Genomic DNA, 51,168 nt, shown 5'->3' with positions numbered 1-51,168 from the left:
CTTTTTAAGTGTAACACGTAACATTACGAATGTTTCCTAACTTTTGAGCATAAGCGTCATGTATATGTCTATATACATACATATGTATATTCTTACTGGTTCTTAAGTTTAATTTCAATCACGTTCCGGTGCTTTTTTGACCGGTTTGCGCTGGAAATATGAGGAGAGCTTTTCTGGTCACATTTAACAGTGTGGTAAGCGGTTGATTTTTGCGGTTTAAGAATGCAGTTGTCGCTTAACTGGATATACAAACGAAAACTTTGAACTGAATTCAGCGTTAAGCGTTTCAACACAACCAACTTGACATGATTGGCAATAGTAGATTCTATGCGGTTTATAAAAATAAAAAAAATTGTACTGCTTTAAAAATTTATAACCTAGAGATTGCGCAATATACAGTGGTGATATTATAATTAGAAACGACTTGACAGCATATAATTGTCCTAATTTATTTTAAAAATTTACATTACCATGTTAAAACGATTAGTTGGAATTAACAAAGTAACAAATCTTATTTGAGTTTTACTTAAAATAAATATAAAAATAATATAATAAAAAACGTGATTTTAGACCACATCAAACTAAAAAATTTAAAATAATTCTTAATATGTATAACTGACAAAAATAATTAACGAAACAAAATACAAGTATCCACGCTTCTTAACCAAAAATACAAATACATTTGTTTCGTTAATTATTTTTGTCAGTTATATTAAGAATTTTTTTAATTTTTTAGGTTTAAACGCGTGTTTTTTGATTTTTTAAACTACAGTGGAACTTCTCTAAATCGAATAACCATAGTCCACACAAAAACTTCGAGTTAGAGAGACTTCGAGTTTATAATTTTTCATTAAAAAATAATTTTTGTAAAAAAGCTTTAAAATATAGATTTATACACAGTTTTATTTATTTACTACGTTAAAAGTTTTATGTACATACATTAAAATATGTATTCTGTAATTTTGTTTGTTGCACTTTGCTATTGTTTGGCTCTTGACGACTGTATCCCATGCATTTGTTACAGGATTTTATAAATAATATCATATTTATTAATATATGTTGCATACTTTCAAGCGCATCTTTTTGCTGAGTTGCTCACACCATTGACACCTTCTTGCAGTGTCAGTACCACTGGAAAAAGTTACAAACATACATACATACAAGCTAATAAAAGCATATTAAAAACGACTACTGTAATTAAATTTTTAAGAAAATGACTTAAACACAAAGAACGCCATATTCACTTTGGCCATATAATTAGGAACGATAGTAAAAACTCAAGAATATCTATAAAAAATTAATTAAGTTTATAATATTTTGCTGGATAACCATTATTTTTAACAAAATGTGTGCCTGAGGTTTAAGGTCATGTTTGGAATTGGGAAAAGGATTATAATAAATTGACTTATATTTGACACTCCAGAGAACTCTATTCCAGTATTGCAAATTTTTCTGTAGCACTTCCTTTACAAATTGCAATGCACCCACGAAGTTCTGAGTCTTAAAAGCGCTTTCATATCGTTCGAGCTGATATTTCGACATTAATTTGATGTTCAACTTCAGCCTTTATTTCACCCAAAGCCAGGAACGTTTTTGCTCGTTCTACAAATTATCATGTCTTCTGCTAAAGTAGTTTTTATGGGCCTTGGCTTCCTGGTAGGAGTTTCAAACTTTATTGTTTTTTTTTTATTCAAATGAATAGCTCTAAATGCCATTTTTTTGGAGCAAGCACACCTTTTTGCAATAGTGGACATTGACAATTTATGCTTATGATAGCACCTCACGATTATGTAACTCTCTCATTTTTGAAGTACATGACTTTTTTTTGCCCATTCGAAAAACTAAAAGGTATTTAATTGTTGCCAGCTGTCACTAACTGCCTACTCTAAATAAAAGCGTTGGCGGAACGTTTTTTTAGCGCTCAGCGTTAACGTCGATGCGTCATCCCTAAATAAAAGCGGCAACTTTACGTCAAATATGAAACTGTTTACTTGAATTGTTGTTGTGAAATTTTATTGTACAGAGAAACTTCGTTTTTCGCAGCCAACTTTACTTCGGAACGCTCTGTCAAAATAGAAAATTTCAACCGCTCAGCGTCGCCGTCGCGTTATTTCGGTATGCGCCATACAAATTGTATGGGCTTGAGAATTTTTTGACAGTCATTTGCCGCTGACGCTTTTATTTAGGGAAGGCAGGAAATCACTTTATCGCGCTAAGTTCAAGAAAATCCGAGAAAATAAAGAATAACATCCGCGTTTCTAATCATGTGACCAGCCAAAAAACACTCACCGGGAAAATATATTAATTTTTTAATAACCAGCCAGCAAACCACACTATGAATAACGGTACTAATAATTTACACTGTGCGTCTTATAAAAACTTTACAGTGATTCGATTTTTTCAAACACATCGTTTCTAATTATAAGGCAACCACTGGACGTGTACAATGCTGGTTGTATAGGATCAACAATAAGAGTCTTGTTAGTACGATTAGTACCGCACCTATTAAAATGTATGTATGTAGTATACATAAATGTTGTTACACATATGTACTTTTTTATACTCTCGCAACAAAAGTTGCTAACGGTTGTTTGTAACACCTAAAACTAAACGAGTTAGGTATAGGATTATATATACCAAAGTGATCAGGGTGACGAGTAGATTTGAATTCCAGATGTCTGTCCATCTGTGCAAGCGATAACTTGAGAAAAAATTGAGACATCTTAATGAAACTCGGTACACATATTCCTTGGCACCATGTATTATTGAAAATGGGCGAAATCGGACCAGTGCCACGCCCACAATGGCGAAAACCGAAAACACATAAAGTGTCATAACTAATCCATAAATAAAGCTATGAAAGTAAAATTTGGTAAAAAGGATCGCAATATGAAGGGGCATATTTGGAAGTAATTTTTTGGAGAATTGGGCGTGACACCGCCCCTTACTAAGTTTTTTGTACATATCTCGTAAACTACTAGCTCTATATCAACCAAACTCTCAGGAGTCGTTTTCTTAAGGCATTCCCTTATACAAGCCAAAAATGGGGGAAATCGGATTATAACCACGCCTACTTCCCATACAAAGGTTATGTTGAAAACTACTAAAAATGCTTTAATTAAGTTAGGAAAAACACAAGAAACCTTAAATTTCATTATACTCGTAAAGAAGGTACAGAAGGGCTGCATTCAAATTGGTATACAACATTTTAAATAAGTGAAATTTGGTTTGTACTATTTTCCTTGCATGATATGTTGTGAAAATAGGCCAAATCGGTTCACAACCACTCCCACTTCCTATAAACCAGTACATTGAAGTCGATCTTAATCGTTTACTTTACAATATATACTGTATATACTGCTTTTGAAGATATCGGAACAGAAGTTTGTATAAATACCTTTCTAAAAATCGTCGAAATCGGACCATAGGTTTTCAAGGCCCCATATATCGAACACGAGGATATATTACCGAAAATATAGGTAAGTCTCTCAGATATTCTGAAGAAATTTGTAGGTAATATTTTTCTTCTAATAATATGTCTCCGAGCCAAAAATGTGTGAATCGGGTCATAACTTCACCTAGCTCCCATATACCTAATATTAGGGTTTCCAACTTTAGAAAACCAAAAAAATAAACACTAGGTTGTTTATAAAATTATGGCCATCTTTCCGACACCGGTGAAATTAAACCAACAACGAAAATACCTCAAGCAAGATTTTACAATAAAAATCGTATCTTCTTCTTTGCATATATTAGGGTTGGATATAACAATAACTGATGGCTTGCTTGAGATTTGCTTCGATGCTTTTATTAACTGGACCGGTTCGCTGAAAGTTTACTTTCTAGACGAAAACCGCCTACATATTTTATACAAACATAAAATAGGGAATTCATTTAGTTATTTTGTTTTTATTTAACCACGTACATATGTATCCAAACATATCTGTTGTGTCTCTGTTATATGAAATAAAACGCCCAAATATACAACGATAAGAGCCCTCGAGCATGACTTAGCATTCCTATGAGATAAAACTATTAATAAATCGCTTTATTTATACTGCCATAATTTATCTTTGCCACTCTCATTTATTATTCATTATCGTTTTATTTTTGTTTTAATATTATCACTGTACAAGCATTGCTACATCAGGCCTTTATTAATTTTGGTTGGTTGATCACTCGAGTTAAAATAGTCAATAATTTATTTTACCAATTTCAAGATTTGAAAACTGGCGCCCACACAGTGGGAAATGTAATTTCTTTGACTTCGCCCAAATCCAGCATGTAAACACCACCATTTTTGCCAGACGTTGTAAGTTCCACCAAATTCTGAGCGCACACTTCGGGGCTTTGGCGCTCGGCTGTATCTAAACGTGCCGCTAAAGCTTCAGCGAATTTAAAGGTTGCCTTCTCGTGCGGGTGTGCCACGAGTCCTGTTTCTGTAATGCCTGGACAAATGGTGATGAAACTGATACCGAAATGCTCAAAAAAGTGTGGATTCTGAAAATATAATTTTTCTCTATATAATAAATACTGTATTTCAATGGTTCTCATAAAGAACACTTTTATCATATGAATGGTATATCTATTAAATGAAGAAAGAAAACATCACACATCCATATATTTTCGGTATTCCTAAATTGATCGCGTGGTGTTCGGAATAATTTTGCTTTTGGGCACTGAAGTTGACGATTGTTGAAAATGACACTGGCTAAAATTTCGAACCACTGTCACAACAAAGTCAAAAATACTCAATAAATTATTTCAACTCTCCGATTACTTTAACGGAATTTAACAACAACAAAAATGCAAAACGGTAATTAATAAAGATTAATCTCTTTGTATATGTACATATACATATAGTTTGTACGTGTGTACAGTTCTGAGTACTGATACTTACAAATGTGAAACCCAAACACATGAACAATATGCATTCCAGTACATATTATGGAATGCACTACGATATACTTTTTGGCACAAATATTTTCGACTTTTCTATGGGTATATGTGCTCACTATTATATGTACTTACCGCCATGGCGCGTGTAAACGCTGTCACACCGTGTTTTGCCGCAGAATAAACAGCTACAACTGCAGTTGGTTCCAAGCCGGCGACAGAAGATATGTTGACGATAAGACCACCGCGACCACCAGTGGACTTATTCATATATGGCAGAGCAGTCAGCGTGCTATGTATTAAGCCCATCTGAGAAGGTATTTAAAAAATGAAGAAAGTAAAAAAATCGAAATGGGAAGCACTCATGGTTAGCAGCTCACCAAATTAATGTCAATCATCAGATCCACTTTGGTATCATCCATCATACCGCATCCATTGACCAGCACATCAAAGTGTCCGATCTTCTCAACTGCATGTTTAAAGGCCTCTGTGATGCTGTTCTTATCGGTGATGTCGAATTGAACGAAGAAGATATTCGCCTCGGGATACGAAGTTCTTAAGTTTTGCAAAATGCTTGCATTTTCTTGAAGATCGAAAATGACCAAGTTCTTCAAATAAAAAATTGTGTGATTAATTCTATAATGTCTTGTAAATAAATTTGTGGCTTTACCTTTACACCTCTGGCGAGAAATTCTTTCAAACAATGCTGGCCGATGCCACCAAAGCCACCTTCGTAAATAACATTTTTACCATTCAAATCCATATCTGGTTAGCTAAATCAACTGAACTGAACTGAATACTTCCGAACACTGAACGAAATTAACAATTTTTTTTGCGTTGGCAAACTGAATATAGAGTGTCTGCTCGGTACGACGTCTGCTGTAGAACTACACATTCTATGATAATGTTCCAACTCTTAAAAGCACTTTGTCTGCTACGAATTCTTGTATAGTATACAGCTTACTTTTGACTGTTTGCTTGCGATATTTTGTTTGCCCAAATTCAAATGTCAAGTCATTCTAATTCATTCTTCTATGGGAGCTGAAAGAGAAAGTGATGCCGTTTGCTTATCGGCGACTTGATAAGACATTTATTTTATTCTTTTTCTGTAATCATATAAATATGTACAAAGTATTATCTTTTAAATTAGCATTAAGTATTTATAAATGTTAGCATATAAATTTAACAGATTACCAATGTTATTATGGTGAGCATATGCTGGTGTGGTGTTAGTCAAATATATGTATACACGTATGTACAGTGATAAAAATTTGTATATACATATGTATACATATTCACGTGTTCATATACTCACTCAAAGGTATTTACGAACAAATCTCGACCAGTTAGACGAACAAATATTTGGGTTTTCACTTTGCAATTTCTATGGATGTACGAGGGCAGGCTGATTAATCAGTGGCTGTCTGATTGGCTGCGGCAGTTGCTCATACTAGACCCTAAGAAGTACCCGTTTGTTATTGTGCCCAAGCAACAACAACAACACATTGGATAGATATCATTCACATTTATCGAAAATCGACAGCGCCTAAAATACATACATATGTATATTTTTTAAGGTAGACTCAAATGCAATTTACTAACTATGTTCTCATTCTGTCATCATCTGGTAATATATTAAAAACGTCGAGGTGATTGCGTTAACGTAACGGAATTATTTTGACGGTTCCCAAATGTAAACTTTGAATAATTAATAAAATTATAAAATAATTATTAATAATTCTTCGAAAAATGAAGGAAAAATTAACTTAATTGAAAAATTATAATCATTATCATTATCTATAGATACAATGTCAAGGGATAGTTTACATAAAATTTACACTTTCGCTTCTCTTCGTAAATCGAAGATTTTTATTAATTTAAAAATATGCGTAGACTGTGAAGACTTCGTAAAAAAAATAATTAGAACAAGTAATGTTGTTGAGTGAAATAGACATGAACCGGTTCGAGTGTTTTAGCTTCTCTGTGCATATTTAAAATTAAGCTACACGTACATATGCGCGTTAAATGCGGTAAGTTACTGACTTATCAAACCGCAGTCGTGCTTATCTTATTTGTTTACCCAAAAATGAAATAAATAAAGAGATGTGTTATTTTTAGCCGCAACCATTTCTTTCAAAATACGAGTATACTGATTTTAAATCGAGGCATGTTATGAGTACAGTTTTGATCAGATTGATATAAAGGGAAGGGAGTAAAATGCGTTCTATAACCGAAGTAACTTTGCAAAAATGTTCGTCTCTTACAAAAGTGGTTAAAACTCAAAACAATTTAACAAAATTAAAGTCTTTGAGTTCATCTAACTGACCTCGTACTGTATATATCGGTTGGTTTTGATTAAAATATGTTGATATTCCACTTGCTACAATGTGGTCTGATGCCAAAATGGAAGAAATTTATTTTTTCGTCTTTATTAAACTCTATATAGCGACGAAAAGGAGCTGCCTTTACACCGCGATGTCTGAATTTGGTATCCCCGCAAAACTAATACGGCTGTGTAAGTTGACGCTGAGCAACACCAAAAGCCCCGTCATGATTGGGAAGGACCTCTCCGAGCCGTTCGATACCAAACAAGGTTTCAGACAAGGTGACTCACTATCGTGCGACTTCTTTAACCTGATGCTGGAAAAATAGTACGAGCCGCACAACTAAACAGAGAAGGTACAATCTTCTATATATGATATTGATATCATCGGAAGCAACAACCGCGCCGTTTGTTCTGCTTTTTCCCGCACGGATAGGGAGGCGAAGGGGACAAGACGAAATATCTCTCGTCATCAAGCAAACAGTCGGTACATTCGCGTCTTGGCTCCCACGTCACTGTTGACAGTCATAACTTCGAAGTCGTAGATAATTTCGTATACCTGGGAACCAGTATCAACAACACCAACATTGTCAGCCTCGAAATCCAGCGCAGAATCACTCTTGCCAACGGGTGCTACTTTGGACTGAGTAAGGCAAATGAAAACTAAAGTCCTCTCTCGGCGAACCAAAATCAAACTCTACAAGTCGCTTATCATTCCCGTCCTGCTTTATGGTGCAGAAGCTCGGACGATGTCAACATCAGATGAGACGGCACTAGGAGTTTTCGAGAGGAAAATTTTCCGCAAGATTTATGGTCCTCAGAACATTACCGAGGAAGGGGAAGGCCTCCACTCCGTTGGGACCAGGTGGAGAGCGACCTGGTTACACTTGGGATCTCCAACTGGCGCCGAACTGCGAAGGAGAGAAACGAGTGGCGCGCTCTCATCGATTCGGCTATAACCGGCTAAACGGTTCAACGCCAATCACATACATACATAGCGCCGAAAATTTCCCTCCTTTCTTTCTATTCAGTAGCTTTTGCTCTCATCATTGCATCGGAATATTCAATCCCAATACGTTTTGATTATACCTGGCATTGTTCCTTGACTTATCTAATTCTTACATTAAAAAAAGCGTTTTAATAGGGTGGTTTTTTTCTTTAAGGATTGTTCTGTTGAAAATCAAACTACGGGTGTACAGAAAATATTTCCAAAGTCTAAGTTTCAGTAAGTAGTAGAGTTCATTGTTCATTGTTGTAAAGGCTTATATGAGTACAACAAAATTCACAAACAAAAAAAATGTTAGAATATGTATACGACGTTACCTTATTTTATGTTTTAAATTCATATACTTATGGAAAGTTTATACGATTCTCATTGTTATTGTATTTATAAAGTTCGCTTTGGAAATAAACATAGTGTTTACGCAGTTCATTTGATTACTAGCATAGTTTAAGCCGGCTGGTGCTGGTTTATACACATGCCTTGAAGATATGTATGAACATTGAATCCACAGAATTTTCCAACAGCCACGGAGCATGACTTGGCATTTTTATACCCGCTATTTATTTCAGATCAGGCAGTGCCTATTTGAATGAATAACAAGTTTTCATGATACATATGTACATATATGCATACATATATTCGTGATTATTTTTTATAAAAAATATTGCATACGAGCTCAATATGCCGAAATCGAAATCCATCTTTTAGAACATGACAATTACCCAGTTGTCTATAGGGCAGTTTATTTCGGTAAAACATGTTGATCGATAATACATAGATAAAATCCACGTGATTAACAGAATTTTGTGTATTCATGATATATTTAATTGCTATGGAATGATATATGGTATACCAATATCCCAGATTTGATATATCAACTCAACTCAAATATAATGATTCCCATTTAATATCATAGAGGTACATTTGTTTCTAGGCATTATGTACTAATCGTATAAAGTCGACCAAATGAGTGCAAAGCACTTTACATTGCAAATTAAGGTTTTGAGAAGTTTACTGAAAACGAAACTGATCCTGTGTTGTTAATGTATAATAAAAAATACATTTTATTTCCATCTTCTTAAATAAGTTAAAACTGCTAATCTTTGAAGGAATACTAAAATTAACCGTGTGTTCTTATGAATAATTAATAGCACATGCCTCGTCTTTATTTTTCAAGAGTCGTTGTTTGAGATAGAGTGTTAGCAAGTGTTTGAGTACGTTTTCAATAGATTTACATATGTCTACCTAGAAGAGTTTTTAAAAAAATATTAACTTTCTGCCGAATGATCTGATTTCTTATATGTATATTTAACGATGTTTTTTTATTTTTTGTTTTTTTGTTTGTTTGCAAGTTATTTTTGCTGCATTGTTAAAAGGGAAGAAAATAAAAACATTACAAGTATCAAAAAATATATAAGTTATTTCAATATTATACATTTTCTATGACAAATAATTAAGATGACTTTTAAATATTTAAACTCTATATTAGTATAAAGTTACATATAGCAGAATAATTAGGATGACGTGATGTGTTGAATTCCGGATGGATCTATGTTTTTCCTCTGTCCGTTCTTCGGAGCAAGCGATAAGTTGGTACACGTTTTCCCTGGAATGTCCCTGGAATGAGTATGTTGGTATAGCATTGCCACGTCCACAAAATAATAGTATAATAGTTTTGTTCGCATAACGGTACTTTGTAAGCGCCAAAATTAAACGAGTTAGATATAGAGTTTTATATACATACTTATGTATGTGGGAACACCACCAACTCTATTAAGGTGTAATCAATGCACTAGCAATAATTATGTATATATTAATCTGTCTGTCTATCCGTCCGTCTACCCATGCAAGATATCTTAATGAAACTTTGTGCACATGTTCCTTGGTATTTGGATTCGAAGTTCGAAAAAAGGACTTTTTAAAATAATTATTAATATTAACATGATATGAAGTATTAATTTATTCGGTCAAGATTAATTGATAGGTGCTATAAGGGATTCAGTATTTATCGGTATCCAAGACTACATACTCACTTAATTTGCTAAGGTTTCTCACATATTAACCAATATATGCGTTATAAAGCCCACGGGAAGTTTGCTAATCAAAACATAAGGTATGTGGGAAGTTAAGACCCGATTTTAACAATATTAGAAAAAAAAGATTCCCTCTGAATTAAATTAAAATATCTTAGAGATTTACCGATATTTTCGGTGAAAAATTACCCTAGGCACTGAGTTCTTCATGTTCGATATGAAACTTCCCCAAAAAAATTACATCCAAATATGCCCCTTATTAGTTCGACCATTTGTACCAAATTTTATATCTTTATTTATGGCTTAGTTATGGTACATTATGCTTTTTCGTGTTTCGCCATTTTGTGGCGGTGACAGTGGTCCGATTTCGCCCATTCAATAGCAACCCTCTCATGGTCCCAAGGTACATGTGTACCAAGTTTCGTCAAGATATCTTAATTTTTACTCAAGTTATCTGTTGCACTGAAGGACGGACGGACAGACGGACATCGGAATTTTAACTGGTGCCGTCGTCCTGATCATTATGTATAACCGTATATCTAACTCTTTTAGTTTTATGACTTAGAGAAAGATAGGAATAAATGACCTTAAAACATGCGCATTACGTAACACGGCGGAGGGGTCATACATTCTTTACACTCACCGATGGAGTGACAGTGACTTTTAGAGTTTTCGCTCGCTAACAGCAGTTCACTTGTTCGTGGTCCACTTATTTGTTACACCGTTACATTATTTTACTGCTGAGATGGGGATATTTACTGTAAATAGTCCATTTTTCATGTGTATATGATGCTTGTAGCTTAGTTTATAACTGTAATTAGTACTTATTACTTGTCTTAATAGCAGGAACGTCTCCAACACGACCAAAGACGAGCTGTCCTGTTTTTGTTTGCCAGAGAAGTTACCTGTTTCTCAAATACCTACATGAAATGTTATCTGTTCATAAAACATGAATGAAAGCCCGATAAAACTATAGACGATCCGACAGATCTTGAAATATCTGAAAGAATATCGACCAAAGCTCAACCAAAAAAAATTTGATAGGCGGTGTAGATATAGTTACAACAGTGAAGAATAAGAAAAACAACATTGAAAAAAAAAAAAAAACAGTTGATCGTGTAACACATATGTTTGTACACTATTTTTACAAGCTCTGTTGTTTTCGTTCTTTGACTGATGACTTTTCAATTAAAAGCAACAGTTCATGAGATAGTTTTCCCGTACCATCTAGTCCTAACTAAAAATATCCAGAACTGGTCAAGAGAAAATGATCACCACCTCTGCAAAAAAGAGATTAAATTTACCGTCATTAGTCCCTGAGTGTGATAGCACTGGAGTCTCCGACAGACTTGCTCCCATTATAGCTTCTTTTGTCTTAAAAGACGTTGGAACTGTAGTGAATACAGTTTTCAAAGGTGTTGTTATTCGCCTGATGAAGAAGGAATTCAACAGTCCATCACAGTGATTTATTTGCCCATTGCATTCAAATAAGTTACCACTACGGCATCTTTTATTACATTTAGTCGGAAAAATTACAGGACCTAAATGCTTTTCAGTCACCATCGGATCTCAACTAGAATTTCTAAAAGAAAATGTGAAGCCGAGGAAGTAATATATTTTATATAATTCATCACATGAGAACACATGTTTCTACAGAATGACATCAAGATCAGAGACATCCACTTAGTCGCCATCTAGTTCATCAAATACAGCACAATGCGAGAGCTTTGATGATATGATCGAACCAATACTCGATGATTCTATGCCTCCAGAACATCCTTCGACGAGTGGGAATTCAAGAGGTAAATACGTGATAATCATGAAGTGGGAGAACGGTTAATCACATTCATGGATACATTGAAGGAAATGGTACAAAAAACGCGCGAAGGTGGGAGAAAAAATTAGTGAACTGCCAGCAAAGGAACAAGATGAGACAAAAATATTTATTTTAAACCATCTGTTTGAAACAGTTGGACCCCACCAGGTGTGATGTATATGCAGTGCTGGGCAAAAAAGTTCGGTTAGTATGAAAACTATGAGTTTAAATATTCATTCAAGAAAAAAATTTTTAATGAGGAATTGTTTGTATTTGGTTTGTATTTAATTAAAATATCAAAAATTTTTGATTTTCACCAAGCAGAGCCGACATCAAATCTGTGAAACGTACGTGTAGCCGACAAAAGCCGACGACCCCAATATACTTAAGAATTTGATGAGTTTATTTGATCGTCTCCAAGGGACTTAAGTTTTGAAAACGACTGTGATGTATTTACATATATATTTTTTGTAATATGGAAAACATTTTTAGTTTTCCCAATGAATTTCTGCCATTGGAAATGTATTAATTTTAATTTATGTAGTTAATAGTGAAACTTATTGTTATTTCAAATGAAAATACTGTTACTTTAATATGATTGAATTAAATAAATACTTCATAAAATATTTTGATTTATAATGTTTTAGTTTTTTTTTTTCGTAAGGTTATTGGACCACATATTCTTTTAGGATGCGGGACATGCTATTGAGACATGCTTTCCATCTATAGATCCTACACAGTTAGATAAATTCCAAATATTTTTGAAGTCTTCCGCTATTCTTCTCCACTCCTCTTCATTGGTTGAGATAAGTAAAACTGACTTAAAGTGTTCCAAATTATTTCGCATGTTTCTACCACAATCCTTATAACATCCACTGACATCCTAAATGTTAGAGACAAATATTGCCTACTAGGACCATGTGCCAAATATCTGATCAAGATTAAGCTCCTTAATAAGTAAGATATAGTTAATGAAATACTTACATTAGTTGTATGTATGTGATTGGCGTTGCAACCGTTTAGCCGGTTATAGCCGAATCGACGATAGTGCGCCACCTCTCTCTCTCCTTCGCAGTTCGGCGCCAGTTGGAGATCCCAAGTGTAACCAGGTCGCTCTCCACCTGGTCCCTCCAACGGAGTGGAGGCCTTCCCCTTCCTCGGCTTCCTCCGGCGGGTACTGCATCGAACACTTTCAGGGCTGGAGTGTTTTCGTCGATTCGGACAACATGACCTAGCCAGCGTAGCCGCTGTCTTTTTATTCGCTGAACTATGTCAATGTCGTCGTATAACTCGTACAGCTCATCGTTCCATCGTCTGCGGTATTCGCCGATGCCAATGTTCTGAGGACCATAAATCTTGCGCAAAATTTTCCTCTCGAAAACTCCTAGTGTCGTCTCATCTGAAGTTGACATCGTCCAAGCTTCTGCACCGTAAAGCAGGACGGGAATGATAAGCGACTTGTAGAGCTTGATTTTGGTTCGTCGAGAGAGTACTTTACTGTTCAATTGCCTACTCAGTCCAAAGTAGCACCTGTTGGCAAGAGTTATTCTGCGCTGGATTTCGAGGCTGACATTGTTCGTGTTGTTGATGCTGGTTCCTAGGTATACGAAATTATCTACGACCTCGAAGTTATGACTGTCAACAGTGACGTGGGAGCCAAGACGCGAATGCGCCGACTGTTTGCTTGATGACAGGAGATATTTCGTCTTGTCCTCATTCACCTCCAGACCCATTCGCTTCGCCTCCTTATCCATGCGGAAAAGCAGAACAAACGGCGCGGTTGTTGCTTCCGATGATATCAATATCATCGGCGTACGCCAGGAGCTGTACACTCTTGTAGAAGATTGTACCTTCTCGGTTTAGCTCTGCAGCTCTTATAATTTTTCCAGCATCATGTTAAAGAAGTCGCACGATAGTGAGTTACCTTGTCTGAAACCTCGTTTGGTATCGAACGGCTCGGAGAGGTCCTTCCCGATCCTGACGGAGCTTTTGGTGTTGCTCAACGTCAGCTTACATAGCCGTATTAGTTTTGCGGGGATACCAAATTCAGACATCGCGTCGTAAAGGCAGCTCCTTTTCGTGCTGTCGAAAGCAGCTTTAAAATCGACAAAAAGGTGGTGTGTGTCGATCCTCTTTTCACGGGTCTTCTCCAAAATTTGGCGCATGGTGAATATCTGGTCAGTTGTCGATTTTCCAGGTCTAAAGCCACACTGATAAGGTCCAATCAGTTTGTTGACGGTGGGCTTTAGTCTTTCACACAGTACGCTCGATAGAACTTTGTATGCGATATTTAGGAGGCTGATCCCACGTAATTGGCGCAGATTGTGGGATCTCCCTTTTTATGGATTGGGCAGAGCACACTGAGATTCCAATCGTCAGGCATGCTTTCTTCCGACCATATTCTGCAAAAAAGCTGATGCATGCACCTTATCAGTTCTTCGCCGCCGTATTTGAATAGTTCTGCCGGTAATCTATCGGGCCCCGCTGCTTTGTTGTTCTTCAAGCGGGTAATTGCTATTCGAATTTCTTCATGGTCGGGTAATGGAACATCTGTTCCATCGTCATCGATTGGGGGATCGGGTTCGCCATCTCCTGGTGTTGTACTCTCACTGCCATTCAGCAGGTCGGAGAAGTGTTCCCTCCATAATCCCAGTATGCCCTGGACATCGGTTACCAGATTACCACCTTGGTCTCTACATGAGGATGCTCCGGTCTTGAAACCTTCGATAAGTCGCTTCATTTTTTCATAAAATTTTCGAGCATTCCCTCTGTCTGCCAGCTTCTCAAGCTCTTCGTACTCACGCATTTCGGCCTCTTTCTTTTTTTGTCTGCAAATGCGTCTCGCTTCCCTCTTCAGCTCTCGGTATCTATCCCATCCCGCACGTGTTGTGGTCGTTTGCAACGTTGCGAGGTAGGCAGTCTGTTTTCTCTCCGCTGCGAGACGGCACTCCTCATCGTACCAGCTTGTTTTTTGTCGTTGCCGAAAACCAATTGTTTCGGCTGCAGCGGTACGCAGTGAGTTTGAGATGCCGTTCCACAGTTCCCTTATACCGAGATGCTGATGAGTGCTCTCAGAGAGCAGGAGTGCAAGTCGAGTAGAGTATTTCGTGGCTGTCTGTTGCGATTGCAGCTTTTCGACGTCGAACCTTCCTTGTGTTTGTTGACGGGCATTCTTTGCTACACAGAGGCGGGTGCGTATCTTTGCTGCGATCAGATAATGGTCCGAGTCTATATTTGGTCCTCGGAGCGTACGAACGTCTAAAACACAGGAGACATGTCTTCCGTCTATCACAACGTGATCGATTTGGTTCCGCGTGTTTCGATCAGGAGCAGCCAAGTAGCTTGATGTATTTTTTTATGCTGGAATCTGGTACTACAGACGACCATATTTCGGGTCCCAGCGAAGTCGATCAGCCTCAGGCCGTTTGGCGATGTTTCGTCATGGAGGCTGAATTTTCCGACTGTTGTGCCAAAGACACCTTCTTTACCCGCCCTGGCGTTAAAATCGCCAAGCACGACTTTTACATCGTGGCGGGGGCCGCGCTCATAGGTGCGTTCTAGGCACTCATAGAAAGCATCTTTGGTCACATCGTCCTTCTCTTCCGTTGTGGCGTGGGCGCAAATCAGCGATATGTTGAAGACCCTCGCTTTGATGCGGATTGTGGCTAGACGTTCATCCACCGGGGTGAATGCCAGGACTCTGCGACGGAGTCTCTCTCCCACCACAAATCCAACACCAAATTTGCGCTTCTTTATATGGCCGCTGTAGTAGATGTCACAAGGACCCACCTTCTTCCGTCCTTGTCCCGTCCATCGCACTTCTTGGATGGCGGTGATGTCAGCCTTGAGTCGTATGAGGACATCAACCAGCTGGGCAGAAGCACCTTCCCAATTAAGGGTCCGGACATTCCAGGTGCATGCCCTTATATCATTATCCTTAAAACGTTTGCAGGGGTCGTCATTAAAAGGGGAGTGTCTCATCCCAGGCTTTCGTAGATTTTTCATTGGTATTTCGTTTTTATGTGGTGGGTCCCAAGCCCTACGCACAACCGCATAAGGAAGTCGTGAGCTGCTTGAACCATGTGGAGAAGAATCGTCTCTGGCCACTCCCAAGTGAATGACAATCAACAACTTTCCTCACTTGCGTGAACTTCTACACATGATCCCATCCTCCTACATACCTTACATTAGTTAGTGTGATGAATAATCTGCATTCTGCTGGTACAGAGGGGCGCCAGGAGTTTTTCTCCTACAGTTCTTTCCGCATACATATTAAAAAGGGTGTTGAGTGCTACTGGTCTGTATCTCGAGTTTTTAATAATGTAAAAGTTGTTCGCGATCCAGGTAGAACTCACGTGCCCACAATTTATTCTTTTGTTTAATTCTATGTATTCTATATACACCACAATTACACTGCACATAATCTCTAACAAAAACTCAAAATCGTCATCCATTCATATTCGTAAATTCAAAATGCATAAAACAAAAATTTGGTACGTGTGTCACTCGACACTCAACTGTCAACGCATTCAAAAGCGCAATTACGGAGGTGCTCGTAATACGCAGTCGAGCGTATTCTTTCGATTTCGCATTCGCATACTCGAGCTATGTAGTTTCAGCTTCAGCTTGAAGTGCTGACCACATAGACGACGACAAGCGACGAGCGACATCTGTCAAATATTAAAATACACGCGTTCTTATGGTCATAGCTTTTTAGACAACTGCACGACTTCGCGACAAAAGGATTGAAGTCTTCGCTGTCGCCAAATTAGAAACAATGGCCGCTATAAAATGTAAAATTATTAAAAGTTCTAACAAGTAAGACGTTATTTTGCCAGCAGAAGCGTAAAATAGCTTTGATATATCATTTGTAATAACAACCGATTTTTAAAACAAATGAATCGACCTATTTATACATTTTTTGCACAAAATATTTCACTTTGAACAAAATATGTAAATTTTTTTGAAGGGAATGATTTCAGTAAGGCAACAATGAAATTGTTGTTTGATATGTCGCTGCCGTCTTCAAAATGTTATAGACGCTGGCTTCAAAGCGACATTTGTAGCCAGCCGTCGCTACGTCGCACAGTGGGTAAAAGGCGGAAAAAATATGTAATTTTTAACTATCTAATTTTAACAAAATTTCATTCCAGTAGTGTTTCTAGACAATGAATATAGTCTAATTTATCACGTATTTGCGAATTGACATTTCACTGACATAACACTGTATTTTTAAAGTCAAATAAAAATAGAACTCTTGAAAATTGTGAAAAATATTGAGAAAAATATGAGAACCCCATACGTCTGGTTTTCGACGTTTTATGCAATAAGAAGTGACTTTAAAGTCTATCCTAATATATATTATAAGATATTATAAAATAATTATTTTCATTTCATAGGCCTAATTCATGTCAATTTTGACAAAGTTTTAAAATAAAACAATTTTTTAAACACTTTTACATAAAAATTATAGTTTTGACTATTAGCTACATGTACCTAAATAGTCTAGTTAGTCCTAATATTTTATGTACACTTTAAGGAGTACGATAACGAAAAAATGAACTGCGGATACGTGCGGATAAGGATCAAAGATAGCTATGAACGGTTGTTACGACAACGGGCGTAATTCATAAACTTCACATATTGATCGATATATGATGATATTGATATTAAAGTATCGTTTGTGTAATTTCGAAATTCGTTGTGTAATAAAAACCTAACAGTGTGATTTGTATAAATATATGTATATTGCAAATAATACGCCGAAAAAGTGATACGTCGACGCAGTTTTTGAGGGATAAATTCCCTTCTTTTAGTGAAGATAAGGTGAAGTTAATTTTAGAACAGATTAAAAAAAGGTACATAAGTTCATTCAATTCAAAATGGAACCAGTGCCACAGGAAAAAAACGTACTATTTAAAAATCATTCTGTATGGCTGGATAAGAATTTTACTGTAGAGATGGTTGATAAATTATTACCCGGGACTTCAAATAAACGTAGTTTAATTGCTGGTCGACCGGTAAAGAAATTTGAAGAATGTAGTCAACGGGCTAAACGTTACAAGGTCCAACAGCTATTAAGAAGACATACTTAGATTCTCAAAAAGCGTTGGCGATGTTAATTGATGCACATTTATCAAAGCATCAGTATGAAGTTGTTCGCAATGTGCTTAAAGACTTCGGATGTGATGTGTTGCCACCGTATTATAGAGTTCGGGAGGAAAAAAGGCATTGTTACCCTGAAAATATTATTATTACACCAAAATCTGCACAAGTTGATTTGCAAAGTTTACTTGATCACACAGCAAAAAGCATTATTTTGGCCGCCGAGAACTTCACAAATCTAGCTCATGTTCCAGAAATAATGACTCTAACATCGAAATGGGGTTGTGACGGTTCGTCAAATCAAAGTCAATACCACCAGTTCATACCTAACGGATTTGATGGTATATCTGATGCAAATTTATTTATGGTATCTATGGTGCCTTTAGTGCTTAAAACTAAAGACCAAACAGACACGTTATGGAAGAACTTTAGGCCTTCTTCCACAAAGTTTTATCGGCCGATTCAATTTGAATATGCCAAGGAAACCGCAAATCATACTAAAGAAATTGTCTAAAGGATACAGGAAACCATAAGCAACATATTGCCAACATTTGTGACTATAATGGACAAGGTTATTGAAATACGTCACAATCTTTTATTTACCATGATGGACACAAAAATAGCTCAAGCAGCAACTGATTGTAAAGCATCATCTGTCTGTTACATATGTAATGCAAGCCCTAAAGAAATGAACATCCTAGAATCCGTCGTCAAAAAATCATGCAATCAGGAAGCAGTTAAGTTGGGAATTTCTCCCTTACATGCTAGAATTAAAATAATGGAATTTATTTTACATATTGGGTATAATTTAACTTTTAAAAAGTGGTCTACTAATGCGGAAACCAAGCCACTTAAAGAAGAAAACAAGAAAAGGATTCAGACAGAATTACGCCAAAGATTGGGTATTAGGGTTGACCATGTTCTACAGGGATTAGGTACAACAAATACTGGAAATACGTCTAGAAATTTTTTTCAAAATCCCGAGGTAGTTTCAGAGGTAACTGGGGTTGACCTGGAATTAATCAAACGACTGGCTACAATACTTGAAGTAATTACATGTGGTGAGAGCATAGACCCAGTAAAATATGGAAAGTATGCTTTAGATACGGCTAGACTATTTGTTGGGACGTATAACTGGTATTATATACCAGTGACAATACATAAAATGCTGGTACATGGCGAAAGTATAATTAGAAGTTCTTTTCTCCCTATCGGTAATCTTTCTGAAGAGGCGCAGGAGGCTCGTAACAAGGATTATAGAAACTATCGCCTTCGTTACGCAAGGAAATGCAGTCGAACTTCAACTAACGAAGATATTTTAAAGAGACTCTTAGTTACTTCTGATCCACTTTTATCAAGTGTAAGAGTTACAACTGTAATAAAACATATAGATCTATCAGAAGATGCAAAAGGACTACTTTTAAATTAAATCTCAAACTTAGTAAATGAGAACGTATTATTTTTATAATCTTAAATTTGTTTATTACATGTTATCATTTTGTTCAACTATGCCTTTAATTTTTTATTAGATTTAAGAATTCATCACTATTCATTATAATCAACATAAAATGAGAGCGATTAGATGGTGTTAAGTAAATATTTTATATATCGTAGATATTCTCTGATAAATATTAATAAATAACAGTTATTTTTAATTCTTTTTCTATAGCCATTTTCTTGCTATGAAAAGTACTCTGTGTAAGATATTCCTGTTAAAACAAGTTATATAATGTCCCAAAAAAATTAAATACTCTGTATAATTAAATTATTAAAAAGTTAAAAAATCAACTGGTTACTTAATTTTTCATTTTACTGTTTCAACTCGCTCATCTTGGGCGAGCCAACCTCTACTACAACAGGCTATAGGCTCGCTATATCTTTTCACCAACTTCTTAGATCTAAGAAGTCACATTTATCAATAAAATTATATAAATAAATATAAATATAAAAGTTAAAGTTTGCTGCAGAAATTTGCATAATCTACAATATACTAACGCCATTTTTTTCTTCAATGTCAAATTTGCCTTGTAAAGTTCTATAAAGTTATGAAAACAAAATTTGATACAAAGGATCATATTACGCAAATGAATATTTGGAAAAACTTTTTTTTGGGAAAGTGGGCGTAACCGCGCTCATTTATGTTTTTTGTGCATATCTCGTAAACTGCTAAAGCTAAAATAAATTCGCGAAATCGGTTTACAACATTTACACCATAGTTTTCAAGTCCATCTCATACAAATACTACATTTAGAGTGTGGCATCGCGCGCAGGTGTAAAAATCGCCGAAATCGGACTATAACTTTTCAAGGCCCCAGATATAGAACATGAAGGCCTCAGTGTTTTTGGCTAATTCGGTAAATCTCTCAGATACTCTCATAGCAAATTTTTTTGTTAAATATCTGATTATAATGTCTTATTAACAATATGTATATACTATATATATTTATATATTTAAATGTCTTATAAAGAATCTGTATATGTATATATGTAAAGAAGTGGGCGGGCGGGAGTGAACCACGCCTTTTTCCTTCCGTATATTAAGATCTCTGTTATTACAATAAATTGACAAAGTTTAAAACCGAAAACAACAAAATTATTATAACTTGTCCCGATCGTTCCTATGGGAGCTATAGGATATAGTCGCTCGATGTGGCTAATTTTTTTATAATATATTTAGAATATTTTTTTAGATTTTTGGTGAAAATTTCATAGCGATATCTCAACGGGAAGTATTTATAGCCGCGGCTTCATACAAGCGGACCCACTGTGCGTTGTGTCGTGTCGTCGTTTTTGTGTTCAGAGCATAAGTCGTTATTTGAATTTCGATATGAAAGCAATCGTTAACAAAGTAATCCAACGAAATGGATATTTTGGTTACCCAGAAAATCTTCTCACATGATTGACGACAGATAGGTTATAAGGGATATTGCATATAGATAAATTGTCAAACCTAGATCAGAGAACGCTCGAAAAATTCGAGCGTTTAAAGTACCAGCATTCAACTTATACGACAAAGGTTACACTGACATATTATGTGGCGAGACTGAGATATTACTGAGCCACCTCTAACTTTAAATATGTCTGTTGAAACTTTGAAAGACATTGTTAAAAACGGTCATGCCACACCCAAGCCGTGGAGCGCAGCATCAAGTTGGTAACAGAAGCATCGAGTGCAGTTTGTGGGGAAAACAAACTAGATGTTTTGATTAGGGCAAGGCTGCTATTGCAAAAAAAAAAACAGTTTGATGTATAAATAGTATTTTAAGTAATTTAAGAGAATACTTTTCTTAATAAATGTTTTAAATTTAATTTTTTTTTTTAATTTTCGACTGTGATACATCAAAACATTAAGCCAGCTGTTTGATATTTGGAATGTTTGTTACAAGGCAACTTTTCATAGCTACGTCGTTAAAAAACAAAAATATATATACAGATTCTGAATAGGACATCACAATAAGATATTTACCAAATAAAAAGATGAAAAACAAATCGTATCTAAGAAGTTTACCGAATTAGCCAAAAGCACTGATGCCTTGTAAATGTAGGATTTGTATCAGATGAACTTCAAAATTGTTTCAAAGTGCAGTATTGGGATGCAAAAAAATATTATGAACCCAACTTAGGTAGGCGACACCACGCACATTGTCCATTTTTTTACCAAGTTTTATGAAGCTTTTCTGTACAATCTTTACAATAAAATTTAGGCTTTCTGGTGTTTTTCATTATTGAATTAAAGCACTTTTAGTAGTTTTCAACATAACATTTGTATGGGAAGTGAGCGTGGTTATAATTCGATTTCTTCCATTTTCATGCTGTATAATTAAGTGCATAAATGTAATGACTCCAGAAAATAAAATATATATCTTTCACTTTAAAATCCATTTAAAATCATTCAAATTCGGGAAAGAAACTTTTCGACAGACCACTTTGAATTGCACCGTTAGTTGTGAAGTATTCGCTACACTTTGAAAAGTAACACTTGCTCACGTCTTAGATTCTATTTTTAGAAGTCCCGTTAGATATTCAGATAAAACTGTTTCACCATATAAAATTTTGGCCTTTTAGAAGCAATTCCTTTATATTTTGTTAAATAATTTTGTTATCGATTTTTTGATTTTGGGCTATGGGCGGAACCACTGTGCATTGATACCAGATTTTCATATCGTAGCATGACAGTAGTTCACATAACTATGTGCTCTTGTATTCAAACAGTGGACATCAAAATTTGACTACAGTAATCCCCGCTTAAGTGCCCCTTCTCCCCCCCCCCCATGCAAGACTTTTGAGACATTTAAGCGGGAAAGGCACTTAAATGAATCCCACTTAAGTGCCTCGAGGTACTTACCAAGCTTTTTCTCAAATACTTCGATCTAATATTTTTTCTTTTAGAATAAAAGTCACATTTATTTCTTATTAATAACAATAAATATGAAAAAAAAACATTACAAAACTATGTAAGTGTTTCCTTTTGATAATTCTCAGCGCATTCAATGCCAAAAATATTAAGAGGCACTTAAAAGAGGAATTGCAAACAATATTACAGGCATTTAAGCTGGAAAGGCACTTAAACGGAGGCTCTTAAGAGGAGAATTTTATATGTAAATTCAGAGAAAAAAACGATGCCGCAAAATATGGGCACTTAAGCGGGAGGGCACTTAAGTGGGGATCACTGTATATGGAAACAGCTGAATTTTCTTATATTTTTATTTAATATTTGAAGAGTTTATCTTTTCTCCTTCTATTACTATTTCATATTAAAACAAATCCATCACCTGAAACTAAATTCTATTCCCTTTATTAATTTTCAAAATCTCTTAGTGTGCCTCAAAAGTAGGTTCCCATAGCTGTGGATATGTTATCTCCTGAATATTGCCTAAATCGAGCAAGTAAACACCCCCGTTCTTACCAATTTCAATTACTTTAATCATATTCTCGGCGCACAATTCTGCTGACTGTTGTTTGGAATGGAGAAAAATTTTAGCGACTTCTTCGTTAAACTGGAAGGTAACTCGTGAATGTAGATCCTTTGTAAGACTTGTTTCTGTAAGTCCAGGACATATTGTTATAAAACTGACGCCGAAACGATCGTAATAGATTTGATCCTTTTATAAGTGGAAGATAATAGGATATGATTCAAATAATCAAAACAATGTAAACTTTCAATACAAACCCCCATGCAGCGAGTGAAAGCTGTAACACCATGTTTTGAAGCAGTATATATAGCAAATAAACCGGGTGTCTCCAAGCCAGCCACGGATGAAATATTTACAATAACTCCACCGTGTCCTCCACTTGATTTGTCCATATAAGGCAGTGCAGCTAGGGTGCTATGGATTAAACCCAACTATAGAGGAATATTATAAAAAAAATCATTTTGCGAAATACAACAAACAATTTTAAAGCAACATAGCATCTTACCAAATTAATTTCTATCGTTAATTCAACTTGGCTATCCATCATTATTGCGCAACCGTTGACCAGAACGTCGAAGTGCTCCATTTTCTCTACTGCTGATTTAAAGGCCATCGTAATGCTCGCCTTTTTCCTCATATCCACAGGTATAAAATCAATTGTGGCATTAGGGTACGATTTTCTAAGAGCCAGCATTGCTTCGTCATTTTCTTCGAGATCAAATATTGTGACATACTATTATAAAATAAAAAGACATTCAAACGATCAATGAACTAATTCAACAGTGGTGTATCTGGTAACTTTACAAAAAATATAACCTTTATTATATTCACAGCAGTTGTCAGCTAATTTGGAACCCTTAATATATTAATAAGGAGGATGGAGTCATATGTAGAAGTTCACGTAAGTGAGGAAAGTTTCTGACTGTCATTTACTTGGGAGTGGCCAGGAACGATTCTTTTACATGTGGCTCAAGCAGCTAACGACTTCCGGTCTTAGACCAAGTATCCTCTGGGAAGCCAACAGACATCCGTTTGGAGGCGAGCTAAAGTGAGAAGGCGAAACCCGCTTCGAGGTTGTGCGTAGGGTTTGGGACCCACCACATAAAAACACCCCCCCAATGAAAAGAACAAAACAGCCTCGGATGAGAGACCCCAATTTTGATGACGACCACTGCAAACGTTTAAAGGACTACGATTTAAGGGCATGCACCTGGAATGTCCGGATCCTTAATTGGGAAGGTGCCTCTGCCTAGCTGGTTGATGTCCTCATACAACTAAAGGCTGACATCTCCGCAATCTGGATAAGGAAGCGAAGCGTATGGGTCTGGTGGTGAACGGGGGCAAGACGAAATATCTCCTGTCATCAAACAAACAGTCAGCGCACTCGCGTCTTGGCTCCCACGTACCTGTTGACAGTCATAACTTTGAGATTGTAGCCTGGAAATCCAACGCAAAATCACACTTGCCAACAGGTGCTACTTTGGACTGAGTAAGCAATTGAAAAGTAAAGTCCTCTCTCGACGAACAAAAACCAAACTCTACAAGTCTCTCATCATTCCCGTCCTACTTTACGGTGCAGAAGCGTGGACGATGTCAACATCCGATGAGACGGCACTAGGAGTTTTCGAGAGAAAGGTTTTGCGGAAGATTTATGGTCCCTTAAACATTGGCAACGGCGAATACCGCAGACGATGGAACGATGAGCTGTATGTGTTATTCGACGACATAGACATAGTCCAGCGAATAAAAAAACAGCGGCTACGCTGGCTAGGTCATGTTGTTCGAATGGATGAAAGTGCTCCAGCTCTGAAAGTATTCGATGCAGTACCCGCTGGTGGAAGCCGAGGAAGAGGGAGATCTCCACTCCGATGGAAGGACCAGGTGGAGAGGGACTTGGCTTCGCTTGGTATAACCAATTGCCAGAAGGAGGGATACGTAACGCGCTGTTTTGGACTCGGCTATAACCGCGTAAGCGGTGTCTACGCCAGTCAATAAGAAGAAGAAGAATAGATTAATAATGGAGATTAATAATAAAATTCTTAAATTTATTATTATTTTTTTCGTTAAAATGTTTGCATTAGGTCTGTTACTTTATTGACTACCTAGTTTGTGGTTTTGTAGTTATGGAATGGAATTTCTATAAATTTTTCCAAAACAGTAAACACGTTCCTTAGTACAAAGTGAATAAAGTGAGGCGTCTTCTTAGAAACAGTTGTACAATGACGTATTCGACATTCGCTATGCTATTTGGGTAAAAATATTACAGATTTTTTGGTGGGTATCTACTTTGAATTTACTGTTGAAAATGTTTTTCTTCAAGATTTGCAATCAAAAACAAGCATCAGCTGACCTAGTTTTGGCCTACGTTAAGCTACAGGGCGTACAGTGAAATTACGAACCAGGTCAAATGTTTCAAACAAATTATTTTTAATGACTGTTACCAATGTTGCACATAGAAAGAGGTCCAGAAAAGTTCAGAAAGAATGAGGCCGAGATGATCGAAAATATATTTGATGACCAAAAAATCGATAGTTCAACTAACGCTGTGTTTTACTCTTAGTGAAGCATGGTGGTGAACGTGTGGCGATGTGTTTGATTGTGTTTTGTTTGTCCACTCCATGAGATTGATGGAATTTTCAATAAAGGACATATGTTGATATACTAAAGATTGTTAAGTTGCAGTGGGCTAAGAAAAATCTGCCTATTATGTGGAAATTTTAATGGATAACGACCCATGGCAAAGTTACATAAATTTTTTTGAAATATTGAAACATGAATTTGAATAACATGAATTGTCCATATCTTTAAATAAAATTAGCGTAAAAAGTACATATGATAATTCTAAGTGTCGTTGCTATTTAGCGGACAGCAGCTGTTCATATCAATCCTTATATTAGGTATATGAGTAGTTATAACTTGTGACATGGGCTAGTTGCTAATGGCTATCATCTGAAATATACATATGTATATGTATGTAGGTGTGTTTGTATGTAAATGAGAGAGTGTTGAATGTAGTGCAGTCCGTTTTTGAGGTATGCCTATGATAACCAGGGGGCAGATATAATTTTAATCTCTATGACATTCAAATATTTGATATTATCTGTATTTGTCATTTATATTTATAAGAGTTTAGTTACAAATCTGAAGTGCAAATTAAACAAAAATATTATTTGGGTCTAGAAAACATATGTTGCCATTCATATTCAGAATCCTTCTAGAAAGGCATATTTTTTTTCGAAAAAATGGGTCATGATTTGAGAGAATTGTAAATTAGTAGTAAGAAATACGTAAATTAGGTAATTTATTTCTTATTTAAATACTTAAGTTTATACCTACATATTTGGGCTTCCTTTTGCTTTTACAAACAATCGTTTCGCAATTACGTTATCAAACAAAAAATTTCGTTAAACTTTACCTTTGCTCCATGTTTTAGAAACTCTCTGACGCAAGCTAAACCGATGCCACCAAATCCACCCGAATATATAACATTTTTTCCTTTAACATCCATTTTATTAAAACTACTTTATTATTTACATGAAATTAATATATTATTTAAGTTAAAAGCTCTGCGTTAGCTGACTGTTGTATTTGAGATCTGTTTGTCAACTGCTCGTGAGTTGTGAAAATAGCGACGCCTATAGCATTCAGAGTGGATTTTTTACTCATTTTAACATAGCGAGATGTTCGTAAATTGCTATCTTTGAACTTGCTTTCTGTTGAACTACTATACCACTTGAACAACCGGTAATCGTACCTATTTTAAATGATAAGTCGGCATTGGCTAAGTTCGTTTGCAGTCGAACATTATATACTCTAGTGATTAGCGATATTGCGGTTTTTTAAATCACTGTGATTTTATATTGCTACTGTGAACTAAAATCACTGAACTGCGATTGAACTCAAAGTACTGCTATTGGTATTGCTATTTTACCGGATTTACTGTTATATACAAAAAGTGATTGCAATCACAGGGATAAAATCACCTCTCTCAGCTGGCACTATCAGGACAATAACATTGACCCGATAGTAAACTCACTTCCATATATTTCACGGACAATTGTTCGGGAACTGAAGTTTAGGCCTAACTATAAAATATTACAATTCGATCTAAGTCTCTTATAGAAAACATTTTTTTCGGCTGTGTTGTATGTTACTCATATTCTACCTTTTCTTCGAAGACATCAAATATATTTCGATATCTGAAATCTTATTATATCCGACATAAGGGATATAAGTCAAGGGATAGGAGAACGAATCAAACAGTCGGAGCCACGCCTACTTTTCCAAAAGAATTTTATACAATAAAAAATGTGATCCCAACTTATTTCCTTTTTTGTATGCTACAACTTGTCAAAGCTGTGGTTAATTCTAATTTTATAAGTTATCACATTTGCACCAGCTCATTGCTAATAGGTATCATCTTAAATATATTTACATATATCACATGTAGATAAATATAATAATAATAATAATAATAATAATAAACTGCCCGATTTTGAGGCATGTTGTTGATAATCATAAGGAGCTTAGTTAGTATACTATTAATCTCACATAATATTTGATTATCTGTTATTATCTTTATTTGTCACTTGCAATTATGCAAGCAATATATTATATGTGTGGTGATAAGAAAAGTCAGTAATAAAACAATTTGAGTTAAAGGTTTCGCGTTTTTTTATCTTGCCTTTTGTTTTTGAGATCTAGATCTCATACAAATAATGACGAGAAGAGTTGAATTCTGGATGTATATCTATCCGACCATCCGTCTGTCCACGTAATCAAGAAATTTAGTAAAAATTGAGATAAATTAATGAAACTTAGTATACTGTTCCTGGACACACGTGAACAAAAGGTTGCTGGTCATGTATTGCACCTGGTTACAACCGAAATTATCCATCCTTTCTTTTTTGGACATACAAAACTTTATATCTAACTCGTTTAGTTTTAGATGTTGCAAACAACCGTTACGTGACAAAAACACAAGATACTCCGTGCAACTGGTCGTTTAAGTGGCAGAATAGCTTAACGAAGAGTTCAATGGAGAGCAAATTCAAAGATAAAATATATAGATATATAAAAGACCTATATGGAAATGAGTATAATAAGTCGACATCTTATATATAACTGTATATACATTTTGTTAAGTGTTCGTATTATATCATTATATGAAATTAACTGGAAAAATACATCAACGAAGAAAACGAAATAAAACTTGGCCCTAATGGTGCCTTCCTTAAGACTTAAGAAAACTATCAGTTAGTTTGCAAGATATCTTAACGAAATTAAACTGAAACATCGGTTCACAACTTCCACCAATCTACATAGTGTAATGTTTTTCGTTCATGCGGTAGACTTTATATATGTAGTTCTGTCGGACAATATGTGTGATATTTTAATGAATGCAATTACTGTCGGATAAAATGAAATCGGTGCAGACCTTGTTCTAGCCTAATATACTTAATGTACATATGCATTGTATATTCCTCGCTTCTGATTGATTGTAATCAATTCACAATTTCTCGCATAACTAACGTGTGATCAGATAAAAATAACCCTTAGGTGAATATAACTATTATACTCTTTGCAATATTTTGCGAATTTTTTAAAAGGAAACTAAATAGAAAAGGAAACTAAAATATGTACATGGGTTGTGTATACGAAAGAACCGGCAAATTAATAGTAAAAGAATCTCGTACCAAAATTTTAAGCTTTTAATAGAGCCATAAAACGGCAACATGACCAAGGTCCTGTCAAAACCGTCAAAACCGTTCCGGTTCTATTAATTATTATTCCGGTTGAATCAAGTATATCAAGCGCAAAGCGTGAACAGCGAAGCTGACAGCGTTGTCGAGTTTACAGCTTAATTAAGCATCTCTTTTTACAAAAGCTTTAAGTTCGCTGAGTTACAAAGTCGAAATAGGTAAATCGACTGTGGATGGTCCCCAGAGTGCACTAGTTTTATACATTATAAATAAATGTTGCATCAATAAGATGCACTTAATTTGCTCTTTATTAACCCAAACTGGTTAATTGTAATACAAGACAAAGGAATTATTTTAATATCAAGTAATAAAGACGGAAATATTTCTCACTTTTATGCAGATATTAGTTATACTCGGACTTAGGATAACAGTATAACAGTTAACAGTTTTCAGACTACGCCATGCAACTTGGCCGCAGTGAAAGCTTAGACTCTGTATCTTATATTTTAAAGTAAAGTAAGCTTTTTTTTTAGCAAATTTGATATCTAATAGGTCTTCAAGCGTTAATAAACTTATTGTGAGGAACATAAGAAGTTCGTTATTACAACATCGGAAGCGATCGATCTGTCTACTCACAAACATAAAGACATACGTACGTACATACGTATTGTATAAACAATAACGCGAATGTGCGCTTCAACGCAAACCAGAGATTGGATGGGTAAATAATATCATGAAGTCAGTATGTCAGATGGTCTGTAAAATAATCCGCCAAGCTGGGCTTCTTGCGCGCCAAAGTGTTGTGCCAACTGATACCTCAGGTTGGTGGTTGTTGTTTACTGGTGGCTGCCGGTACTTGTCTATTGGCTGCATTTCGAGGTCACTACTTGTGACAAACCACGCTTTTTCGTAAAAGATACTACGAGTACCATGCACCGTCTACCCCACAAACTGCAACAAATTGTTGCAAAAATATAGCGAGCGGTTATCTGTCGCGTGCAGCAGATTCTTCGAAGGGGTGTTATACAATATAAATGAAACCGTTCACAATTGCTTGAAGTTAGTGGTTTCGCAGCTTTGAAAGGTGGACACAGCCTCAACGCACACTGCAAACTATTTGGATATTTCGACCGAACTAAGCATCCTTTTAGATTACTTCTTCAAAATGCGGTTCATACTTGCCTTGATTTGGGTGACCCTAACTACAGCGTCGACCATACATTATACACCCAACGAGATACTGCTTACCAAATTAGAGAGTGCAACGCTAGATAAAAAGGACACGGCACCGGCTAATACGCAATATCACGAACAGGATTCGAATGGCTTTTATTCGTATGGTTACAGTGCTGATCAATCTGCTAAAGCTGAGTACCTAACCCTGGACGGTTCATCGCGCGGTTTTTATTCGTATGTTGATGCAGATGGAAAGCTGCAGACAGTCAAGTATGAGGCCGGACGCAATCAGGGGTTTAAGGCTGCCGCTACCAACTTGCCAAAAGCCCCAAAGAATCCCAACAGATTTGCACCACTGCCGGTGAGAGATACGCCTGAAGTACAGGAAGCCAAGAAGGCGCACTTCGAGGCATACCGGGAAGCAGAACTAAGAGCGGCATTAGCGTCACAAAATGAAGCTGTACAACTCGGTGAGTTAGGATTGGAAGGACAACAAAAGTCTGAACGGCCGCAACAAGAGGTGGCGAATATTTTGGAGAGTACCAGAAGCAAAATATTGGCAATATTATCAGAAAGCGCGAATACCGACAACAATAACTTGAATGTTGGGGCAACAGCTGAAATTAGTGTTGGATCAGCTCAGGATCAAGAAGAAGATACTGAAAATACCGATGGAGAAGGTGATAATGGTCTACTAACATTAGACAACGTGCAAGGTGCACAAGATGAAAGTGAAGGTAACGAGGACGAAGGAAACGCTAGTGGTGGAGACAATATTGCCATTGAAAATGGTGAGGGTGAAAACGAAGCTGGCGAGTTATCTAATGCCGACCGACAAATGACGTCTTATAAGCTCAGCGATTTATTAGGCCCAATCGACCAACTCAATTCACGAGCATTGTACACATTCGAAAGCGATGGTCACTCGAGTGGACTCACACAACTACAAGAGAAATCGGACTTAGCTTTGAGGCAGCCCAAGCTTACTACTATCGAAACTGTTCGCGTGCCAGTGCACTCGTATTATACAGTTTTGGCGCCGACAACAAAGTACACTGTGATTACACCCACAACGCACCAATTGGTTCCGCGAGAGGAGGCACTGAAACGCGGTCAAAGTCTGCCGATTTCCCTGAGCAGTTCCTTCTTATCACACCGTCTAAGATCGAAATAAGATCACGGTAAGAGGCACACATACAAAATATTTATCAGCGAGGACGCAAGGACCAACTTTTGAATCACTTTTGAGTAGAGTTAACATTACTATATATTCATATCATGAGTTTTTGTTTCATTCGAATGTTGCATTACATTTATTCCTATCATATTTCACATTTATAATTGATTGTAATTGTTTAAACTTCATGTATATAAAACGTTAGCTTCAATGCGAGAGAGATACATACATATGTATGTGATTTGTACATGTGTGTGTAGGTACAACGCAATTAATTTAGTTTTATTTAATTGCACAATTTTACAAAACAAAAAATGTATATATAATATTTAATACACATAAAACCTATTAAATAATAGGGTCAAGATTAAGAAACCAGTTATGATCATAAATGATCTTTGCTTTATTGCTAATTTACAAGATGTTTTATATACACATATATTCAGCACGAGAAATAAATGAATTTCGACATAAAATCTCCACAGTTTACATATTTTTTACCTAAAGATGGACCGAACTGCTTACATCAATCAATCTCTAAACAAACTGCATTTATCCCATCGCCATAAATAACGAGGCCAAAATAAATAACTTCCGTTGAGATATCGCTATGAAATTTTCACCAAAAATCTAGAAAAATATTTTAAATATACCGTAACTCGAAGCTCTCCATAACATGAACCTTGAATTGACAATGGCGTTTAGAAATCAAATTCCATACAAATTTCCTTCCATAACTCAAACTTCCGTAACTCGAAGTTCTCCATAACTCGAACTCTTGAATTGGGAATAGAAGTCAAATTTCATACAAATTTACTTCTATAAATCGAACTTTGCGACCAGGTCATAATACAAAAATTAAAATTGTACTATCGAGGCAGAAAGCAAAGAGAAAAGTTTTAATGAAAATTCTATCGAAGTCTCTCTAACTCGCAGTTTTTTTGAGGATTATGGTGATTCGAGTTAGAGAAGTTCCACTGTATTACAAAACAAGTAAGGAAAGTCTATGTTCCGGTGCAACCGAACATTTTATACTCTCGCAATTTATTGCTAAATTTTTATAAAGATCACACATAATTTGACCCATATATTAGGCATAAAGTCCAATAGAAAAACGAAAATGATCATATATAGCATATAGGCTGAGCTAATTTCTGCACCGATTTCACTCATTTTCATCACCAACATACATTATATCTAATATTATATGCTCGTTTAATTTGGCTAAGATACATATCATACATATTAACCGATTTATAAGCTATTAAGCCCATCGTATTTTTGGAAATCCTATAATTAGCTATATGATAGCTAGCGGAAGTTATGACCTGATTTTAAACATTTCTGATACAGAGACACACTGTTAGAAGAAAAAGATTTCCTCTGAATTAAATTAAGATATCTGAGAGATTTACCGATATTTTCCGGTGAAAATTACCGTAAGCCACTGAGTTCTTTATATTGGATATCTTATAGTCCGATTTTGACAATTTTTTCACAAGTGATGCCACAGATCATATACAGTATTTGTGTAAAGTTTTATTCCGCTATCTTCATTGGTTCCTTATGTATGCATTATAAAGTGAAGGAATCAGATGGAATTCAAAATTGAGTTATATGGGAAGTTGTCGTGGTTGTGAACCGATTTTATCCATTTTCCACACGTGTCATCAGGGTGTCAAGAAAATATTATATACCGAATTTCATTGAAATCGGTCGAGTAGTTTTTGATCCGTAAGTGGGCGATGCCTCGTCCATTTTCCATTTTGTAAAAAAATCTGAGTGCAGCTTCTGAGGGCGTGGTTATATCGATTTCAATTATTTTAATGGTGTATGGTGGGGTGCGTAAGGGAACCGACTGCAGAAAGTTTGGTTTATATAGCCGATTTGGGCGGGGCAACGCCCACTTCCCCAAAAAAATTACATCCAAATATGGCCCTTACTAGGACAATCCTTTGAATCCAAATTTTACTTTTATAACTTTATTTATGACTTAGTTATGACACTTTATGTGTTTTCGGTTGTCGCCATTTTGTGGGCGTGGCAGTAGTCCGATTTTGCATCTTCGAAAGCAACCTTCTCACGGTCCCAAGGAACATGTGTACCGAGTTTCATCGATAATCTCAATTTTTACTCAAGTTATCCGTTGCAATGAAGAACGAAGTGACAGACAGGCATTTCGTGTCGTCACCCTGATCATTTTGATATATATAGCCCTATATCTAACTCGTTTAGTTTTCTGACTTACAAACAACCGTTATGTGAACGAAACTATAATACTCTCTTAGTAACTTTTGTTGCGAGAGTATAAAAATTGACCACATTGTGCGACTATATCTCATAGCTCCTATAGGAACGATAGGGACAAGTTATAATAATTTTGTTATTTTTAGGTTTAAACATTTTCATTTCATTGTAATAACAAAGATATTAATATATTGAGGGGAAAATGTGTGGTTAACTGCCATATATGTATATTAGGGTGCGATTTTATTTTTTTTTATATTTTGCCTTCAGTATTTCTGTAGAAAGTTGCTGTTTTAGGTAAAAATTAAACACAAGAAAAATCAGTAATCTCGTGCTATATTTAGAGGTGCCTCCATCGACATGAAGTTTTGAAAATATATGTCAAATACTCATAAATTTGCAAACATTTTATAAACGCTATTTGATGTTCCTAGCGATCCTATGTTAGAGCAAGACAGAAATAAATGACCTGAAAACATGCGTATTAAGTAACACGGGGGAGGGGTATTACATTCTTTACACTCACCGATGGAGTGACAGTGACCTTTAGAGTTTTCGCGCGCTTACAACAGTTCACTTCTTCGCGGTCCATTTATTTGTTACATCATTACATTATTTTACTGCTGATTTTACTGGAGGATGGAGTCATATGTAGAAGTTCACGTAAGTGAGGAAAGTTTCTGACTGTCATTCACTTGGGAGTGGCCAGGAACGATTCTTTTAGATGTGGCTCAAGCAGCTCACGACTTCCGGTCTTAGACCAAGTATCCTCTGAGTAGCCAACAGACATCCGTTTGGAGGCGAGCTAAAGTGAGAAGGCGAAACCCGCTTCGAGGTTGTGCGTAGGGTTTGGGACCCACCACATAAAAACACCCCCCCAATGAAAAGAACAAAACAGCCTCGGATGAGAGACCCCAATTTTGATGACGACCACTGCAAACGTTTAAAGGACTACGATTTAAGGGCATGCACCGGGAATGTCCGGACCCTTAATTGGGAAGGTGCCTCTGCCCAGCTGGTTGATGTCCTCGTAAGAGTAAAGGCTGACATCACCACAATCCCAGAAATGCGATGGACGGGACAAGGACGGAAGAAGGTGGGTCCTTGTGACATCTACTACAGCGGCCATATAAAGGAACGCAAATTCGGTGTGGGATTCGTGGTGGGAGAGAGACTCCGTCGTCTGGCATTCACTCTGGTGGATGAACGTCTAGCCACAATCCGCATCAAAGCGAGGTTCTTCAACATATCGCTGATTTGCGCCCACGCCCCCACGGAAGAGAAGGATGAAGTGATCAAAGATACCTTCTATGAGCGCCTAGAACGTACCTATGAGCGCTGCTCCCGCCACGATGTCAAAATCGTGCTTGGCGATTTCAACGCTAGGGTGGGTAAAGAAGGTGTCTTTGGCACAACAGTCGGAAAATTCAGCCTCCATGACGAAACATCACCAAACGGTCTGAGGCTGATCGACTTCGCCGGGGCCCGAAATATGGTCGTCTGTAGTACTAGATTCCAGCATAAGAAAATCCATCAAGCTACTTGGCTGTCCCCGGATCGAATCACTCGCAACCAGATAGATCATGTTGTGATAGATGGACGACATGTCTCCAGTGTTTTTGATGTGCGTACGCTTCGTGGTCCCAACATCGACTCGGACTACTATCTTGTAGCAGCTAAAATACGCACCCGCCTCTGTGTAGAAAAGCGCAAAGCTGAAGAGGGAAGCGAGACGCATTTGCAGACAAAAAAAGAAAGAGACCGAAATACGTGAGTATGAAGAGCTTGACAAGCTGGCCGACAGGGGTAATGCTCGAAAATTTTACGAAAAGATCCGGCGACTAACTGAAGGTTTCAATACCGGAGCACACTCCTGTAGGAACCCCAGAGGTGATAAAGTTATTGACGACCAGAGTATACTGAGTTTGTGGAGGGAACACTTCCCCAGCCTGCTGAATGGCAGTGAAAGTACAACACCAGGAGATGGCGAACCCGATTCCCCAATCGACGACGATGGAGCAGATGTTCCATTGCCCGACCGTGAAGAAATTCGAATTCGCAATTACCCGCTTGAAGAACAATAAGGCGGCGGGGGCCGATGGATTACCGGCCGAGCTTTTCAAATACGGCGGCGAAGAGCTGATAAGGTGCTTGCATCAGCTTCTTTGCAGAATATGGTCGGAAGAAAGCATGCCTGACGATTGGAATCTCAGTGTACTCTGCCCAATACACAAAAAGGGAGACCCCACAATTAGCGCCAATTACCGTGGGATAAGCCTCCTTAACATCGCGTATAAGGTTCTGTCGAGCGTATTGTGTGAAAGACTAAAGCCCACCGTCAACAAACTGATTGGACCTTATCAGTGTGGCTTTAGACCTGGAAAATCAACAACAGACCAGATATTCACCATGCGCCAAATTTTGGAGAAGACCCGTGAAAATAGGATAGACACACACCATCTCATTGTCGACTTTAAAGCTGCTTTCGACAGCACGAAAAGGAGTTGCCTTTATGCCGCGATGTCTGAATTTGGTATCCCCGCAAAACTAATACGGCTGCGTAAACTGACGTTGACCAACACCAAAAGTTCCGTCAGGATCGGGAAGGACCTCTCCGAGCCGTTCGATACCAGACGAGGTTTGAGACAAGGTGACTCACTATCGTGCGACTTCTTTAACCTGATGCTGGAGAAAATAATACGAGCTGCAGAGCTAAATAGAGAAGGTACAATCTTCTACAAGAGTGTACAGCTACTGGCGTACGCCGATGATATCGATATCATTGGAAACAACACCCGCGCCGTTAGTTCTGCTTTTTCCAGACTGGATAAGGAAGCGAAGCGTATTGGTCTGGTGGTGAACGAGGACAAGACGAAATATCTCCTGCCATCAAACAAACAGTCAGCGCATTCGCGTCTTGGCTCCCACGTCACTGTTGACAGTCATAACCAAGTTTCATGTAGTCATGTGTACCAAGTTTCGTCAAGATATCTTAATTTTTACTCAAGTTATCTGTTGCACTGAAGGACGGACGGACAGACGGACATCGGAATTTTAACTGGTGCCGTCGTCCTGATCATTATGTATAACCGTATATCTAACTCTTTTAGTTTTATGACTTAGAGAAAGATAGGAATAAATGACCTTAAAACATGCGTATTACGTAACACGGCGGAGGGGTCATACATTCTTTACACTCACCGATGGAGTGACAGTGACTTTTAGAGTTTTCGCTCGCTAACAGCAGTTCACTTGTTCGTGGTCCACTTATTTGTTACACCGTTACATTATTTTACTGCTGAGATGGGGATATTTACTGTAAATAGTCCATTTTTCATGTGTATATGATGCTTGTAGCTTAGTTTATAACTGTAATCAGTACTTATTACTTGTCTTAATAGCAGGAACGTCTCCAACGCGACCAAAGACGAGCTGTCCTGTTTTTGTTTGCCAGAGAAGTTACCTGTTTCTCAAATACCTACATGAAATATTATCTGTTCATAAAACATGAATTAAAGCCCGATAAAACAACAAACGATACGACAGTTCTTGAAATATCTGAAAGATTATCGACCAAAGCTCAAGCAGAAAAATTGTGATAAGCGGTATAGATATAGTTAGAACAGTGAATAATAAGAAAAACAAGATAGAAATGAAAACAGTTTACCGCGTAACACAGAGATACACTATTTTGACAAGCCCTGTTGTTCTTGTTCTTTGACTGATGACTTTTCCATTGAAAGTAGCAGCTCATGTGATAGTTTTCTCGCAACATCTAGTCCTAACCAAAAAGACCCAGAACAGGTCAAGGAAAAATTATCACCACCTCTGCAAAAAAGAGATTAAATTTACCATCATTGGCCCTTGAGTGTGATCGTACTGGCGTCTCCGACAGACCCACTGCCATTATAGCTACTTCTGTATTAAAAGACGTTGGTATTATTTCATCCAACGATCCAAGTGTGTCATTGATCGTTAAAATTTGCCCCTTGAAAAAACTACGGTCAGATCAACTTTACAAGAAGAAGACTGCAATAAAATTCTTCGTGGTTTGTATTTTAACGGAAGGAAGGATAAGAATTTGGTTCGTATTGATAAACAATGGAAATTTTATATAAAACGACAGACAGAAATTATTATGGATTCTAATAAGCCATCACAGTGGTTTCTCAGTCAATTGCATTCAAATGAGTTACCACTACGTCATCCTTTATTACGGAAAGACTACAGACCTAAATGCATTTCGGGCGCCATCGGATATCAATTACAAATTTGTTAAACAATGACGTAATACCTACAATATAAGGAAGTGCTTCGAACCGACAAAAACTATTTATACGACGGCTATCAGTACTGATATATTTTCTTCTGATTTAGCTAATATTCTAGATAGCTAACAAGAGCTAATCGAATTCTAAGGTTGTATGCCACTTAAACTGACTCAGAAGAAAAGCTAGTTGTATTAGCCACGTACGATATGAAACCTATAACTTTAAATATGTCTGATGAAACCTTGAAAGACATTGTCAGAAACGGTCTTGGTACATGCCACACCCAAACCGTGGAGCGCTGCATCAAGTTAATACAGAAGCATTGAGTGGGGAAAACGAGATGTTTTGATTAGGGCAAGGTTGCTATCGCCTCAACCAATTCCTTATTTCAATACAAAAAAAAAACAGTTTGATGTGTAAATAGTATTTTAAGTAATTTAAGAGAATACTTTTCTTAATAAATGTTTAATTTTTTTAATAAACGACCGTACTGGGCCACCTCAAAACATTAAGCCAGTAGTTTGATTTTTTGGATATTTGTTTTAATTATTAATGTAAATAAGCGGTACATATGTATGTAAACTCTTAGATATGCATATGCAGGAGTGCTAGTATTTCAAGGTAATAACATTGAAAGTGATATATTGTATACATATGTGTACATTCCCGCAATACAAATGCGTAGCAATCGGTTTACATCTTTTAATCTGAACTATTGACCCCAATAGTTAATCAAATAAACGAAACTCCAAAACAACGCGGCAAGGACAAATTACACAAAAATTAATGAGAAGTTGTTGTTCAGTCCGGAAACTACTGTCAGCAGCTGGGCAGGATAGTTGTATGCAATCTACGCCACAAATTGTTTCCTGTCAGCACCATATGTATGAGAACGCCTGTGCAACTTAGCGAATTGAGTTCTTTTAGTCAACACAACTGACATATCGCCGCATGTGGCCAGAAGCTGCTTTGCTTAACTTAATTTTAACGGTGCTATACTCGTAAGAGCAGACGACGACGCGTCGTCGTGACGGTACATACGTTCCATTGCCTTGCGTCGCGCATAGTGGCGCTCACGTGTTGCTTATGTTTTCGCACATGCCAAGCATAAGTTCATACGATGTCAGAAGGCGCTGTCGCATGTGCAACGTTCGCGAAAAACGTGCTGTACGCCATGCCTTGGCTGCGCCATGCAAACGTAAGTAAACTGGGCGACCTTCTTGAGGACGAGCGCGATTTATGGAACATGCGATTGTCAGTGGGATGACCGCGTGTATCCATACATATTCGTACCATATATGTACGTATGCTGATGGAACAGATACATTTGCACATGCATATGGCATATCATCAATCTAGAAGAGCATGAGCATGTTACTGAATAAGAAATAAAAGAGTATGTGTGTAGATATGGAAGAATAACTGTACGTAAATAAAGGAAAATAAAAATCCTTCATCGCGAATATAAAAAGTGAACTGCGTATGCATGTAGCACCGTTTTGTATAAAAGCAGAACATTTAGTCGAACTGATAACAGAATCGTCGTGGAGCGAGTACTGGTACATTGCAAAACGCATCACAGCAGCGCTCTATAAATTATTTAAATCAGCCTTCTTTACTAGCAAATTTAATCACAATGCAGTCCTTCTTGTATTTGGTGTCCGTTTTGGTGCTGGTCGCTGCCGACGGTTACTACTATGAGACTCCTGCTACACGCATCCCTCCACGCTGGAATACATTAGCCTCTGCCCAGCAGTATCAATACCACACTCAAGATGGCTTTGGTCAATATTCGTATGGCTATGGAGAACCACTATCCACAAAACAAGAGGTGCGCACTCAGGATGGGATTACACGTGGATCTTACACCTATTTAGATGCCGATGGCAAATTGCAGACTGTTACGTACACCGCTGACGCCGATGGCTTTCATGTGGCGGGCACTAATTTGCCAAAACAACGTTTGGCGGCGGATGGAAGCACACCATTCGAGGACCCACAATCTATACAGGATACACCAGAAGTTGCAACGGCACGCTTGCAACACTTGGCAGCGCATCAGCAGGCTAAAATGCGTTTATACGGAATTACCGCGCCCATCTCGGCGAACTTAATGTCGGATAAGCTAAATGACGATCAGAATGTAAAACGTATCGATCGGCCCGATTTACTTCCCCAGCAAGTGGAGGATACCCCGGAAGTGGCTGCTGCAAAGGCGGAATTCTTCAAACGTTACGAAGAGGTTAAGCAGCGCAATAAACGTTTGCGTCAGAAGCAACAGAACGCCGGTTATGCGTTGGTCAAATCCCAACCGTTGACTGTAACATTGCCTTTGAAGGGCTATAGGCTGACTAACATTCCAAGGGGTGCTTTCCGTTATGATGTCATTGTACCATCAAATGGTCGCAAATACTTGCCTGAAGCAAAACTAAGTTCTTACAGAAAGTAATGTTTTCAATTCACTCATTTTTGTTTATTTTCGTTGTTCAATAAAATACAAATGCAATATGAATGTGTACTATAGAAGAAGTCTTTTAAATTTTCATGTTTGGGAAAACGTAAAGTAGATCTCTTCTATATTTTCAGCGACATTTTTGTGTCTAACGGTTTTAGACATTGGAGTATGGATATTAATGCGGATATCCCCCTTACATCCCTAAAAAAGTGTCTGCTGTGTTTTGCATGCTGGAGGCATTATTGGTCCAGCAAAACTGAAGAAGCTAACATTGTTGTTAACAGTTCGTGCTATAGAAAAACTTAGCATCCGATCGATGTAATTTGGCTAGATACGACTTGTTTGAAATCATAATTAATCTTGATATTTTCAGCCAATTTTCTTAAGACGCAGTCGCGATGACCATATATGCATAACTCTGTTCAAATACTAAATATGGTAAAATTTACGAACTAATGAATCATTTATTTTCGATGCCTTAAAATACAAAACAGAAGTGAATTTGGAATTTGAACGTTCAAGAAACGAATGCCATAAAATAACACAAAAGAGATTTAAATAGTTGTTCTTGATATTAAACATTCATTATATAATAAAACCCGAAAATAAGATGGGTATCCCTTTATCACCAAAACTGAGGTGGAAGAAACATGTGGACTCCACGGTTGCGAAATGATGTGCAAATGCCTAGCAGGGAAAACCTGGATGGCATACATCCCCGATGGATGTATATCATGATTGTTAGGCCCCTAACCACTACCTGGCAACAGTAGAGAAACAGTTGACCAAATTGCAGTACGTGGCCAACTGCAGCGTTGGAGGCAATTCTGAACCTCATCCTACTTCATATGCTGGTAGGCAATATGGCGAATAAGACACTACTGGCCTTGGCGACACCTGTCTAGGAAATTGGGGATCATCGGGAGAAAACTGACAATGTTTTTCCATCCAAGAGACAACATTATCAAACGGGTACACTTTGAGAGACTTTTGAGGATAGCTCTGAGTAAGAAGAGAAAATGGGAGGATTTCTCTCTCAAGGAATTCATAAACAGAAGCACCCAGCAATGGTACACGGACGGGTCTAAGACGGCAGATGGTTGACTGCCGGGTTAACGGGACTACACCTCAAGTTCTTTGTGCTCATGCGACAATTCTCCAACATCTTCCAAGATGTGTTCTATGCCATTAGCAAGTGTGCTGAGATCATATTAGACAGGAACCACCACGGTGAAAGTATAGCCATCATAAGTGATAGTCAATATCTTCCTTTGAAATAAATTCGAGACTGGTTCTGGACTGTATTGAAAAACTTAACAGGGTTTGTAACAACAACGGTATCACCTTTATCTGGGTGCCTGGAGAGAAAAAAGGTGTACAACACAACGATTTTGAGGACCATCTGGTAAAAAGGCCGCGGCTACCAGTCCGGTAGGTCCGGAGCCCTTCATTGCAGTTGATCGTTATGTTCTTAAATATCGTCTACAAGGAGAGGAATAGACAAGTATGAACCGCTACTGGCTGCAATTGTAGGGTCTTCGTCCCTCCAAACTGTTTTTTGTTGGTATAATCAGAAAAGGTTTAAACGCGTTAAATGAAAATCTTTGGTCTAAAGCGGTTAGTTGGTTTTAATGGGAAACAAAAGTTGTATTGTTGCTTTTTAAAAGCAATGAAATTCAGAAAGCAATGATTCCACAAAATGTATACACTTTCTAGTCAAATAGAATATATTTTTATTTAAAGTGATATGTGCGTGCTTATTGTAGGTATATTAGACACTTTTATTAAAAATCTTCTTAATAATAAAAGTACCTCAACGGGTAACCGTAATTGTAAATGCTAGGAATAGCAGATGTTCGTATTGTAGTTGGAACTGGGACAATTGCCGAAGTAAGAACACGTCCATGTTGAAAGACCTGCTGTTCATCTGGAGCTTGCGCATTTAGTTGAGATGCCTTTGCAGCGGCCACGGTAACTGTATCATCCACGGGCTGAGACAATTGTACAGACCGAGTATCTGAGCCGGTTGCAACGGGTTGGCCGCTAATGATGCCCCCCGTTGCCACGCGCAGTAAAGCCTCCTTATGATCTGCAAGGTGAACGTCACGGGCTGCTCCAACGCCGGCGGTAATGGCAACTCCGCCTGACGAGCCGCTCCCACGAAAGGGCTGTAGAACTGATTGTTCGTTCGATACAGCGCTAGGCAGGTTCGTTGCGGCGACACGAAAACCATTGTCGTCTGCGGTATAGTCCACAGTTTGTAATTTTCCTGTAGCGTCGCGATAACTATATGAGCCACGTGTAATGCCGTCCAATGATCGCACCTCATGCTTTGTGGAATGAGGTTCTGCATAACCGTAAGCGTACTGTCCTAAACCATCTTGGGTGTGATATTGCTGCTGAGTGGGTGTGACGAGCGAGGAACTGTGCGCGCTATAAACGTACGGATACGTGCGTAGCACTGGTGTGGCGACGTAGGCTACGGTATTACTATTAGCGCTTACGTGCGAAACTGCGTCCAATACGCAGAAAATTGAAATAAAGACTACAAACTTCATGGCGATTACGGCTGGCTAGCTGGACAATAATTTAGAAGCGCTACTAATAGATGTTTACCAGCACTCGCTTACTTGTGTTCTGATGCTATCCGCCAAGGTTGTGGCTCCTTTTATATGCGCTCATCGCTTCAAATATACACGCATTCTTCGTCGGGAAGAATGCGCCTACTCGTTATCTTACCAAAGCTTTGCCTTTCTCATTCCTTTTGCACTCATTTCAATTACGAGTACAAGTGGCCGTCGAACAGCTGAAACATCCAGTGGGAAACGCATGGGGACCTTAACAACACTTCAGTGGCATGCGACATGAATGAAGTTTGCCTTTGTTGTAAATAGCTAACATTGCGCAGAGGTGTTGGTCACTCTATGCCAACACTTTTATTATTCATACTCGTACAAGATCATCGGATGTGGCCTTGATCAGTGTGCATTTGACCTTTATATATGTATACTCCTAACTAATATTATTCAGGGATAACTTAAAATACACAAAATTTCTGTGAGAAATAAATATTTTAGTATTTTCAATTGCTTCCAAATTTTTTAATGAGTTTGAATTGGTTAAATTAGGACAAGTATTAGAATAATGTATGGACATACTTACATACATATAGAACAGAGCAATTCGATTAGCTCATAATTGGAACAGATTGATGTATCCATCTAATTGCTATTAGGAGCAAACCAGTATGTGGCAGAATCAACATCGACTAACATAATTCGATGAGACAGCGCTACAAGTTTTCGATAGAAAGGTTTTGCGGAAGACTTATGGAACTTTCAACATTGGCAACGACGAATACCGCAGACGATAGAACAGTTAAATGACGCGAATAAAATTACAAGTGTCTCAAAGTTTGGCATGTTAAGAAGAGGCACTTAAGCAGGGATTACTGTCTATTATATTATATTAACCTTATCAGAGTGGCTTTAAACCTGGGAAATCGATAATGGACCAGATATTCACCATGCGCCAAATCTTGGAAAAGACCCGAGAGAGAAGAATCGATACTCACCATCTTTTCATCGATTTTAAAGCTACCTTCGATAGCACGAAAAGGAGCTGCCTTTATGCCGCGATGTCTGAATTTGGTATCGCTGCAAAACTAATGCGGCTATGTAAACTGACGTTGAGCAACACCAAAAGCTCCGTCATGATTGGGAAGGACCTCTCCGAGCCGTTCGATACCAAACGAGGTTTCAGACAAGCTGATTCACTATCATGCGACTTTTTTAACTTGATGTTGGAAAAAATAATACGAGCTGCTGAGCTAAACCGAGAAGGTACAATCTTCTACAAGAGAGTACAGCTGCTGGCGTATGCCGATGATATTGATATCATCGGAAGCAACAACCGCGCCGTTTGTTCTGCGTTTTCCCGCATGGATAAGGAGGCGAAGCGAATGGGTCTGGTGGTGAATGAGGACAAGACGAAATATCTCCTGTCATCAAACAAACAGTCAGCGCACTCGCGTCTTGGCTCCCACGTCACTGTTGACAGTCATAACTTTGAAGTTGTAGATAATTTCGTTTATCTGGGAACCAGCATTAACAACACCAACAATGTCAGCCTTGACATCCAACGCAGAATCACTCTTGCCAACAGGTATTACTTTGGACTGAGTAGGCAATTGCAAAGGAAAGTCCTCTCTCGACGAACAAAAATCAAACTCTACAAGTCGCTCATTATTCCCGTCCTGATGTATGGCGCTGAAGCGTGGACGATGACAATATCCGATGAGACGACTCTTGGGGTTTTCGAGAGTAAGGTTTTGCGTAAGATTTATGGTCCTCTGAACATTGGCAATGGCGAATAGCGCAGAGAATGGAACAATGAGCTGTACGATTTATACGAGGACATTGACATAGTTCAGCGAATAAAAAGACAGCGGCTACGCTGACTAGGTCATGTTGTACGAATGGATGAAAACACTTCAGCTCTGAAAGTGTTCGATGCAGTACCCGCTGGAGGAAGTCGCGGAAGAGGACGACCTCCACTCCGGTGGAAAGACCAAGTGCAAAGTGACCTGGCTTCACTTGGTGTTTCCAGTTGGCGCCAAAAAGCAAAAAGGAGGAATGAGTGGCGCGCTCTGGTGGATTCGGCTATAATCGCTTAAAGCGGTTCCTACGCCATATATATATATATATATATATATATATAATTCTTACATTCCATTTGGTGCAGTATTTTCGATGTGATCACACTCAAACAATACCAATTAGAAGTATTCTCTAAAAAGGAGTACACCAATTCTAATGGTAGTCATTTCTCAGTGAGCTTACCAGATATTCTACAGATAGTCACTTTCTCTTTCTTTCAATTCAATCATCGGCAAAAAACAAAACGATAAGCAATTGATATATTCCAATTTTTCGCTGCTGACAATTTACTCAGTTACGTTTGATAGGTGTACGCATGTAAATACTTTGTTGCGAATATGTCTGCATACTGCTCTGTGAGTGAGCGACCGTTCCTCCACCGTGAAGCAAGCTGTGTTTATTGAGGTAGCAATCGATGTGCGTGTCTGTCAAATTACCTTTGTTTTGTAGTTAATATGGTATTTCCCAAATTTATCTTCTCTTTACCGCATATATTATGATCGCAAGCAAACTACACATGTTTGTTAAAGGGATATCTGATGGTCTGCCACTGCGATGGAGCACATAATCGCATTCCCTCGCAGTTGGTTTGTTGGTGTTTGCGCGTCGGCCAGCCACTTGGACAGCCAACAAGTTCTGCGTTTATATACATACATACACACCAGTATATTATATGTACATATTGTATGCTTTTGTGCAATTCGTGGTGCACATTAAATTATCATGACAATTCAAGGTAAGTGAAGGCCAAGGCTTGCTACAACAAACATAATTACTGTGGATCAAAATAACGTCATTATCGGGCGACTTGTACGAACATTTCGAACCTTGCGAGCACATAACGGAATTCGAATGTCAGCAGACAAACTGCAAAGGGGAACTGGCTGGCTGGCTGGCTGGATGGCAGCCGTGTTAATTTGTTTTATAACGACCGCTTGGTCGAAGGAGTATTTTTAGCCATCCCACAGCCGTCTTGCAACATTTAACGCTACTTACGCTTAATGGCGTTATGTGCCCGCCCCACTCGTTTAGTTTTCATCGTTTTCATGTAAGAAAAATGTTATGCATGCTTATCCCAACATGTTTTCGTATCTCTTCACTGAATGTGGCAAAACGCTGTCACTACCTATTAGTCGTCATTTTGGTTGACCAGCCGCAGTCCGTTTAAAACTTCACAGCACTAGTGTACTCATGATGATCCCTTGCACGTGTATGCCTTTAATAAAATTCTGAAGCTTAGTGCTTGCTTTGCGCATTTGAAGTCAAGTCCTTTCGGCACCGATGTGACGTGTTGGCATGCCAAGTGCTGTGAACATTTCACATCCAAAGTGCATTTCAATGTTCCAGTTTGTTTTTCTTCTGCACCTTCGTCTGCCTTCTTCATTTATCACATGGTGGCGTTGATCGTGTGTTGCCTTGTGGTGAGATTGACATAGGTCTCCATTTGATCTCATTGATTCGTATCTCTTGTTGTAAGAGGCAAGCGCTTGAGGTGATATTTAAACTCCAATCATATAAAGGGTTTTCCAGTAGGTAAAGAACAATATAGAATTCATATGGAATATTTCTATAAGAATATTATTAAAATATCATGACCAGATTGATTGATATTGAGCCCGTTATATACATTGAAATCACAAAACAATAGTGAGAAAAAATCTTACTGATATCAAACCAACTGACTTAAACATTCCTGAAAATGTGGATTAAGTTTGTATAGAAGACATAGAATGCAATAAGATATAATAACTGTTCTAGTTCTTTGATATCTAATTGGTACGGTCTTATTGGAAATCCCTATTGAGGGATATTTGTGTGTGTGATTCCAACTTTTATCACTTCGTTGTTATATATAACAATACTACTCTAGCCCATTTTTGATCAAGGCGGAAACGGTGCTACTCTGCTTGCAGATAGAGAACTTAAAGTAATCTACCAAAACCAAAAGCTACTTTTACGTTAACCAATATAGTGAGACCTCTAAGCTGTCCAATATAAAAGTTCGATTATTTCTAAAAAGCGAACTGGCAACTGTTTCATATTTTGTATATTTATTAAATATTTAACTCTGATTTTCCAGTTTAGATTTTGAATTATACATAAGCGCTGATACAGAGCAACACTTCTAGCAAATATGAGTGACCAGTTTGCATCTTTTAAGGACTAGTTTGGAATTACAATGTAATCATTTTCTCATTCATCTAGACCATTTAAAATTATAACAAAGGTTTACGTCAACCGAAGGATTGATGTCTAGTTTTGCCTAAAGGGTCGTAAAGCAAGCATCACAAATATTTTAAATACGTATGAACATATATCTACTTAAATAGCTTTTAGATGTTAGGGAAAATGATATCGCTTCCATATACATACATATGTATTCCGAAGAGTGTATTCCTAAACTATAAGTGCTTTTGCTTGCCGCTTCGTTCCAAAGTCTAATGAGACATTAATTAGACAATATCTTCATTAAGACATTTCCTTGATAAGTAGACTACTGCTTTACGATCATTACAATAGAAATATTCTTTCAAGCGCTAATGTTGATATAGAAGAAGTACGAATGCAACGAATGTCAGTCTCCTACATTGTTTTTATACTCTCGCAACAAAGTTGCTAAAGAGAGTGTAATAGTTTTGTTCATATAACGGTTGTTTGTGTCACCCAGAAATAAAATAGTTAGATATGGGGGGTTATACATATACAGCCTTGGCCAAAAGTATTAGGCACCCCATTAATTACTGAATTTTTTGTTTTAACAAATGAAATAATGAAGTTTTATTAGTAAAACAGTGAAAATACAATGAATTAGTGATAATAACATTAAAAAAAAATAAAAATAAAAAAAAAATATTATAAAATATTTTATGAATTTCCTAAAAATGACAATTTTTAGTTTTAGCTTAATTTTTTTTTAATTCGTTTCGTTTTAATTCGTTATTCGTTTAATCAACAGTTAAACACCCATGTAAGACCCTACTAAGTTTTTTTTTCCGAAACTACTCGACCAATTTCAATGAAATTCGGTTCATAACATTCTCCTGGCATCCCAATGATATGTTATAAAAGTAATCGAAATCGGTTCAAAGCCACGCCTACTTCCCATATACCAGAACTTTGAAGTCGATCTGAATGGTTTACTTTATAATATTAGATTGGCAAATATCTCCCTTCCGCTTTTTTGTCTTTTAAATTTCGTGGCTGTGTATTAAGCGCTACAGAGCTCGTATCTGGCTGCCACTTCGAACTGCGAAGGTTTCGACAATTCAGAGCGGGTGAAAACGACACCATGGATAAGATAGCCGGCGGAAGACCTGTGACCTGTGACGAATACCGATCAAATCATGGAAAACACTGAGTTAGAGCGGCGTGTGGCATCTCGTGACATTGCATAGGAGATGGGAGTTAGTCACCAAACCATTTTAAAACATCTGACCTTCAGGACCGAATCAACGCCCGCGATATGCTGCTGAATCGGAACGAACTCGACCCATTTTTGAATATGGATGGTGACTGGCGACGAAAAATGGATCACTTACGACAATATCAAGCGAAAATGGTTGTGGCCAAAGGCAAGTGAATCGTCCCAAACAGTGGCCAAGCCGGGATTGATGGACAGGATGACAGGAAGGTTTTGCTGTGCGTTTGGTGGGATTGAAAGGGAATCATCCACTATGAGCTATTCCCATATGGCCAGACGCTGCTCCCAATTGGCCAACAGGAAGGGTATGGTGTTCAACCAGGACAACGCCAGACCACACACTTCATTGATGACTTGTCAGAAGCTACGGGAGGTCGGATGGGAGGTTTTATCGCATCCACCATATAGCCCGGACATAGCGCCAAGTGATTACCACGCGTTCCTGTCCATGGCGAACGCCCTTGGTGCTTACTCATACAGTATGATCGGTGATAGCTTTGCACAAATACAGCATTGCAGGTGTGGCAGTGCTCATCTAAAAATGATCGAAATAGGATCATCATTTTTTAAGGACTCAGATATTTATAAAGAGGATCTCAATGTCGATATCTCACTTTTTACCAAAAATATCGGTAAATCTAAAAGATATCTTAATGAGGGCATATGTTCCTGATGATATTATTCCTTGATGCCAAAAATGGATAAATCACTTAGCAAACTTTCAGTTGGCTTTATATGTATGTATATACAGTTGACTATATTTATACGATATATATCGGTAAAGAGGTAAAATAGCTTAAGAATAAATACTATATGAACGTGTAATCTTGGATATAACAACTTTGGTTATAACTACTCATGGCCACCACGAATTACCACAGTCCCCTGACGATTTTTGTTAATCTAGTGTATATGGAATATATGGGTCATAGTATGAGCAAAATGAAGACAACAAAATTACAGAGTCGATGTCTAACATGCATGCATTGTAATCTATTCAAGTCGAATAATTAAAATTAATTTTATTAATTTGCAACATATTCAAATATAAAGTTTTGCCAATACCTGAAAAGTATAAAATGATGGGTTAAACCCGAATTTAACCCTTCCTTACTTATTATTTATTAAAACGAAAGTGAGAACATCTCTATTTTCATAAAGGCCTAGCCAACCTTTAACATCTCCTCTTAGCTATTCCACTTCGTCTTATTCTAGCCAGATTTATTTATTTATTTACTAACTTTGCTTCATACATCTCGGTTATTCCATCAATGTGTTCAGATAACTAAATGCATACATACTATATGTCTGCAATGCGAGCCAGAAACTTAAGCACTTTACTAGTTTGAATTACGACACAGTTAAGAGTTTCCCTCTGTCATAAATCTTTAAGATTCCTGCACTTAAATAAATAAAGAAGTAATTCTAATCAAAGTAAACTTTAATGACGTTAGCAAGGAATACGCACAAAAACCAGTAAGGAAGTGTCAAACGGAAACTAAAATACTCCAGATGACATTTTTTAAAAGCTTCTTGTTGTAGACTTAGTGCTTTTGGGATAGCAAATTATTTAATATCGTTGGCTTAATATAGAAAAGGCGTATCTACATTTTTTTCGAAATCGCGTTTTTAATGTATTTTGGTAGACCACTGTCAAATACTCCTCCCCTTAAAAAATTAGTTGGCTATGATCGTAAATATCGGATTTATAGTCATATAAAAAATGCCCTAACTCATTCGAAGTTACAATAACAACATAAAGCCCTATCTCAAATAACTTCAAAGAAATTAAAAACAATAACAAAATTATACCACAATCGAATTTGTTACCTGATAGCAATAGAAATGTTTTTTGCATCTTAAGTTTTTAAGGTTTTATTCAGTTTTTTCCTTCTCCTGAAAAGTAACGAAAAGTGTAGAAACGCCTTTTCTATATTAAGCCATCGATATATACGATATACATAGAAAAATTTCCTGCAACAGTTCATTTTCCAGGAATACTTTTAGGTAGCCTAGCTCAGTAGAAAGGCATAAAACGTACCTCATTCTTCGTTTAGTTCGGGTAGTTCGCTAAGAACATATTTTTAAGTTGTATACACATATTTCTTGAATTCAGTATATTTTTGGTAGCTTCTTGGCCGAACTTTTCATTTAAGCTTACTCCGAAATACAAGAGAATTTCATTAGTTTGTTTTATGATGGAAATACAGTGGAACTTCTCTAACTCGAATCTTCATAATCCATAAAAAAACTTTGAGTTAGAGAGACTTCGAGTTATAGAATTTTCATTAAAACATATAAATATTCAAAAAGCTGTAAAATATGGATTTATGCATGTTTTATTTAGTTTCTTCGTAAAAATTTTTGTGGACATACGATGAAGATGTTTTTTGTAATTTTGTTTGTTGCATTTTGCTATTGTTTGGCCCTTGATGTCTGTATTCCATGCTTTGTGTTAGATGATTTATGCAATCCATAAGTGTAATATTATATTTTTTGTTCGCCTCCGTACGATATAGAGGGACTCTTTTCAAATTCTACCTCGATAGTAAAATTTTAAATTTTGTATTATGTCCTGGTCGAAAAGTTCGATTTATGGAAAGGAATTTGTATGAAAGTCTATTGCCACTTCAAGAGTTCGAGTTATGGAGATCTTCGAGTTATAGAATTTCCACTGTACATTGATCATTGGCAACTTCAACTATGTATAAACATTATTTTGATTAAAAATCCTTCTTACTACTCATACATATACATAAATATAATATGTTCCCGGTGGCACATTGACTGATTCCACCCATTTTAAAGACCTTACTTGCTATCAAGAGATTATACCTGTACTTATGTCTGTTGAATTTTATTAATTCGTAAATATCTGACCAAAATTACTTGAGAACAAAAAAAATAAAGCAGTTGCTAAGTTACATACATAACTATTTACATGCAAACATATTTGCACGCTTTTTTCGAAA

At 37.3% G+C, this 51,168-nt stretch overlaps 5 protein-coding genes across 5 annotated transcripts; 2 read left to right on the top strand and 3 right to left on the bottom strand.

The window, feature by feature from the left end:
• Window positions 1–4,066: 4,066 nt before the first annotated feature.
• LOC105211573 (alcohol dehydrogenase) lies at window positions 4,067–5,917 on the bottom strand. The gene is made up of 4 exons (XM_011183084.3): window positions 5,567–5,917; window positions 5,277–5,504; window positions 5,032–5,205; window positions 4,067–4,500 (listed from the first exon to the last, which is right to left on the bottom strand). The coding sequence occupies exons 1-4, from the start codon at window positions 5,657–5,659 to the stop codon at window positions 4,216–4,218; spliced, it is 780 nt and encodes a 259-aa protein (XP_011181386.1). The 5' UTR covers window positions 5,660–5,917; the 3' UTR covers window positions 4,067–4,215.
• A 17,027-nt stretch (window positions 5,918–22,944) lies between these two features.
• On the bottom strand, window positions 22,945–26,797 carry LOC105211572 (alcohol dehydrogenase). The gene is made up of 4 exons (XM_011183083.2): window positions 26,505–26,797; window positions 23,595–23,822; window positions 23,347–23,520; window positions 22,945–23,278 (listed from the first exon to the last, which is right to left on the bottom strand). Exons 1-4 carry the CDS (start codon window positions 26,595–26,597, stop codon window positions 22,991–22,993), a joined length of 783 nt encoding a protein of 260 aa, XP_011181385.2. The 5' UTR covers window positions 26,598–26,797; the 3' UTR covers window positions 22,945–22,990.
• Window positions 26,798–29,956: 3,159 nt separating this feature from the next.
• On the top strand, window positions 29,957–31,141 carry LOC105211571 (uncharacterized). Its single transcript, XM_011183082.3, has one exon. It carries the CDS (start codon window positions 29,957–29,959, stop codon window positions 31,139–31,141), a length of 1,185 nt encoding a protein of 394 aa, XP_011181384.1.
• Window positions 31,142–39,163: 8,022 nt separating this feature from the next.
• LOC105211570 (uncharacterized) lies at window positions 39,164–40,175 on the top strand. The gene has a single exon (XM_011183081.2). It carries the CDS (start codon window positions 39,299–39,301, stop codon window positions 40,109–40,111), a length of 813 nt encoding a protein of 270 aa, XP_011181383.2. The 5' UTR covers window positions 39,164–39,298; the 3' UTR covers window positions 40,112–40,175.
• A 1,659-nt stretch (window positions 40,176–41,834) lies between these two features.
• On the bottom strand, window positions 41,835–42,779 carry LOC105211569 (adult-specific rigid cuticular protein 15.5). The gene has a single exon (XM_011183080.3). The coding sequence runs from the start codon at window positions 42,673–42,675 to the stop codon at window positions 41,914–41,916; it is 762 nt and encodes a 253-aa protein (XP_011181382.2). The 5' UTR covers window positions 42,676–42,779; the 3' UTR covers window positions 41,835–41,913.
• Window positions 42,780–51,168: the final 8,389 nt, after the last annotated feature.

This window comes from Zeugodacus cucurbitae, chromosome 4 (assembly GCF_028554725.1).
Source record: "Zeugodacus cucurbitae isolate PBARC_wt_2022May chromosome 4, idZeuCucr1.2, whole genome shotgun sequence".
Classification (NCBI taxonomy): Eukaryota; Metazoa; Arthropoda; class Insecta; order Diptera; family Tephritidae; genus Zeugodacus; species Zeugodacus cucurbitae.
This window is presented reverse-complemented; position numbering and strand designations above follow the sequence as displayed.

Excerpts from the sequence above, each read along its gene's own strand:
- LOC105211573 (XM_011183084.3), bottom strand. The coding sequence starts at position 5,659 with ATGGATTTGAATGGTAAAAATGTTATTTACGAAGGTGGCTTTGGTGGC. Across the intron at positions 5,505-5,566 it reads TTCTCGCCAGAGGTGTAAAG|AACTTGGTCATTTTCGATCT; the intron begins GTAAAGCCACAA and ends TTTTATTTGAAG. Across the intron at positions 5,206-5,276 it reads TGATGATTGACATTAATTTG|ATGGGCTTAATACATAGCAC; the intron begins GTGAGCTGCTAA and ends ATACCTTCTCAG.
- LOC105211572 (XM_011183083.2), bottom strand. The coding sequence starts at position 26,597 with ATGGATGTTAAAGGAAAAAATGTTATATATTCGGGTGGATTTGGTGGC. Across the intron at positions 23,823-26,504 it reads TTCTAAAACATGGAGCAAAG|TATGTCACAATATTTGATCT; the intron begins GTAAAGTTTAAC and ends ATTTTATAATAG. Across the intron at positions 23,279-23,346 it reads CTTTCACTCGCTGCATGGGG|GATCAAATCTATTACGATCG; the intron begins GTTTGTATTGAA and ends CACTTATAAAAG.
- LOC105211571 (XM_011183082.3), top strand. The coding sequence starts at position 29,957 with ATGCGGTTCATACTTGCCTTGATTTGGGTGACCCTAACTACAGCGTCG.
- LOC105211570 (XM_011183081.2), top strand. The coding sequence starts at position 39,299 with ATGCAGTCCTTCTTGTATTTGGTGTCCGTTTTGGTGCTGGTCGCTGCC.
- LOC105211569 (XM_011183080.3), bottom strand. The coding sequence starts at position 42,675 with ATGAAGTTTGTAGTCTTTATTTCAATTTTCTGCGTATTGGACGCAGTT.